Source organism: Carassius gibelio, chromosome A25 (genome assembly GCF_023724105.1).
Source record: "Carassius gibelio isolate Cgi1373 ecotype wild population from Czech Republic chromosome A25, carGib1.2-hapl.c, whole genome shotgun sequence".
In the NCBI taxonomy this organism is placed as follows: Eukaryota; Metazoa; Chordata; class Actinopteri; order Cypriniformes; family Cyprinidae; genus Carassius; species Carassius gibelio.
In genome coordinates, this window is record NC_068395.1 from 8074948 (window position 1) to 8135895 (window position 60948).

The window sequence follows — 60948 nt, forward strand, 5'->3', positions numbered from 1 at the left end:
ACATATTATTGATCAGGATATATATATATATATATATTATTAGAACGTCCAATCACGTTCTAATAATAGAAGTATAAAAGAACCTGTGCTTACACTTGTCTGAGTTTGCAGATGCTGAACACGTCACTCGCCACCACCCACCCCTCCACCACCAAGATTGGCTCCTCCCTCAACAATAACAAGCATCTTCCCTCCATCTCCCTTACCACCACAGGATGTTCTTCCCCTCCAACCATACCACCACCACCAGGATGGTCCCTCCTAAAACGTCACGGGGGTCGGCTGCGCCCCTGCCTTCATCTTCAGGCAGGAAATACTGAATCCGTACCCTCGGACAGCTATTTACGAATGGGGCCTACGCCAAATACAAACATACAGCTTGCTGGGTCATAAATAAATGTATGAATTGTTTCAATATCTTCTCCGAGTCTTTCTGGTAGAACTATCAAATATAACCAATAAAAGCACTTTTGTTTTTTATGTTTTAATGTGACCTTGATATAACAAAAAGAAAAAAGTTGAAATCGGTTAGTTTTTATAATAATCAACTCCTGGGAAGTAAAAGTGCCTAAAGTTGAAGAAACACCCATAAACACATTCTGTCCTGTCATTCCTTTCACCACAACTAAAGAGAATGTCCTAATTTCAACACATTCTTGCTGAATGAATCGGAGCGACTGAGAGCTGTTGAGAAAGACCCTTCTGCAAGGCGTCATTCCAGACCCAGCTGTTTTCCTCAACCCCTTTAACAGAGGTCCTGCAGATCTTGAAATATGACAGGAATTTGTAAACAGAGGCAGACAGGAGGCCCCGGGGTATCCTGGGTAATAGTGGAGAGAGGGGAGGGTAATTGAAAGAGAGCAGGATGAAGGTTATTATGTGTTTGTATGGCAACTGAGGAGCTGATGGCGTGTAATTACAGCGCTGGCTGAGAGGGGAACACTTTATATCCTCTTTCAAGTCCCAGCAGCCACCCACTGGTCTGTGCTGAGATGTAATGGAAAGGCAAATTGCACAGTAATAGTGGAATGTTTATTCTGTCCTTTAACATCCAGTATATTTGCACATTAGCACCTTGTTTCTCTTGCACCGTGCTTTACGCTATAATGACTGCAAACTTACTACAAATACTGTAGTGCCTGGTTTGGCAGATGCATTCAAATTTTCAAAAAAGCAACTGCCATTGAGATGAATGGGAAGGCAACAGATAGTTTTTGTCATAGACACCATTGGCTGTGACATATAAGAAATAATCCAACAACTTCAAAATGCAAGCTTTACATCACTACATATATATAATTTTTTAGAAATAAAATAATTAAATTATTAAAATTTAATTATATATAATATTATATTATAAACAATAAATGATGTCACCTTTTTTGTAAAATTTGAATGGTTTTTGTACTTAAAAAAAAACAGGTTAATGAAAGATGAATGTTATACATCTGAACCCGTGCTGTTTAATTTGTTGAAACGATGTCAAAATGAATCCTGGCCCTAAGTGAGGGCTCTCTCACATCTGTAACGAGAATTATACAAAAGTGGCAGGATTCATATTCATCCTTGCTTCACAAAGACATAAGTGCTGCTCGGAAAGTGGCTCACAAAGCCGGACCACCCACCAAGGCTGAGTGTTCATCCAGCACATGCCCATTTTTAGCCAGGTAAGTCAGACCCAAAGCGTTGCGTCAGCCCTCAAAGAGTTTCAACAGTTCCTCAAGAAAGACGCCGGGGCTATTCTGGATAGAGCCACTGGAGACAGTCGATAAGCTGGGAGCTCGAGTGCTACGCAACCCCACTAGCATATTCACATCATCTCTTTTATCCCTCTTTGAGGGGAGTCTCTCACAAAGGTCACACAATACGAAGGTGTGAGGATCCAAAAAGCAGTTCTGCTACACAATAATATCTGAGGTACTTTGTTTCAGGACCACCCACAAGGTTAAGGCCAGTTCCGCAGACTCAATGGGAACATTGTTTCCCCTCTTTTGAGAAAATCAGATATTTAATTTAGCCAGATCAAGATGGCCTGAAACAATTACTAAAGTGCCATTCAAAATTTCTCAAAGGCAATTGAGACAAATAATCAGAAAATCTCAAGGGGCTGCAATCCTGCTCAGTTTAGTGCTCTCAATAGTGAAGTGTATTAAGGGTTAATGCAAATGGAGAGAGTGGCACTCATTGCGTTCTTCGATTGGCATGCTGGTCTGCCCATATTTAATGCCCAGACTAAACAAGTCCTCAACCTAAATACAAGACGGTTGAATCTTTCAGCTGAGTTTTCACTCGGCTGTTCCATCCCAAACTGTTCTTTAGTTGAGTTTAAATTCCAGAACCCAAAGACAAAAGAGTTTAAATTGCCGAACCCAAAGACAAAAGACTTTAAATCTTGTAGTTGTGGTTATTTCACACATTTTTGATGTAATTTCTCATTATTTGGACAATTAATTGGACATTAATTGGACAATAATTATGTTACCATGCTAATATTTGCACAGCAATATACCGTATAACATAACTAGCATAAATCTAATTTCCAAAACAGTAACATTACACAAATGCCAACATTCTCACCATGAACCCAGTTTAGTCATTTAAAACTAGCTCAGCTGAATCTCTTACAGTTAACTACTAGCTTAGTTAGCAAAAGCACATATTAGCATGCTAAATGTAACCTTTTTTTAAACACATATAATGTCAATTGTAGGTGGGAAGCACATAGGTTAACTAGCATAATGCTAACTCCCAAAACGACAACATTACAGAACATTAAGCATAACTTTCTCAACATGTCCCAGTTTAGTCATTTGAAACCAGGCTGAATGAATCTCTTGCATAAACAGTGGTGATTAAGCAGTAGCTCAGCAAGACACATCACACATCTCATGTCAAATCAACCACAAAAGCTTTTCTGAAGAGCTCAACCATATAAACATAGAAAAAACATCCCTCCACTTAATCTCACAGCGAGATGACAGTGGTGAGACAGGCTTGAGACAAAGAGCATGCTGGACTCCTCATCATGACGTACTCTCGCCAGCTTGTTGGATGAAGGTTTGCGTAGGGATCACTGTCATCCCATCATCCAGGCGGGCTGCCAGGATGGTCTCGTGCGCAACAGCATTTTAAGAGATTAGGAAATGCTTCTTAACCTGCTTAACACAAAACTACCTTTGGCAACAAACGTAGGTTCACCTAACCAAATGTGACTGCCACTTCCACAACAGATCACTGCAAGCAAATGCTAGTAAAGGGACAAACTTCTTGAAAGTACAAAACTCACTAATAAGATATCTTCAATATCTCCATTGTTTCTTTTACATAAAAAAAAAAAACTGATTAAACAGAGAGTCTCTCGCTTTTCAGATTTTTCTAGCGAGTTTATTCAATGTGTGCCATCAACAACAATGCTACAAAAGCTAGTAAACTAGCTAAAAGGAAATATTTATGTAACTATCGTACAATATAATTTTATATTTAGTAAGGACACAAAATAAGTTTGACAACTACATTCACATTAAACAGGCTACTGAACTATTTAACAATGTAGCTAAGTGGCTAGTCACTAATGTAGCTAAACGAAGCTTAATCTCCAACCGTCTGCAAAAATTGTCTCCTTTTTTTATTTTCCTGATAATTTCAGGAGTACTTATGATGCTAACTGGATATACAGTATAAACATAAGCTTTGCTCCCTATCCCTTGTTTATATAAACTTATATTACTGGTAAAACTAATATAAACTGTCATATCTGAAAGCGGCAAAATGAAGTAGTAAATGTCTGTTGCGATGTTTAGAATAAGTGTTAAAAATAAGTGTAATTTGGTTATATTAGATATGTCTTTTATCTTATTCAACCATAATCACAATAGTTGCATGGTAACACTTTATTTTACCTACAAACAATTTAGCAATGTCCTTTCCCCTCTACAAGTCATTGCTAACATTTACTGCTTCATAAATGCAACTATTACTGCTTCATAAATGCAACTATTTGGCATTGCTTTTTCTATTAACCAAATCATAAGATGATGAAAAGTAGGATGTTAGCATGTGGCACCTTGCTACAGCAACCTAACAATATGACTAGCACTGAGAGGGTTTACATCAGATGCAATTACTTCCTATCTTCTTTCACTAGCTCATCCTCTTTTCTTGTCCTCCTCTTCTCTATCCTCTCAGACTACGTTTTGGGATGGGGCTCGGTAACAGATGGGTTTGGGACATTGGGCTGAGGGTCGGGACTTAGGGAAGTGGCTAAACTAAAACAAAAACAGCAGTTGGCAGGTACCACCCCCTCAGCTGAAGACAAGCTGAGTGATTAGAAGAGTTGAGAATGGCCAAGAGCACATGGAGAGTACTATAGACAAGGAGACTTGCACACAAAGTGCGCTGTTCTCTAGGGCAGTGGTTCCTAACCCTGATCCCGGAGGCACCTTTTGCATGTCTCCTTTCTCTGACAAACCAATTTCTTGGAGTCTCTACCAATGAGCTGAATTAGGTGTGTTTGATTTAGGAGACATACAAAATGTGCAGTAGTGGTGTGCCTCCAGGACCAGTGTTGGGAACCACTGCTATAGGGCACAGCTTTGTTGGCACTTTATGGGATCAGCAGGGCCTTCCCATAACACACCTGCACATCAGTGTGGGATGGATGGTGACCATTTGCTTACATAAAGGCATACAGACAGGAAGGAGACATGACATAAGAGGACTAAGCATGTATTATCTTACTATGTGTCATAAAAAAAATGAGGTAACCGAGACACACAGTCGTTGCATAATGCTGCTTTGGGTATTATGCCGCATCTAATAACAAACAGCAGGTTAAGACAATTGCAGAGCAATTTATGAAACAAGAGCCTGATTCATTTGAAGGAATGTGACCAATTGGCAGAAAACAAAAACAAATTATGAAGACTTCAGCTACACCTTACAAGGATTAGTGGTGTGACAAAAAAAAAATTATATAATTTTAAATGTACTAATACAGGAGCGAGTCTCACGAAGACACAAAACATGAATGTCATATTTCACCCCCCAAAAAGAAAAATAAATTACATTTAAATAATAATAAAAAAATTTTTTTTAACATATTTAAATGTGTTTGTGTGTGTGTATATATAATTATGAAACTATTTTATAAAACATATCTTTATAATTTACATTACATGTATAATATACATTATAAAATATACAAATTATTAAGAACATATTACTATATCAACTATATTGAGAATTGATTAAAATTATGTATTAAAATTATATTTCAAATAAAGAAAATTAAGCTTATTTAATTAGGACTGTCTTCATTATGAGATAATTTTTCTGACAATTAAGGATCTTAAAAAAGAAATTAATATATATGAAAATATTTTTTACATTTGATCTGTCTAGATCTATATTTATCCACGCATTCACAGACAAATATATATATATATATATATATATTTGTCTGTGAATGCGTGGATAAATATAGATCTTAAATATAGATCTAGACAGATCAAATGTAAAAAATATTTTGCATAAATATATATATATATATATATATATATATATATATATATGTGTGTGCAATATTATTTGTTATTTGTTTGGTACTGCATTACGCCAATATTGGCTGACAGTGACACATATTCTTAGTGTTCCTAAAAATCTTTTTATTTTCAAAACATAATTTCTATATTGGGGTAAAACATGACCACTTATTCAAGAGATTCCCCCACAGAAGCATTTAAAAGTGAATAACAACCCAAAAATGGGTTTAAATTTTTGCAGAAGAAAGTCCCAGGGAGTTAACTTGACCTAACTTTCTCAAGCTAAAGTGAAACTCTGTCACGCAGCCAATCCAATCAGGCCAGATGGAAGGCTGAGCCACAGAGTCTCACCGTCACATACACTCCTTAAGGATGAATTGACAAACACCACTGGTTCATTCAGACCCACTCCATCCGGCTAGACACCCAGAAAACAAGAGTGGGTGTGGAGAAGTAAGATTACACAGACATCTCCACCTGCCAGCTCTCTGTCAGGAGGCATCAAGGGAATAGGCTAAAAGTCTTGCTTAAGGAAAAGCCATTAGGATTGAGATGTGGAGATGAAGTCTGGATGCTCGAGTGGCACATGACTGGACAGGCACATGGACACTAGAGCAGAAAAGAGGGCTGTGGTGCTGTCCTGCATACACAATGTACACAAATACACAATGGCACAAATGTGTGGTGTGTCTCTGTAGTCACACTTAGTGTTCAGCTTATTCGACTAAGATTCATTTTAATAAAATTAAACAGCATTTTAAAAATAAGCTGCCTTTGTAACAAATAAAATCAGGGAGACAGGAACTACTTGTCACAGTTTTTACTCTAGTGAATTATTGGGTTTATTAATGCATATGCAATTTTTTAGTGTGAACTATAACAGTCAATACCCCAATTTTATTTATAATTCTTTTTAATTATTTGTAAGCTCACTTGTATTCATAGATATTGCAACAAAAGTTTTACATTTAAAATAATGAAAATAATATGTATTGATAATATCTAAAATGTGAAAGTACTTAAATAGGCACTATTTTACAAATTAAAATATATATTTAATAAATATATAGGCGGATAACAGGTATATTTTAGTTACAATAAACTTATATTTTCAAAGACATTTTATATATATATATATATATATATATATATATATATATATATATCATCAAATAGTAAACAAAATAAAAAAATGAATTGTTAAAAAAGTATTGATTAAATGATATATATAATTGATTTCCTGTAACAATGTATGCAAGTTAAATAACTCAATGTAAATCAATCAAACAATCATCAATCAATCTGCCAAATGAATAGCAACAGAAGTCACATTTTAATAAACACAATAAAATCAGCCTATTAATTCCGTTAATATAATATTCTATGTACCTAAAAGTAGTAAATTGTTTAGGTTTTAGATGCTGTCAAAATGCCAATTATATACATTTCAGTGTCTATGCAAACCCCTGTGTGCAATAACCCCACTTACAATTACTAACATTTAAAGAAATTATATATTTTTTCACCACAGGAAGTTCTGTTCATCTTATCATTTCTACAATATAAAGAAAATACGTTTTGACAAGGTCAGATTTCTCAAACAGGTTGTGGGGAGACAGGATGGATGTTCTTGGTTTTGCAATGACCCCTGGCAGTACCTCTTTCCAGTTAAAGGCACGGTCCCATGTGTGGAAGGTGGGAAGTTCCGTACTTTCTTATCAGCAGCAGGGACAGCCTGTTCCCACATTTCCTCCTCCAGCTGAATGGAAACGAGAAAGAAAAAACAGATATCTATGAAAACTGGAAGCTCATGAGACTTTACAGGAAAAGGGCCCTTTTCTAGACTTTGTGAAATGTAAGCATAACAAAGAATATAGGGTAGTTTGAGATGTGAGAGGAAATTGTAGAGACAGCATAATTTTTTTACTCTGTTTTTTTTTTTCTTCCAGAAACAATACTTGGAAAATCACAACAAATGGTATAAAAACTCACCAACACCAATGATTTCTCACACATATGGCATTCCCGGGTGAATAAAAAGACCTATCGAGACAAAATGTTTTTAAAAAAGCAAATAGACAGACATAACAATCTGTAAAACAACTTTACTACCCACTTTAATGTAAAACGCAACAACAACAAAACCCTGTCTGTTATGAAATAAAAACACACTCTTCCCTTTTCATGTTCCTCTTGAGATTTTATTAAGTGCAGCTGTTGTAATCAACACAACTCTGTGTCCTTTGAACCTGACATCTCTCTTCTCAAAACCTTGTCAGGTTCCTTGTATTTAATCAAAGAAAACTAAAACACACTTGGGGTCAAAGGACTTGCTACAGGCCGAGCAAATGTGTGACTTCTAAAGGTGTTGGGCTTAAAAAAACAGTTTAAGATAAGAGCACAGGGGTTTTTCGGTTAACAGGAAAGACTTGTTTGAAGGTTCTGGGAAAAAAAAGCAAAAGAAGGAAAATAGCTGGGTGGGGGGTTATTAGCCCATCAGACCTTTTAAAATACCTCTCTTAAAGAGATTTTGATGATTTAACAGTGCGTGTTACCCAAGCCATTGTTTTTCATTCATCATATGGTCTTAATTTCCATTGCAAATTTTCCTTGCAGCCCTTTTGCAAACACCTACAAGATTCCATCAGCTGTTAAAAATAGTGCAAATACTTAGTTATTATTAACAGCGAGCGCAATGTGTTGCCGTTTTTATACATCAAATTACTCCACAAGCTTTTAACTGTTCAAAGATAATAATGATTAGAAATACAAGTATAAAATAAGATAAAGGTACAACAATTAATTTAGATCTTAATAAGAAATGACTTACATATTAACAGACAGCAAAAAACAGGTGTAAAGACACTTTAAAACAAAGATGTGAATGGTTTTAAATGACATGACAGGGTTTCTCTGACCAGTTACGGAAACTTCCACTCCAGTACGGTTGATAATAAAAAAAATAATGCATTAGGACTTTTGAGGTCTCTTTTGGGGTCAAGCTAAAATGTCACCACCCACTCATCATTTTAATCATACGCTAGATTTAATTATATTTTCAACACAAGCTACCTTTTAAATTCCATAGTCCACAAAATATTACTATTTACTTGTAAGGCCCTAAATAGTTTAGCTCCTGCATACCTAATCTAGTCTGTCCTAGTCTTCTATCACCCTAAAATCTATCACACTAAGGTCGCAAAACTATTTTGGTAGTATCTATGATGGCAAAATCCACTAAAGGAGGCAGAGCATTTTCACATTGGGCTCCCAAACTCTGAAATAGCCTTGCTGATATAATTTGGGGTTCAGACACACTCTCTTGTCTGTTTAAATTATTATTAAAGACACATCTCTTTAGCCAAGCATTCAAATAATGTATCTCATAATCTTGTACTCAAGTTATATCTGATGAAATACACATTATCATTCTTGGCATGGTTTGAACACATTATAATTTTTTGCCTTGTTTGAACAGCAGCCACAGTAATTTTTCTCTATTTGCTTCTCTGTGTCTTCCATGGGATGGGTACCCACACAAGCTTCAATCTGGATCCATCCCTTACAAAGATCTGAGAACACCTGAGAAGAGAAGATGACAACCCCTCCGAGCACCTCAGATGACACCAACTCTGAACCAACATAAAAAACGATCAAATTTTCCCATTTATTTGATCATAGCAATCATTGCTGTAGTAGTAGTGTAATAGTGTTGACTGTTTGTTTGAATATGCCATTAACTAAACGCATGATTTTCTGTACATATCTGCCATACAGACATCACCTGGATTTAGTCACCACTGATATGCTAGTCCTAAATTTAATGTAGAAAGATACATTTTCTGTGAAGCTGCTTTGGAACAATTTGTATTGTGCAAAGTGCTCTACAAATTAACATGAACTGAACTGAACTGAATTAAGCTCTCCGACCCACAACAGGTGTATACCTATCTTTAAACTTTCCGCTTCATAAAACCATCTTGTTAAAATGGAAATCCTCTCAACAGGCGTTCCCCTAAATAAATAAAAAAATGGAGCAAACTTCTTTTGTGCAAGTGGCATTTCAGAAATAATACAAACTAGCACTTTTCCATTTTTTTTTTCTTGAACAGAAGGTCAGAGGAAATTTCCTCAAAGTGCTCTGATTTTATGCCAACCAGGCCTGGCTAGCAGGGAGAAGAACTAGTCCTCTGATGTCTGTGAGGGAGCTAAAGATAATGTTTACCTTCCCTTGTCTCATACGCAAGCAACCGCTTTACCATATGTGGGTCTTGCAAGAACCTGCATGTGCACAAATCCATAAACAACAGACCCATGCTTGTTTAGGCAGCCCAAAATAACCACTTTTACAATGGCACACATTCATACGTTTCCATTGCCTTCTCTTTGTTCTTCATTCATGAGTTGGTTACTCTAGCCCTTTTTTGGTGAACCCACCAGAGATGGACGTCACTAATCCTCAATGATGTGACCCTAGAAAGTATACTTTTTTTTTCTTTTCTTTGGGAAAAGTTGTCTAATTGATATATTTTCACAGCCGTTTTATTGCATTGTTTTTATGTAAGAGTTAAGCAGAGCTACTTCACACAGAAGGATGTGGTTCCTTCTGTTGATTGGCTCCCTGTTTCCGCCTGACCTCCAAACAGAGGAAAGCCACAAGGCTGCGGCTGATTGAGAGAGAGTAAACAAGGCTGTGAGTGTCTCTGAGGACACTTATTCGGCCTTACATGCACATGCACAAACCATTCATGCTGCCTGGGACTTAGTCATGCCATATACTCAAGTAATTCATTCTTAATGGTCTATATTTACATAATACATGTGATGCAGCAGACACAAACCAATCTGGATACTGTAAAAATCTGTGCATGTTTGTCTGTTCTATCAGTCTCTTTTCTGATATGTCTTGCTCGCTGCTGTCAAAACATGACCAGGATGTTGTCTTAGCTGCAGCTGTCCTCGGCTGTTACCATTAATGTTTTTTGGGGGGTGAGCATGTTGTATGATCCCTCAAATCCCCCTCCTGCCCTTCTGTCATACTGCTTTGTGTCTTTCATCTTTTTTGCATTGTTAAGTCCAATGTTCTCATTCAGAATGACACAGCTGGATGTCTTTAAACTAAAAAAAAAAAATAGAGAGAGAAGAATTTGGCCTGTCCCCCTCTGCAGGCCAGAGGAAATTACCACTGAAGTGAGGACCACCGGGGTTTCCCTCACAGAGATTGTCCCTCGGCTTCCTCATCAGATCCATCCACTTGTTGTGTCTGTTGCAGAAGCAGGACCTGGTTGTCAAGGCATGTCCTCAGTTTGTCTTCAGTCAGCGTAAGACGCTCTTCAAGGACGGCAACGGTCTGAGAGAAGAGAACCAACAGTTAAAGTCACATTTTACTGACAAAAAAGATGCACTGTTTATTGTCATAAAGAGTAGCAATGTATAAAGCACAGCTCTCACAGAAATCACTTTCTGTTGGTCAGTGCAGTTAATTTGTGTTAAAACTCTGCATGAGGAAATCTATTGCCCTTACACAAAATTCCAGATTGAGAGGATTCCTAATGTAATGACTGGATCTGACTAGAAAAACTAAATACATCTGATATGATTTGCTCTGTAGATCTAGAAAACAGGATTATTCAACCAAAAAAGCAGTTCACCTGGGTCAGGATGTCCAACTGCTGCACAATATTCTCCAGAGTGCCAGTAAAGCTTAATGGGATACCCAAGCACTCTTCTCTAGATGTTGTCATGCCACCAGCAAGCCTTTCTTGTTGGTCTTCATCCTCCTCTTCTCTGGGTCGCATATGAGTCTGACCTGGACCTGAGATGGGCTGATCTCTGCGGCTTGTTGCACAGTCATGGCTTCTTACATCCTGAGGAATAAGGAGACAAAAAATGTAAGATCTGTCAACATTTAATCATGATGTTCCAAATCTGATATTCTTTCTTATGTGGAACACAAAAAGAGATGTTTAGCAGAATGTCCCAGGTGCTCTTTTCACAATAAACTCCTCAAAATAGCTAACATTTTTGGTCTGATCCTTGTTCAAAGCTATTTCATGACTTTTAAGGATTGCTTTTAGGGTACTTTTTGTGGTTTTTGGAGCTCAAAAACATTGGTCCCCATTCACTTTCATTGTATATAGTGAAACACCTAAATAATTGTTTTTTAGAAACACCATATTTTCACTTGCTTAAATTTCAGTGCATTATTTTATTATTTACCTTTAATATTTTATGTAATAACTTTTTTTATTCCATGCATGAAAGAAGTTCATATGGGTTTGGAATGACATTTGGGCTGCTCCATGTCATGTTTATCATTCTTTAGAAAACATATTAGAAAAGTTTATTAAAATATTCCTGAAATATTAGGAAGTTTCTGAAATTTGGTTGATTTGACACAGAAATGAAACATTTTATTTTTCAGGTTCACTATGGTAAACATATTAGATCAACGGGGAAAAAAAAGAAAAATCACATCAACATCATCTTTTTGCTAATAAGATATGATGGAAACATGGAATCAGAACACGGGCCTTTGAACCGATCATGCATACAACCAAAATCCTGACCAGCTCCAGAACAGAGACATAAGGAGGACGAAAAACAAGATGAGGAGGAGGGAAGGGTCATACATTCCAGCCCTAATGCAGGAAGAAAATCGATTGCAGCCCCTTACTTCCTGTGCAATGTCTTGACTTCAAAACTCAGGCATGAGAGCCAGCATCACAGCCTAGGAAGGGAGGGAGGAGGTGAACAAAGCTGTCAGTGTGTGAAAGGGTCCGTTCTGGGGTCCTCCGACACCCACCAGCCACATCTGGGCAACATCTGCTAGCCTCATTTACACACAAACTTCTCAGACCTCACTCAAGCTATGATCCAAACCTTGCATCTTCAGATACATTTGAAAGTTCTGTCTAATAAAACGCACAACATATTAAAGCATCTTTGGTGCACAACATTTGGGATAATGTAAGTACACAAGTCAGCATATATAACACTGTTCTAGTGTTTTTTTTTTTATATTTTAATAAAATAATATTACATATTGTACCTTTAATGGCTCCAGTAAAGTTGTGATAAAACGGAAGTAGTGACAAATCTTTTCTTCTGTATTGTGACATCCTACCGAGTATAATGGTTTATTTTAAAATAAAAAATGTATGGTGGGTGCATTTAGAAAATATATAGGGTGAATTTTCATTTCATGCTGAAAATATGCAATTTTATTGCCATACAATCAAAAAATGTAAATACAAAATAAATTGTGCGTTTTTCAATGCATGGCATGAATGCAATAATACCCGGCCTTAACTGTATATTAAGCCTTTGTTTAACTTGTATTAATTGTTAATTTAAAAAATACAATAATTTTATAATTTTTTTATTTACTGTTATTATATATATATATATATATATATATATATATATATATATATATATATATATATATATATATATATAAAATATAAAATTTTTAAAACTACTAAAGTGCATCCTTAAAGAGTGAGTTCAACACCCCCCCAAAATTTTTTATGTTTATCTGCTTACTCCCAGGGCATCCAGCATGTAAGTGACTTTGTTTCTTCAGTAGAACACAAACAAAGATCTTTAACACAAACCGTTGCAGTCTATCAGTCTTATAATGTAAGTCGATGAGAATCACGGCTAAAACATACAATAAAACAAATAATAAAAAAAAAAATTTAAATCCTGCGGCTCGTGACAATACACTGATGTGTAAAGACACAAAACGATCGGTCTGTGCAAGAAACTGAACAGTATTATGTTTTCTTTTATTTTTTTACCTCTGATTCACTCAATGTCCGAACTGTTAGAAATCTCCTGAGCGCATTCTCAAGCGAGGCGCGTGAGGCACATTCGGTCTGCGTATCCTTGACTACCGTGTAAACAATAACAGCATGCTCTTTGTTGTACCCACATGAATGCTCAAGTGACATGACTTTTCAGTTGTGTCAGAGTGGATGGAGGACATTCCTGAAACACAGTGAAAATGCAAGTGTAAACGAGGATCAGTTTAATTTTAAAATACAGTTTTAGAATGAACACTCACTGGTGTAAACAGAGCCTAAAAGTCATATACGGTGAATGATTTCACAGAATTTCACAGTATTTTGGAACTAACGTATGAATGGTGCTTTACCAGTAAAAAGACAGAACGATGTTGCCTGTGTGAACCAGTGAAGTTGTTCCGGTAATTTTACGGCAATTTACTGGTTTTACTGTGTAAAAGGGGCTAATAACTAAAAAGAACCAAGCAGTATATGGACACAGACCATATGGTTTATTGCATAAGAAAATAAATTATATGATTTTTCTAGGGCTTTCTAGGAAGAATCAGAGGTAACCTTTTCAAAGCAGTAACAGCTCTAACATTAGAGCTTTAAGCACACATAATGCTGCCTTACCAAAGCAGAAAGGTCAAATTTGCCCAAGTGCTTCTTACTCAATGAGCTAAGACTGGGTAAGAAACTAGCCTATGTTGCAGGATGAATGAGTGACCTCTTCCTGATTTCTGCACCAGTTGCCATGACAACAGTGTACCTGTGGTTGCACTGAGTTACACTCATTCTGTTTCCTTGGTGACAGTGCAAGCGATATGTGAAGAGAGAAGAAAAGAAGAAGAAGAAGAAGAAGAAGACTTCAATCTCTCCTGAGAATGTGCACCTTATGTTGACCTTAACTGTTGTGTTCAGTCAAAAACAGTGTTGCAGTCTGAAGTTTGAAGTGGGCACAGGTTGGACATTACAGTTTGAACATATTCATTCAGATCCGAGGCCAAACTTAGGCTCTTTATGCCAATGGAGATATAATTTATGTCAACAGGCTTGCAGGCAGCTAAGCGGGCACTTCACTGGGCCATTGGGAATATTTATGAGCTCCCCCAACAACTCTTTGAAATATCACTGTTACTCATTGAACACTCGGGAAATGGAACATAATGACTGGATACTTGACAAGATCAGAGCAGCTGCTGAAGTCGTGTCTGGTCGGATACTCATTAAGAAATGGGAAGACACCTTCTCAATGCACACCTCACAACAACATCGGTTCCTCATTAGCGCTAATATGAGAACGATGTGTCCGTGCCGGTGAAAGAAATGCCAAATCGTCCTTCAGTTGATGTAGCGCACGCTTTTCCTCAAGGATAGGCACTGAAAGTCCAAAAACCGTTTGGTTTTATTGTTATAAATCATATAAACCTCCTCTAACTGCCACTAAACCAATGTCTGATCTAGTCTTGTGACAGAACATATTTTTCCTTGTCACAGGATGCCATGTAATACCATTAAAGTGTGCTGTATTGTACAAGGAAATGCTTATTGATATCAGAGGAGGCACTGGTTCTTTGACCTGCTGCCCTTTTCATACCACCATGTCATTTTCAGCACTCCTACTACATCTCTCTTTCCTTTAACAGTCTTTCTGTAGATCAGAGGCTGGTTTCTGATGTGTGAAGTATGTGTTAAAGGCTGTCTAATGGGGTTTAAGCTAGTATCTGGCTCCAGTCGCTGGATGGATTACGTTTCATATTACTGTACAGATGTCCTATGCTTCCTGCATTATTAACAGGGCTGATAGTATTAAAATTGGGAAGGAAATGTGAGCTAAACCCACTTATTTCTCCATTTCCGCTAGCACAGTATTACAGAATCCGAGAGATCAAGGCAGAAGAGTTACTCACCTAGTTTGTGAGATAATCTGTAAATCTGAAACGGAAAATGAAATCAGGGCTCTACAGTGCGACCAAAAACTACTGTGTGAGACTGTTAAAAAAACATTTAGGAATACCAGTGCAACTGACCCGATCAGCATATTTGATCAGGGGAGCTTCAAGGGTTTCTACTTACAATGTGTTTTTGCAGCATCGAGTCACTCTTGATTACTTGAACACAATGTTAATCAGAATCCACTCACTGCTCAAAGTTTTGTTCAGTGTTGAGTTATACAGGTTCACGAATCCTCTCATTATTACAAACACAGTGTAGACAGGGGGGTAAATAAGACATTCATTGTGCAGTGTAGGGAGATTATGATGAAATTTTGTGAGTATGTGATGAAATAAAATGAGTAGCAGATTTAAATGATTATCAAGGATATTTGCAAATGTGATATTGATTTAGTACAACAGTTCAATCATCTCTGTGTCTCTGTGTACAATTTTGTGTGTGTACACAGAGACACACACCCACACACACACACACACACACACACACACACACACACACACACACACATTTCAGATAAGCCAGTTACATCAGTCTGGATGGTCCATCATAGGTAAAAATCACTGCACTACTATGTCATGTTATCATATTTGCACATGTCCTATTTCAATGATTACGTTGACGGCTATTTTTGCAAGCCAACTCTGACACTTCTTTATGATTTGACCCCTCATGCTGGCTGGACTAGTGGAAAAGTGAAACCAACACTTCTGAACGCAGGCCACATCCTGTCAGCGGACCTAAACCACAGCTGTCTGCAGCACCATGAGCTTCACACAGGAGGTCAGGTGACGGGTGAAGCCCGAAGAGGACCCACTTTTGCTTTGGCATGCTTCGAGGCTCAGGGAATGGGCTTTGAAATGGGTCTTTGTCCCTAAATGAGGAGCACACACACACACACACACACACACACACACGCAAACCCTGACCCTGGGCTTCAAAAGCAGAGTTGTTTGGTAAGTCTTCCAGATAAAAAGATAGAAAATACAAAGCTGTACTGAAAGACTGGAATATCAGAGATGGTTCCCGCACTCAATGGTAGGGGAAGCAGACGCTTCCTTTTTCCCTCTCCGTCTGCTCTCCTATCAAACCATTCTCCGCTCGCCCACACGCTGGCTTCAGGGTAGATAAATATCCGTTTTCAGAGATGCCACAAAATTGCAGGATTTTATTCCCAGCTCTAAGTGGTTATGTCACATTTTGACAGTGACTGAAGTGTATGCCCTCATCAGGAACAACACACAAACAAACACGGCAATAAAACCCGCAGATCTCGGTCAGTACCCTCTCATCCGCTCTGTATACGCTGTGTTCACAATGAGTGACCTGAAACCACTAAATGCCAAGTCCACAGGATATGATATAACTCACTTATATTCAAACCAAACTGCACTGATGAACCTGCTTCATTAATCTGGAATAAAAGCGTTAGTTTAATAAAAAATCTGACAGAATTAAGTAATATCATTAGAGGATTCTTTGCAATTCATTACAGTGAATAGTAAAGAGTGTGAATTCCTCATTTGCAGAAAAGGGGGATCCCTCAACAAAAACAGGAAAAGAGGGACGACGAATACTGCATTGTGACCCAATTCCTATCAGAGGCACAGTTTCAGATCCCACAGACTGGATGAGTCATCAGGCGCATCTGCGCACACCAATCTGATGGAAGGAATCACAAAACCGAAACGTATGGAAAATGAAAATAAAATGTTTATAGATTTTTTTTTTGAGATAATTGAGGGCATATCCTTGTGCTGATTGGGCATCAAAAAGGTTTGGTGACATTGACGGGAGGTAAGGCAGACATCAGGGCCGTCCTTGCCTCACAGTATACAGACCGAGGAGGACCCCCCCCAAACCTCCATAAAAATGTAATATATTACAATTTATAAAATAATACTTTTTTTTGTTTATTTCTAGTAGTATAATATATGTAGCAATAATAGTATATGGTTTATTTGTAATACAGTAAAATATTGTGAAATATTATAATGAATTGAAAATGTTTTCTGTCTGAATGTATTGTCAAATGTAATTTATTCCTGTGTTGCAAAGCTGAATTTCAGCAGCCATAACTCCATTATTGTGTAACATGATTGTTCAGAAATGATTTTAATATGCTGATTTGCTGTTAAAGAAACATTTATGATTACTAAAAATGTTGAAATATTTTTCTGTGGAAGCTGAGATACATTTTTTCAGAATTCTTTGAGGAACAGAAAGTTTAAAAGAACAGCATGTATTTGTGATTACTGTCCCTTTTGATCAATTTAAAGCAGTTGAATAGTCTCTTGCAAAAGAAAAATATTTAACTGCCACCAAAGTTTTAATGTTTTCCTTTGAAAGAAATGAATACTTATACTTGATCCAAGCCTGAGAATCAGTTTTAGCTTTGCTGAAACTGGTGCAGTTTTCCACAAAGAATATGAAGAGTACAGTAAAGCGACCAAGTTCTTGGAAATTATGTCCATCATTTCCTCATCCAGCACGTTCTGCAGCATTCACACGCCTCCATTCATTTTACACTGAAGACCCTGTGACTCACGGTGCTTGGCAGAATCGTGATGGAAAAATTCAGCATTAAATAACTTTGCGAGAGAGACCAAAGTTCGTTGCACGTCGACTGCAAAGCTTATTTTGTCTGGGACGCGGCTCCTTTTGTTACTGTTTATGCCCTGTTGTCTGGAATGCAGGCAAGGTTAAACATACAGGCTTTGTTGTAGGTGGTGGTGGTGTCAACTGAGGATGTGTAGGAGGAAATGTAGCCCCTCGGAGAAGGCACAGATGAGTCACTGGGAGGGAAATGAAGGTTAAGTCTTGAAGGTGCAGTTTATGCACTATTTTAATTTGCCATAACAAAGACACAAACAGAAATTTGTTTACTATCCTCGGGTAAAATGCCACTGTAGGAGTGGATCAAAATATAGATCTTAAAAACAGGATTTGCACGACGCATATTCGGCCTCAGTGTTGAGCAAACTCAGAAAATGAAGCTAGCTTAGCTATAAATTATCATTTACACAAAGTAGTTAGTTACTGTACAAGCTTTAAATCAAAAACACGCTAAATGCTACTGTAACGATAAAAACTCCCTAATCATCGGGAAGAAGGAGGCGGGAACCGGCGCACAATCAAAACATAATTTTAATATTCAAAATAAATACAAAACGGCGCACCAGCCCCTCGCGGACGATTGGTGCGCGCAAATAAAAACCAAAACATAAAATATTGTCCAGGCCTGGTCCTCTCTCGTCCTTCACGGTCGTCACTCCAGTTTTATATCCTTCCATCTCCTACGTGGGACTCAAGACCGGCGGTGGGGCGCAGGTGTAGCTCATCTCCAATCACTACACCTGGCCTCACTCCTCGTTCCCACGCCTCTTGGCCCCGCCCCACTCGCCACATACCCCCATCGCCCCTCGCAGGCCGGGGGGTACCCTCGAGACTGCGCTCTACTCCCCCCCCCCCTTCCCTCCGGGGGGGACCGCTCACGGGGACCTGCAGGAACCTGGGGGTAGGACAGACGAGGCGAGAGAAAAGGAGATGGAAGGAGGAGCGACAAGGACGAGAGAGGGGAGAGAGAGAAAAAAAAAAAAAAATTCCGGTTCCCAGACGCACTGCTGCTCGGCCCTCCACCAGCTGGGTGATCTCCTCCGCGGTGCCCGGCGGTGGCACTGGACGGCCCTCGGCGGACGGCACGACACTCCTCCGCCGCCCGGTGGACGGCGACGGCTCCTCCGATTTTGGGCAGCGGCAGGAGTCCCCCGTTCCCTGCCCCTCCGGGTTCCATCACGGAGGCGGCAGGCTCCGGCCCCCTGGCGAACGGCGCCGACTCCTCCGCTCCCTCACGGATGGCAGCCGCCCCTCCATATTGTGGGTGGTCGGCAGCGAGCTCGCCCGTCCCCGGCAACTCGCTCCAGCCCACCGCCTCGAGCGTCCATGGCGGCACATACCTCGCCTGCTCGAGGGCACCGCGGATTCACCACAGCGGCGAGGGATCTTCAGCAGCGCGTCCCTCCTTCTCCCGGGCTTCGGCACCACTGTAATGATAAAAACTCCCTAATCATCGGGAAGAAGGAGGCGGGAACCGGCGCACAATCAAAACATAATTTTAATATTCAAAATAAATACAAAACGGCGCACCAGCCCCTCGCGGACGACTGGTGCGCGCAAATAAAAACCAAAACATAAAATATTGTCCAGGCCTGGTCCTCTCTCGTCCTTCACGGTCGTCACTCCAGTTTTATATCCTTCCATTTCCTACGTGGGACTCAAGACTGGCGGTGGGGCGCAGGTGCAGCTCATCTTCAATCACTACACCTGGCCTCACTCCTCGTTCCCACGCCTCTCGGCCCCGCCCCACTCGCCACAGCTACAATTTGGCTTCTTTTTGATAAATGTGAAACATTAATTCAGAAAGTGTTTCTAATAAAAACTATTTTTATTCAGACTAAAACTCATTTGACCAATTCATTGAAAACAATCAACATTCAAAAAGAATGATTAGTTAATGAATTGAACATTGGTGTTTTTGTCAATCTAAAAAGATCACAGAAAATTCCAATTGTCATAGAAAACATAACTTTGCAGCAACATTGTCAATACTACCTAATCAATGTAATAAAATGAGTTAAAAAGCAGAAAGCTGCAAAGGCTTGTTCGGTGTACCGTTTAAACTCTACAGTCTGTGGCAGAGAAGAGTGTTTGTCTCAGGTCAAGCTCATTGTGGTGCTGTTCGTAGCAGATACAAATTGATGCTCATTGTGGCAGCCGTAATGTTTCAGAGCAGGAAACCATTAACATGGCATTACGCTGCGGATGGAGGGCAGGAAATTAAATTCGGCTGTCTTTGAGTAACTGATGTCACAGTTCTCCCTGTGGGTAATTGATTATTACTGCCTTCGGCCGGCTAAGAGCACCGTAGATGTGGGTCATGCAAGAATGGGGAAAACAGAGAGAGGCATGGTGAGTTTGAGTCTGAATGATTCATTAATCAGACTGAATTCACTAATCAACTCACTGAATCAACCTAGTCACAACGGTTTACAGTTACTTGGTTTCAAAGAAAAAAAAGTTATTAATGATTATGATCTGTGTGCCACACAAAGCTATTGTATTGCTCAAGAAGACTTGGAAAAATGCCACACAAGTTGCACGGACTGCTTTCAAGATACATTTAACTTCCTGTGCTACATCCCTGTCGCTACTTCAAACTTTTGCTATCTGTCTATACGTCAAACAGAAAGAAGTTTATTTACTAAAGTAAACAATTATATTATATAAGATACATAAAACACACACACACACACACACATTATATATATATATATATATATATATATATATATATATATATATATATACACTGTATAATTTTACTTTATTTTTGTATGCATTTTTCGCCTTTAAATGTATTATATAGATGTCGATATCATCCCAGTGAAAAAAGGTATGGCCTATATCATTATGTTTTCCTCCTCTTCATCATTTCCTGTCCTCTCTATCGTCCTTAAAATTAGCCAAATAGAAACCAAAAACCTTACATGAGGTCATTCACCTATATTTTTTACTATAATGAGGGACTTCTTCACATCACAGTGAAGAGCCGAAGCCAGATTGGTACCAATAACCAAACTATTCATAGAAAAAAAAAAAAGGTTATGAGCAAACAAATGCTGATAATCATCACATATCAGCCAGGTTGCACAATCTTAGGGTGAAAAAAAAAAAAAAAGAGCCGAAGTCCAATAGTATCGGAAATTCAGACTTGCAAAAAAAAAAAAACCTAGCTCTCCAATGAGCACTTAAACACTGTACTTATCTAGGCTTTAATGCACAACCCTACTGATCTTAGAGCCAATGATTAACACCAAGGTCAACAGCCCACTGCCTGTAAAAACTTTGCTATCAGCAGAAGATATCACGCATCCAACTGACACCTCATTGAGACATGTTAGATCAAACCCCCATCAGCAAACTGTTTTTCACACCAAGAGAGAGAGAGTCCACATCCTCTCTTATGCTTTTTGTGGCCTCACAATCAACTGTTCTTTTATGTGTGGGAGAAAAAAGATAAGAAAGCCCTTGCAAAAGGTTAAATGAGAACATGATGTACTACTATGCTGTAAAACCGTTTGACACATGAAGGCTGTGTGCTGTACATGTGGCACATTGTGTAATCTTAAGTGACAGTGGGAGATCTGACTGTTAATAGCTTTGTCATATTCATAAAATGTGTGAAAAGAAAGTGGGCCTAAGGTTAGATGACATGCAGAGGCTTACTGTCAAACATTAAAATGAAAGCAGCTAAAATTGTTTAAAGGAATAGTTCACTCAAAAATGAAAATGTTGTCATTTATCACTTATCCTCATGTCATTCCAAACATGTAAGACCTTCGTTCAGCTTCAGAACACAAATAAAGATATTTTTAATGAAATCCGAGAGTTTTCTGACCCTCCATAGATAGCAAGAGAACTTCCATGTTCAAGGCCCAGGAAGTTATTGAGGACATTGTTAACATAGTTCATTTCAACTTTAATTTCATGAAGCAAAGAGAATACCTTTCGTGCGCATATGGACTGATCGTGACAGTGTACACTCCCATGATATGGGTATTTTATGGCAAATATAACACATCTTTGACATAATGCCACAGACTACACCTAAAATAACCTAATGTAACAAATAATAAATGTAATTAATTAAAACTGACACAATTTTACATTATACACACATTAAAATATCTCATTTATATGTAGTTTTTTTAAATATATTTTATAAAAATAAAAAATACAAAACTATAATTATAAACTATATATTTTTTTTGAGTAATATGATATTTAGAAAGAGTATTTGGAATATGCTGTCCACTTGCTTAGAATTTGTATTGATTATAAAAAAGTAAATTAAACCAAATATATAAACACTAAAAATAATTATAATTACAAAACATTTTTTTAACTATATATATATATATATATATATTTTTTTTTGTGCTATTTTTAACATTTTGTCCCTCCTTGGAACCACCCTCACTGCACTTCCACTTATTTTAAGGTGCAGTCAGCACTTCGGTTTCTGATCTCAGCCCTCCTCTTCTCTTTCTTCCTCTCTCTCAATCACTTCTGCTTTAATTTTTAACTCTCTTGCTCAACGTCGGCTGTGCACAGCTGCAGCTAAGACAGAGCCAGAATACTGTGGATTTTCCATTTAAGAAAGGGACGTTGTCAGAAATTGCCTGGTCCAAAGCCCATGGACTCGTCTAGACTGAACAAAATGCATATTAGCTACAACAGAACATTGCAATTAGTGAGGCACGAACCGTGATGAAATGAGATGAGCTGGCGACACCTCGATTGCTGATGTGAACTCACAAGAGTCACTGCTGTGAAGTAGAATGCTGAAAGCCAAAATGGAAACAAGGTTGTGAAAGGAACAGAAGCTGTGTGGCCGTAGCCCTGGTGTTTAAGGTGTACTTGATCATTAAAAAGTGGTTTGCCAATTACTGGAGATTTGCTGGTGTCAAATGATTTTCTTTGAAATGCTGTGGACATTCTCTCAATCCAAATACATAATGGAGAGCAGCTCCAAGTATACTTTATACCTGTAGATGATCTGACCTGAGCCTCATAATCTTAGGAATAATTTGTCATTAATAAATATACATTTTGAATAATATAAGATTTATTACAGAGAGAAATTTAAATGATGTGGCCCTGAAAAAGAAAAAAAATAATAATTCATAAATAACATTTGATAATAAATGTAAAGAATTACACCCGATGCAATAATATACAAGTTTTATATAAAATATTGAAGGAGTGGATGCCGATTTGCCATATCCTTCATACTGATATTAATTATTTTATTACATGATTTCTTGTTTGAATATTAATCAAGTTATAGCAAGAGTGAAATGTGTAACCTTATGTGTGCTGTATTTATTTTCCTCAAGATTAATGTCCACATATTATGTGTGTGTATCCAACCGTAATGATAAGACAATCGCCAGTGCTAGAAAGCCTTGAATTTTAGATAAGTTCTCTGTGTACGTGTGTTAGTATCTGTCTGTACAGGGAGAAGCTCAGACAGTCCCAGGACAAACTATCAACTGCCAGTGTCCAGCATATCAGATATACGTCTTTGGAGAGTTTATCTAGGTTTTGGAACCAATCAGAATTTTGTTGACGCAATTAGTGTCCTCTGTCAGGGTATAACTGTGGTTGATTTTGTATTGTACTGGGGGCGGCCTGCGAACTCCTTCGAGAGTGTTGAAGCTGACTTCTGCTGATGAAATTGCAAACTATTTTCTTCAAGTAAAATTATTATTATTAATTGAACTCATCTCTGAGTCCTGGTCTTCATTGCGACATATCTGGTCCTTGGGTTTTAACTGTAAATTCCCCTGCAGTTAATGGTGGAGGATCGGCGGGCAATAGTTCTTTGTTGACATCCCTGATCAATCATCAAACCAAGGTAGGAAAGATTTTAGATTTAATATTATTGGTTAGGGACTGTCTGTAAGTGGAGGGGGTCGAGAGAAGGAGGAACGATAGACTCACTCAGACGTGAGGGGGTAGACACCAGCTCCAGGGTGGAGTAGGTAAATTGGTGTCACAATATACCTGTAAATAAGTAACCTTGTGAGTATAAGGGGTACAAGTACACATCGGTAGGTCTTGATATAAGATATTTAGAGATGTGTACAGTTACAGAGGGAACAGGTGCACACCTATAGGTCTTAGAGAGAGACGTAAAAATTTGTTTCTAGGTGTGCACAGTCCGGGGGGGGGACAAAAACGCATTCTTAACAGGCATGTGAACCCGTAAAGGGCAGTGCTGGGTCAAGCACCGAGGGACAAGGGACACATAGGGCCGTAAATAGGCAGTGCTGGGTCAACCACAGAGAGCCAAAAAGCACGAGAGGCCATAAAGGGCAGTGCATTTACGGCCGGGTAAGCCAAAGTAGGGGTATGGGAAATCCCGAGAAGAATGTAAGACGCTAGACGGGGGTTCTAGTCGTATCTCGCTCTTCCAACTCTCGATCACCCACCATTACAGACAGGGGCGCCCCGAGCTTAGAAATAGGCCAGGTCAGTGGTTAGGGAAAAGAGTATCCAAAATTAGTGTTTAAAAATAAATAGTGATAATTCATATGTGCACCTATAAAAATATAGTGATATATGCAAAGGGAGTATTGATTGATCTGGGATGCCTCAGGAACAACCCCAAAAGAGCTAAAATGTAGTTTTCATGACCCTGATTGGATTGGACCAGTATATGGAAATTCTGGAATATACTTTGCAATTTCATCACGCAGAAGTCAAGTGCTGTTGGTAAGATCGCCGCCTCAATATGTTTTTGGTTTATGATAGAAATATGACTGACAAATTAGGTAACCTGGTCAGCCCTGATAGAAATAATGAAACAGAAGAGAGCAAATGCTGTAAACAGTTTGGCTCTGAAGCTCTGACTTTAAAAATATATATATATATTCTCTGAATTCATTTAAAGAATGATCAGTCTGAGCTTTAATTCTGATTGTAATGTTAAAACAAAAACTTGATTGGCTTTAAACTTAGAAAGAACCTGAGAAATAAACATTTATAAATGTATGTGCGGATTTGTTAAAAATAATCCCAGAAGTAACTGAGTGATGATTTAATCTGATTCTCTGTGCATAGAAGGTTTAAATGACAAAGAATGATATCATAAGACCTGTTCCAGTTCCTATATAATTGTTGAAAGTCCTGACAAGGAATACTGAACAGAATTCTGGGTTAGTGAAAAAAAAAAAAAAAAACTGTAGGCACACAAATTGGCAGTGGCATTTTGGAAAAACTTAGAAGCTTATGTTTTGCTTTAAAAGATAAGATTGCTTCGACTGCAATGAAGCCGTTGTTTTATCTCATGCTGGCCCCCACCATGACTCTGGCTTAAGCTGTAAAAGTACCAGAGACATGTTCTGAGTGGAAAAAAAAAAAAAATTTGTAATTCCTATATTTACTAATGTTTGGCCAAAAGAGTAATATTATTGTTGGATTGCAAAATTGCAGCCACGCAGCATCATAAAAATAAAATAAAATAAAATAAAATGAAGAGAAGAGAAAAGAAAATTATTGTTTGTGTATGAGATGATAAAGTTGTAAACAAGTAACATAAACGGGGGTTTCAAAGTAACTTTGAAGACAGCATGCTAGCAAGACCCAAAGTAATATACCTGGGTCAGATAACCTCTGACAGATTTAAAACCAATGTTGGAATTCAGAAGCCATGGCCAGAATTAAGTGAATGGATAAATACAAGTTGATGTAAAAGTAATGACAATGACTGCAAAGAACTTTGAGAAACATTTGAGTTGCGAAAATAAAGTAAAAATACAAATATAAAGATGTTTATTTTTAAAATGCATATAATTTCTGACAAGTTTTAAACTGGGCTAGAGTAAAATGATAGTACGATGAAATTATGTTAAAAATGAATGAAAATGCATTGTTACGAGTCCTGAATCCCTCAGAGTTCTCTCTCTCTCATTCAAAGTAAGCTAAAATGCCGTTATCTGAGCTTGTGTTTAAGTGATAAGATATTTATAGTACAGCACAGTGTTTCAGTCAAATCATAGGCTGAGATGCTAAAGGACATGATAAAAAGAGTTCAGATTTAATGCATTAAGAGGGCAATTGGTAGTTAAATGTTCAACTGCCCAATGCATGTAAGAAATAAGAGATTATTAAAATAATGAATAACAATTTAGGAGCAATTGTTGAAGAGACATGAGGTCTTTAAAATCATAATACAGACCCTGAGCTATAGATGTAATAATTTTGAATAGTTAAACAGTTGTATTGCTATTTGTTCTATGACCAGTAACTTATCTGTCTTATTTTTAGTCTCCACCATCATACAGGGCCTGATGGCTGCAGCTACAGAAGCAACAGAAAATTACAATGAATGGACGGGTGTGAAAAATAAATTCACTGAGTAATCTCAGCATGATAGTTTGGAGGTATCCAATTGAGTTAAGCGATTAAATATTAGTTTGATTAACCTTTTTCAATGTTTTAACACTAGTAGGTGCTGTCAATGGCTCTCATGGTTCTTGAGTGCACCTTTCCTAAGCTGCAGGAAATACTGGATTCTGGAAGAAGACTGTCGAGGATGTTTCAACGGGAAAGAGTGGTTACCAGTGTGCATGAGGTGATTTCTCAATGACGGGTAAGATCCTCTTCAGGCCAATAGGGGACAACCTAAGGCAGGGGGTCACCGCCACTGGGCACCTGCCCTGAAGGGAGGTGTTATATGTGAGATGGTAGTGGAGTTGAGCGGATGCTTGATAGGCCTAGAGCATCATTAAGAGGGGAACTGTATGAAGTACAGCAATCTGCCTCAAAATGTGAGCTCCTCCAGACCTGATCACCAGCAACCGCATTCCTTGACTGATTGAAGTGACAAGCGTCCACAACTTGATGCCACTATGCCAGGGGATCAAACCCTGAGGAAAAGAGGCTTATTTATAAAGAGTTAATGGCAATGGGCTGTCAAGAACCATCTGAGACCATGTGATGACAGTCATTATTTTGAGACAAAAATTTCTTATGAGGCTAAAATGATATTGAACTAATATGTCTATATCATAGTCTTTACTCATGCAGGTCATTAGGCATGGCATAAGATGATTACAAGATATGGTGGTGGCTAAAAATGAAGACTGCTTCTGCTTAATCAAGAGATGGTTTAGATAACAAAGGTTAAGGGAATTAAGCATGTAAGGTAAAAATAATTTTAAAGAAATTTTCATAGCATTATGTATTTTAAACAGTTTAAACTGAGATTTTAGATCTAGAAACTTTGACATTTTTAACTTATTTGAATAATTTAGGGTTATATGTTGTAATGAATTTTATATTATAGTCTAAGTTAAAGTTTGGCAAAAATTGTCTAAATAAATAAATAATATTTTGCACAGTAAGAGAGAGAGAGAGTGCTTGAGTGGAGGCAGGGATTGTGCTCTTCTTCTATTATTGGCCTGCTAAGAAAGAGTAACCAAAACAGAGCAATAATTTTAAGACCAAAACAACCCAGCTGATTTTTCTCAAAATAAAAATCATTAATGAACAGGCAAACTTTGAGATTAGATAAGAGATTAGGTACAAACTTGGTAAAATGCACAGACAATGTTTGAGTTTAAATCCTTCTGATTTAATACCAAAAGGAAAACCTTAAATATGAGCTGTTAAAATATTAAAGTGTTAAGTATGTGCATGCACAAGGATGGCTACTATACATTTTTGGGGGACAATTCAGTTCCTGTTTTGTTTCAATTGAGTTACTAACCTCTGGAATGAGTGTTTTATCATTACAGATGTGTTGAGTGAAATTACTTTACAGAAGTCGATAATTCTGAGTGAAACTAATGAAAAGACAATGCCGAACATGGGACGAGCTTTAAGAGGATTGGTTATCCAGCTCTGTCTGCTACTGGTAATAATGACTTATTTGGTCTTTTATAACGCTGATTTAAATCACTCTCTGGATTAATATGTTTAAGAGTGTTTATATGATTGGATTTGTGAAATTTAAGTTTGCCGTCCAAAATGGGTTTAAAATCCATGCCTAAATTTAAATGAGGGTCTAAATTGTTGTTTGAATGGTGAAGGTAAATATTTTAGACTTGACGGCAGAAAAACAGTGACAGATTGGCTACGTCACTAACCAAATTATCCAGAGAGCACCCTCACATAAAGAAGCCTGGTGGGAAGACAAAGGAGTGAATCCTGCTTGTGTAATATAGTGCAAAAGCTTTATGTAGTGGTTTATGTAGAACAGAGATAAGTTGAACAAAAACGTGTGGATAGCCCCTTAATGGAGCAAATCCATAACAAGAGGTTTGAATTAATTGAAATAGCACAGCAAACAACAAAAAAAAAATAATAATACATTTTGTTTGAACAAAACAATTGTAATAGGCTCTATGGAGCTGCTTATGAACACCTGTCAGGTCAAATCAAATTAATATTGTGAACACTGACAGGGCTTTTTGATAATGTATACTGTTTCAATACAGATTTACAGAAACTGAGGATGTCTCTTTAATAAATATTTGGGAGTTTAGAACTAAGTAATAGTATTGTTCATTTAGTAATAGTATTGGGAAATCTGTCTGCTCTTTTTCAGTTTATAATAATTTTGAGTAAATTAATATCACTGCCAAATGACAAACATGAACGAGGGTTTTAAAGACATTGATCACGTAGCGGACCTGTAAGCATTTATCACTGACAAAACAGTGAGAACTAAATTGACTTTATACTAAGTATTGAGGATTTGCTTCTGAATGTGTCGCTAATATAGTCTGAGTACAGTAATATGGTATGATAATTGACAAGATTTTTTTTTTTTTTTTAAAAAAAGGGTAATAATAAGGCAATGACTATGGTTAACAGTAATGTCCTGGTATAAAATACATGCATGACAATAAGTGGATAGGTTAGTTGTATTTTTGAAGTTAGACACTTCGATACTTAAAATGTAATTTTGATCAAATGTTGTTAACAATGACAAGTTTGAGTTAATGGTTAATGTATGTTTAAACAGCATGTGAACTATGATGACTGCAAATGGATTCGTGGTGAAAGTAAAGCTTAATAAAAGGGCTATTAAGTAATAAACTAGGAACTGCTCTAGGTTTTCGAGGAAATAATGATTATGATTATTTTTATTTTTAAAGATGGCTCAATATTGATCTTACTTATTTTTGGTTTGTTTATTTTTGTGTTTTTAACACCAAGTTTGGAATGAAAGGGTAAAATGGATATTCAATCTCTATAATTGTACCATTGATCGGGAAAATGATAGATTTTCATAAAATAAGGGTATCTTTACTGGGATTTAGGTTATAAGCAATGTCTGTATTTGGTATCTGTGAGGTGACTGAGGGTCTGACATATGTCAGGAATGCAATAACAGTGGTTATTCATTTAGCCCGGCTTCCAGAGAATAATATATATACGTTTATTGTAATGAGTTTATTTTAAGATATGACCAAATTAACTAAAATTCATCATAGTTGTATAAAACATGCTAAAAGAAAACAAATAAGGCAAATATCCTTCTTAAGGGTTTAAAAAAAAAATGAATTGGTTATAGTGTATGCGGTTTTCTTTAATGATTTGTTAAATCTGGTTAATGAATATGCAAATTTAGTCTTAAGGCTGTTAGATAAATGTTTTGTTTTAGAGGGTAAGTGTGAAGTAGCTGTAGTAGGAAGAGAGGTATTTACAAAGATATGTTGATGAAAGTATATATGGATGGAGGACACTTTTCCAGGTAGAGGGACACACAGAATAATTCACTGGAAAAGACATTATGTGAAGAAAGACTAGTGCAAGTGGCGATATTGTGGGATTAAGTAAGTAGATGAATGTATATGGGAAGTAAGAATGATTATGGGAAGTATTTTGTACAAAATAATGTGTTTATTACTAGAAATGTCAGCCAGTACCAGAGATGTTAAGTATATGCACCTGCTTAAGTTGACCAACAGCCTGCATTCTAAGCATGCATCACAACGACACCTGACCTCATTTATTAGACCAGATGTGGGGTATTAGACCCCACATTGATCTAAAACGGGGGACTGAAGGAGTGGATGCCGATTTGCCATATCCTTCATACTGATATTAATTATTTTATTACATGATTTCTTGTTTGAATATTAATCAAGTTATAGCAAGAGTGAAATGTGTAACCTTATGTGTGCTGTATTTATTTTCCTCAAGATTAATGTCCACATATTATGTGTGTGTATCCAACCGTAATGATAAGACAATCGCCAGTGCTAGAAAGCCTTGAATTTTAGATAAGTTCTCTGTGTACGTGTGTTAGTATCTGTCTGTACAGGGAGAAGCTCAGACAGTCCCAGGACAAACTATCAACTGCCAGTGTCCAGCATATCAGATATACGTCTTTGGAGAGTTTATCTAGGTTTTGGAACCAATCAGAATTTTGTTGACGCAATTAGTGTCCTCTGTCAGGGTATAACTGTGGTTGATTTTGTATTGTACTGGGGGCGGCCTGCGAACTCCTTCGAGAGTGTTGAAGCTGACTTCTGCTGATGAAATTGCAAACTATTTTCTTCAAGTAAAATTATTATTATTAATTGAACTCATCTCTGAGTCCTGGTCTTCATTGCGACATATCTGGTCCTTGGGTTTTAACTGTAAATTCCCCTACAATATCCAATAATACATTTTGATCATAATGTATGTATAAGTTTCTCTGAAAATATAGAAAATAAAACATAACTTACATGAGGGAGAAAAAAAGTCCTCATAATATATTTCCTTCATAAAACATTAACATAAAAGTAAGAATGATATTCAGAAAGAAAGAAATCCTGGAGAAATGAATTAAACTGTCTTGAAATTTACTACGGACTAAAAAAACTACGGACTTTCTCTCCTGCTTGTTTTGTGTTCCCTGCTGAGTCTAATACTGGCAGACGGGCTGTGTCCCTCGCAGGAGTCTGCTGTGCGTCTTTTCGTATCATTAAACTTTTTTAAATCAGCTTTCAAAGAACTAGGCAGTTTATTTCATATTTACCCCTCTTTGCAACACAAGCCAAATGATGCACTCAGCTGGCATGGAAGAAAATCATTTCCGTATTACATTGCTTAATACATAAAACGAGTAAGCAGAACCATTCAGAACATAAAACTATGAGCTAGTAATGAATACCAACTGTTGTTTTTAATCTGTAAATCAGTGGATGAAAAACACACACGAGTCTTCCATATTTTAAATCATTTTTCTGACTTGAAGTGGAGCATAAAGTATCTCACTAATCCCTGCTTACAAGCTCGCAGCACTGCAGCAGAGTGAAAGTTCAGCTGTTTGATTGACAGCTATAGCAGCAGGTGGCACAGGGTCCAGCTTCACCAAGCTCTGCCAGGGAGTCTCAGCCTCAGCGTGCCGCCTCTCAACTCCACCGTTACTCCCCAAACCGGACAGACAGAACCTTCACGTCAAATCATCTTGAGAGCAACAGGAGCCGGAGAATCTGTTTGACATACGGTTCAATCTATTCCTATTACCCACTTAGAAACACGCTTCCAAAATGCTGATTCAAAAGGTATCTGTTTTAGATAGTTTAGATAGTTGTTTTAGAAAGTTATACTTCTGCATGAATCTTTTGTGTAGAAGGCAATCCCAGAGTGCACCACAACAAGTTCAAGATGGTGAAATCATCTTAAAAGAAAATGATGATTATCAATAAAAAGATTGTTCAGTGCAATTAATAGTAGATGGACTAATAATACAATTCCAGCCAGTACTGATAAGCTTATAATAATTTTATGGTAGATAAATGATACATTTCTTTAATTTAAATTAAAAATCTACATTATTTTTTCTAAATAAATAGAAAAATTCCCTACTAGTAAATAATAATAATAATAATAACAATAATTATACAAATGAAATATATTTAAATGATACATATAAACTGTAATTATTATTATTATCATTATTATGTAATATAATTCAAAATGATGATAATTATTGTTATTATTAAATTAAAAAGGTAAATAATACAATAAATTCTATATTTTAAGATTGAAAACATATTTGATATTCTGAAATCAGTTAAAAACTACATTTAACAGCATTAATAAATAATTAAAGGTTAATTATTATTATTTTGATTAATTAAAGAAATTAATTAAAGAGATTAACTGCTTTTAGATGATGGCAAAGAAAATTGAAATGTAAAAATAGAGGAAATTAGTATGCACAATTAAAATTCCGATAGTGACAGATACTGATACATTTAAAGATAATAAAACATTTAATTAAAAGAAATCTCTAATACCTTCCAATAATTAATAAAGTACATGTATATTGAACATCCCTAATTTTTACAGTATTTTTCTATTACCTAAGGCGCCTAGGAGTCTGAGAATAGTTTCACTATGTGGAAAGGCCACAGGCTTTTGAGTGCTGCATATCCGTAGGTCAACCCCATAAAGCAGAATATCAAGGCTCCCCTGTGCTTCCTCTCATTTGAGCCGGTGCCAGAGGCGGCAGATTACTGAGAAGAGCTTCCTGTTGCTCTAAATAGGTATGACACCTGCAATTCAAATTGAAAACGTAAAACTACAGGTGCACTCTTTCAATTGTTGCTTGGTGTTTTTGTGTGTAAATAAATAATGATGTTTAAAATTCCAAAATATATGGAAAGTCTAGGATGTTCAATACAGACATTACTTTCGGTGATCAATTGAGGGCCTCTGGCCTTCAGTAAGATCTCATACCATCTCACTATAGCTCTGAATTACAATAAAGTTATCTGGCTGTAAGCTGAAGCATGGTGTTGCTCAAGCAGCACGGGCAAGAAACAGACAGTAAAACCTTTTCATTCTAGTTCAAGCTGATTAGGCTAAACGCAGAAACATCATGCCCATATTGTTTTTTTGTTTTTTTTGTTTTTTTAAGTTCCAATGATTTGATTTCTCTGAAAACCTATTAGCTCAAACCCTACAGCTTTAGAAGTCTGCTAAAACACGTGGCCTTCAAAGGCCAATGAATTCCTTTCCAAAAAAACCTAGAGTCACATCACATTTCAAGGATTTATTCATTACAAAAAAAGACCAATTCTGATTATACAGGCTTGAAAAACTAATGGTAGGTTTTTTTTTTTTTTAAGAATTACAGATGTGTCATACTGTTTAACAGCTGACGTTAAATTTCAAATATTTACCTCTAAACAGTAATAAGTTAATCACAGAGTTAAATGTAATTTGATTAAATCTCAAAATATATTTTTTATAACTTTTTGCTTTATTTTTAATATATTAATAATAATAATTGTTAAAATTAATGCACAGTATCTTATTATTTTTGCTATTATTTTTTGTAGATGTAATAATAATCTATGAAATATAATAATTATGTATTGTTATTTATATATTACTGTTATCAATATAATTAATATTAGCAGTAGTAATAATAATATAAATAATGTATTTTTTGCATTACATATTGTTAATATTTATATATTGTAATTAATATAATCCTTAGCAGAGTTAATACTACTACTACTAATAATATTAGTTCCCATAAAACTGTATCATGTCGGATAACATTTTCAGTATCCTATGAAGTACATAGGACAAGATGGATGGAATCCCATTTTTCCAGTGCCAGAGAGGATGTTAAACATGACACTTAAGCTCAGACTACAGCATGCTATTCCCAGAGCAAGGCTAAGTAGACTGCCGATCATTCTCCAGACAGGAGTTTGGGCATCTCTGGCATATCACATACACCTACTACTTGAAAGGTGTGAAACTAGTGGCCAATTTTATTCCTAACCAAAAAACATCTCCTTCCCATCACTTCAATGTGCTAGAGTGATGGATATCAGTAAGGAGAAAAAAAAAAACAATAACAGGAAGCGAAAATGGTGTGGCATGTCCAGAATGAGCTTTGGGTTTGACACCTGAGCCACTGCTGCCTTGAGCGGGTCAATGCGGGTCAAGAGAATGACGGGAAAGAGGACCGACATGAGGAGACGCGGATGTTTTCCAGCTTTGGCTTGGAAAAAATGTAGACACACTTGTGTAAGTAAACATGAGAGAGTCACATACACCATCCCTCCACAATTCTTCTATCACCTCTTTGAAGGTTAGGTTGAGGTCAAGCAGATCCTTCCACTGCAACCTAAAGTATGAGCCTCTGTTTACATTTGTGCTTTCTCATGGCAATACTAAAGGTAATCAGGCAGCAGAGTCCCATTACTGTGGTTCACCCGAAACCCAAGGCTATTTACAGTAAGACGATAAAAGATTCCAGTGTTAAAAGGGGATGCAGCAGACAAGGGTGGCCATAAAACAACTTGTCATTTTAATCTTGGACTTAACGACAATGACCACAACAGAACAAAGCATGCAATAGAGGACTTCCCCGACCCAAAGTTGGCTCAAAAATGCAGTAATTTCAAATTCAAAGTGGTTCTCCCTGTGTCTCCAATTCAACAAGGACTCCTGCTGAGTGACCTCCATAATGGCTTCACTAACTTGTGATCATCACTTGGCCTGATGACCCCTTTATAACCCCAACTATACTCCACAACACCTGTTTTTTCACAATGGGGTGATACACAAATACAAACAGTGATACACAAATGGCAGCAATACAGATGGCCTATTGAATCAGGGCTATCTTTTTGTGATGCTTGGTTGCAATTTGCAAATCTTTGCTTTAAAACGTATATTAATTATTTTTAAATAATATTACTATTTTAAATCTTATTATATTATATATTTTGCATAAGTTATTTTTCAATTATTTCACATTTGTTAAGTGTTCTCAAAACTATTAGTTATAAATTACTTTAAGTATTGCAAAATCAATCCAACACATTTAAAATTATAAATGTAGAATATAATTAAAAGAATCAATGTGAAAAATGCATAATAATAGACCGTGTTAAAATATGCAGTATTAAAATAATTATTAATTGATATATAGAAAAATCTACATTTAAAATGAAATCAAAACTAATTTATTTGAATGTTTATATAAAAACATTATAAATCATAATTCATAAAGACTTCTGAATGTATCTTTTTATGTTGAGTTTAGTGAAAATTTTGGCAGGGTAGGCTGAAATCTGAATTACTGGCCAGAAGCCAGTAAATAAAAAAAGCAGAATGTTAAAACCCTCTAAGCATCTCTAAAATCATCCACCGTCGCTGTTGTTGGATAACTATAACATAGATAGAGTGGTAATTTGAAAGCGTATAGTTTGTCTAGCCAGATTCAAGTAGTAATGATTACCTGTGTATGCATGATGTAAACCCTCCATTATGTATTATATGCAGTATTTTTGCAGTATGAGCCTCAGACTCCCAGGTTAACCCTCAACACATCTGGCTGAGCAAAGGTAAGAAAATGAGGGCAGTGTCAACTCTCCAAAACCCAGAGAGAACATTGCAGGACATCTGACTTCTGCCGTGTCAGACAATTATAGGGATAAACATCCTGTAATTTGATTCTGGCTAATCCGATTGATCCATGCAAAATCAGGAACATAAGTGAAGCGCTTGTTTAGTGTGTTTCCTAAATCATTGCCCTCACATAAGGTAGTCTTTAAATAGCACAAAGAGAAAGTGGGATGAATGCAGTCTTCATGAGAGATGTGGGGGAAGTGGAGGTGAAGCAAGCAACCAATTTTCCCTCCAGCAGCGGCGCAGGTTTCTAAAAATACAATCATGCAATGGCCAATGAAGAAGGGATAATGAGATTTCAGAGGGCTGTTGTGTCTGAATATGCTAACTCGAGGTCTGGAAGGATGTCAGAGTCAGGGGGTTAGGAAGATAAAACGGTATTAGGAATTGGAGTCGTTGCTAGTTATGTTAAATTATCCAATCATTTCACATGCTTTGAAACCGTGAATGGTGAAATACCTGGACTTTTTCTGATGTGGGAGGACTTTTATTTCCAAATGAGCCTCAGCTATTCAATGTGTTTGAGGTTCAGCTTTTCAGAATCAGGCATCTGAAAAAGTATCAGATGTAATACCAAATACAATAGTATTAAATCAATAAAAAATCCAGATATGTATATATGTGCATAATTTCCCCAAAAAAATCTGTAGTTTCTACTTTATACTGTAGATGTAACAGTATATACAGTAATAAACAAATCATGACAATAAAACCTGTATGACACCGATCTTGTGAATTACACACTCTCACACACAAGTTACAAATATCATCCTGATGCAACAAACACACAAAAACGGTTGCCAGCTGGAACCATTCCAGTGTTCTGCAAGGACTGCAAGTGCAAGAGAGCAGAAAGATGGAGAGATTCTGACCCTGGGTCATTTCTCAGGTTGAGGAGGTTTCTCTCAGTTCTGTGCTAATGGTGATCTAGCTTCCGGCCTGATGGAAAAGAGGCCCCACACTGGCTATAAACATCCTGTCTGCTCATCATTGAACTCATATTCACATCATACAATGGTCAATAAGAGGAATTTCATCACAGTGCATTAACTAATGTTAACAGACACGATTTTAATAATGTATTAGTAAATGTTGAACCTAACTTTAACTAAACTTTATAAATTGATTAGAAGTATTGTTTGTTTTCTAATGTAGTTAACTAATGTTAACAAATTAAACCTTATTTTACAGTGATTGATTTCTACACTCATTCAAAGGTAATCAAAATGAAAAACAAATAGCTTGCACAATTAAATATCCAATATCAACCAACAGCAATAAACCTAGATATAATGGAGGTCAATAACTGATATGGATCCAATTCATCATGGATTACTAAGATTATGGTATGTCTTATTAATAAATTCCTGATCATCAAGTATGAACAACATGGTTAGCACACAATAAATATACTGATTCCTTTACACCAGGCTAAACTTCATATAAACTTCAGATAACATTGTAGAGCTTTTCATTTTTCTTTGGTTAACTGGTGTAATTCCTTTTTTTTTATTACAGCTTGCTATCAGGCTTAAAAACAGCAAAACAAGTCACTTACAAACATCAGAGAGCAATGTAGGGAAACTCACAAATACATGGAGACAAGAGGGTGACTGTGTGGGATTTCATTTGAGCTAAACCTCATTGCAATACACAATTGCTGGATAATCTGCTTTCTAACTTGCTAATACAAAATCTGCTGCAAAGTAGCTGTGGGAAACTGTGACACACAATGAGCTTGTCACTAATTGCAAGCCAGCAAGACAACAGGAATGCTACTATATAACTCGGAAACCGCTGCAGGATTTCATTGGTTTTCATCTTTAAAACTGGTTCACTTCACTAGATCTTGGTGTCCAGCAACAAAAGAGACTTTTTATATAAAATCTCTTTAATGGGTTGCATTAACATCAGCTTGGGAAATGCATTTGAATCAGTGTTTGAGGGGTTAAAAGGTCATGTGTAAACAGACTTTAACACACTTTGAGATAAGGACTGCGCTGACCTCAATTGCATATTTGGAGAGTGTTCGAGATAGACGTGAATAATGCTGTTGATGTAGTCGCTGCTCTCACACGAGGAGTCCCTGGGAGGAATGTGCAGCTTTATGGTTAAGTGCACTTCAGCTGGGCTTGCCTCCTTTCAAAGTTCCCGTCAAAGCCCCCCAACCCAGTTCAACCCGAAGACTTCCATTCATCTTCAAGGGAGTAGGTGTGAGGGGTTAGAGGGGAAACAGAATGAGTAATGCTAACATTTCCCAGAGGCAAGATAGAATGCTGTGACTTGTGCAGGGTTAAGATTGTAAGGCCTAGACGGGTTGGCAGAGAGGCGCCTGACAGCCCTCACGGGTCTGTGGCTGGAGGTGGATGATGGGGTTTAGAGGAGAGCGGGACATGAAGGGTTGAGGTTCAAAGGGTCACGGACATTCCCTGCGTGTTTCACTGTGAGCTGCCGAAGCCAGCTGACGCCAAACAGGCAACAGTGGTGCTGTCGGCGTGCGTGTGGTGTTTGCGTAAAAGAGAAAGGAAAACAGAGTCGGAAAGGGTTGGTGTGAGAGAACGAGACAGGGAGGGCCGCGGCCTAAGACTTCAGGAAAAACAAACAGGAAAAGAGTGTGAAAAGTATAACAGGAAGAAGGTCAGTGTACAAAGGTCATTCTCCAAAAAAATAATGTTTTTTTTATTTGACATGCTAAAGTTTTATATTCAGTTTGGGTCAGTTTTCATTTGTAAAGGCTGAACAAAAAAATGGTGAAAATCATTGAAATGAAAGTCAACATAAAGGTGTCTCTACATCCTCTTCCTTATGACAAAAAAAATGTACCGGTAAAACATTACAGGTATAACAGATGAAGGGGAAAATGTGTTTTTCAGGCACATGGAAAATGCACATTTTTTAAACAAAAAAATAAAATAATGGTAAAAAAAACAAAAAAAACACACAAAACGACATAAAAACAAAACAAAATTGGATTGTCAGATGAAGAAGACATGGTATTTTATAGACTTCTGGCAAATAAAAAAATACTGTTTAAAAAATATTATAGAAATTATTGAAATCAAATAAATTAAAAAATTGTAATAAAAATGTTGTCTATATAATGATGCTTTAATAAGGTTTAATAAATATGTTAAATATTTTTCATAACTGTAAATTCATAGTGTTATGTTTGCCACCCTATTTTGAAAATGACTCAAAAGAATAAAAATGTATATTAACTTTTACAAAACGACTACAACAGCTTTTACAAGCAACAAAACTAAAGAGTTTGGGAGAAGACGGGAAACATTTCAATCAGGAAGAGTGAGACTGGTGAGACTGGAGAGAGGGCTGGTGTAGGAATAGAAACGAATGGCTTCCTAACAGGTGGGCCGGGGGGATGCAACTTAACCTCTAACCCTGACCAGCATTGAGTTTCAGCTGTACCTCCGGAGTCCATGACCCTCCTTTGCTCTCTCTCAGAGGAAGCTGATTTGTTTTCTTAGCCCTGTTTATTTCAAACACTCATGCCAAGTGAGGAAATTTTTTTTATCTAAGCCTAAGCTCTATTTTTCCGACAAACCCAACCAAAACTCATCTCTTCACCACCTAAAAATAAAACTTCCACAAAACAAATTAACCAAGACTATGTGCAGGTTAATTTTTGTTTAGTTTTCATAGCTGTTTTTGCGCTTAGAAAAATTAGCTCATTTTTTTCCATCAGTGAAAAGCGATGTTTTGATAGCTCATCCTACGCAGTTCACAGAGGCGCTTCCACCTTCCATTCATGCTACGTTAAAAATAACTCATACAGGTGAAGAGGAGAGCGACAGTATGAAATGGAGCATCAAAATAAATCACGAAACCACGCATGCAGCACCTCTCTTTTAAAGTACAGGGTCATTGAGGGGTGGCCCGTGTTTTTAATTGCCATGTTTTTACAGAGGTTCCACTGCACTGAAGAGGCCAAACTGTAGCTGTGGTGTTAAAAAACGTACACAAACAAAACACTTTACTGCATAAAATTGCTCATAATGTGTAAACCTGTTGTTTTTAATAATATCTGAATGGAATGCATTGTGTAGATGGACAGCACAGTGAGTGAATTTCAGGAGAGCAGTTCACAGTTTGTCTTTGAGGTGTCCCTGTTACCTGCAATAGTACAGCCCCACTATTTTTAGAAACAATGTTGATGGACTGTCAGCGTATTTTAAGCAATGCCCCAACGGGCCACCATATACTCTTGAGAGAGATCTCACAGAGAGAGAGAGAGAGAGAGAGAGAGAGAGAGAGAGAATGTCAGGTAAGAGAGGAAAAACAGACTCTAAACCAGAATCTGATAAGGTTCTTTCAACTCTGCACTTAATGTGACGGTGCTCCGTTTTGACAGGTACTTAAGATGAGGTTTGGACTGTTTAGGAGCCATCTGCTTTAATGGAGGAAGTGAGATCAGCCATTCAGTTAAAGTGCCAGTGTGGCTCAATGGATGGAGCTGCTCTATTCTAGGAGAGGGGTCAATAGCCTTTGGTGGAACTCGAAAAAAGCCGAAGATAAAACAGATGAATTGAAAAACCAGATGAAAGGGATGGACGAAAAACAACATTTAATGGAGAAAAAAAAGAAAGGAACAGGGGCAGACAAACACAATGGGCGAGAAATGAGATGAAATATTAAGGCGGACACTGAGTTTCCGGGTGCGCCCTACACTGAATAAGTGATGAACCTGCCCGGGTTCCTGTGTCTTTGATGTGAGAGCGCCTGTTTGTCTGCCGGAGTCCCCGTCTGAGGTCAGTGCAGGGGATTATGGACAGATGAGACTTTTGCAGTGACCTTTTCAATTATCTGCCTCAGTTTGCACTTTCAGGAGAATCCAGAAAAAGGTGCAATCACGCCAGTGCTGATGCCGCCCACATAACAAAAGGCAATTTGCGATAACATGACTGTTGTTGCATAACAATAACACATATTTCCACACTTTACCACCTACATTTCAGCAATGACAGGTGTGATGAATGTTTCACTGTATAGGTAGAGTAAACAGCTCGAAAAAGCACAAACAGTGCATCGGATGTCTCTCCCAATGCAATGCTATTCAAATCAATCAGCACTTCCTGCTGACGGCTCTTGTTTTTTTTGGTTGAGGGTTGCAAGTCACTCTCTCTCCCTGTAAGGCTATCTTTTCTCAAAGCTCTCCCGGTGGAAAGTGAACCTTCCCCTGGGCCATGCTATCTTTAGCGATTTACTTCCGTCATGTCACGTCTTGTCACCGGAGCCGGTGACAGGCCTTCAAGCTGGTATCCACACCTCGCGGCCACCCAATCTCCTGCTCTTCACAACACAGGAAGAGGCTCTTTGCCTGCTTCCTGTCTGTCAACCCTACAAGCAACCTTCAGAAACGTTATACCAGGTGGAGCGCACACATTTACAGACCCTCAAACAAACATGCACATTGAGTTGCATGTAATGTAATCAGCTATATAATATATAAAATTAAAGCAGTTCAGCAAAATTAAGTTTCATCTTCAGGGTTTTAACTTGATTAGTTCAACTGTTAATCTATGTTAATTTAAGTACTAATTTTAAAGCATTTGAAAATGCAAAAAATAAAATAAAATATATACTTTCCGAACACTTCTCTTTAACTACTATGTACTTACATTTAAATGAATCATTTGGCATCTTATTTGTTTAAAGTGTTTGTAAAACAAATGTTATTTCACGTTTTTACTCATATGGCAGTACTTTTAAATGAAAAAAAATTGCACATTACACTACTTTTGAATGTATTATTAGTTTTGTGCATAATATGATTAATCGCAGACAATCATGCAATTAATCACGATTTAAAAATTTAATCATTGCCTAGCACTAATATTAATATATATATATATATATATATATATATATATATTGTACAGCTTTTATTGACAGTAGAACATTTGAATGAACTGTTGAAAAGCGGTGGGAGTTGGATACAAAAAAAGTGATGCAACGAACCACTGCTAACCACCGGACCTAGGAGTTCCTTGACGCAAGCTAATACTTGTCCGTGACTTGAGTGCTATCGGGTCATTTGGGTCGTGGTCCTTTCCTTGCTATTCAGATGCCTCTGGACTTGCTCTTGTTGCCTATGCATGGCAGACCTAATGCATCAGGGAGTCAACAAGGGCCAAGATGCTAAGGAGTTCCACCAATTTTAGATTGCATCACTGCACACACACACACACACTCAAACTAAAAGGAATCCAGAGAGTCAGTCAAGAGGAAGTGATGGCAGGAAGCATCACACAAAAAGGCGCCACGGGTCATACTTCTCTCTGCCGTCCACTTCCTCCTGTCTTTGCTCCCACGCACGCAAGGCAGGGAAGCAGAATGAGGAAACTCTGTCCTAAGGGACTGTGGGATGCTCAAGGCCAGATAATGACAGGGTTTCCATGTAAATGTGTCCTGGATTCAGGAGGGTGTCCTGGACTGGACTGAGCCAACGTTGTTAAGTATGAATGGAAAAAGTGAACACGTGCTCTATGGCTAATTTTTCCTAGTCAACTTTCATTCAGAGAAGCAGTTGACTAGTCAGTGGTTTAATGTTTACCTTATGTGAATACTCACCATGCAGCTTTGGCAGCCCTTTTTGTTCCTGGCAAGAGTCTGTTCACCGAAATGTAGTTTCACTCACATACAAATGTCTCCTATGAGCTTTAATGACTAGATTAAAAAGAAAAGTTACCGGTTCAAAACAGTGTGAAACACTACCCTGTGGAATTTACAGCATTAGCAGAAAGCAACTGTCTTTCATAACTCGTCATAACAACTGAAATACTCCCAAATTACACAGAATCTAATCAATAACTGAATGGAACTGAATTTAAAACTCATTAATCAGAATCAAATCCGGATAGGACTTGCAAAAAATGAATGTGGTTAAAGATGCATTGCAACACATGCTAGGACACGGCTGTCACCATACAGAACAAGTGCAACTGAAGACACATGATCAACAACTAGTCAACACATTTACAGTGAGTCTAGAGGCAGAACTAATCGAATAGTCAATAAGTGTGCAGGCGTCCAAGCCGGACAATTGTTTTCTCCATGCAGTACAGTGTGTACAGACAAAATGGACAAATGGAAGAGAGAGGCAGTGAGTGAGAGAGCTGAAGTCACTGTGTGGAGGAGTCTATTATTAGTCTATGGCTCCAGCGGCAAAGTGAGGTCACATCAGAGCCCAGCTTTAGGCACGTGTGTGTGCTTGGTGTGTTTTTGTTTTCACGCTCGAGCTACTCTACACAGCTAAAACCACTGGGCTCAAAAAAAAAGAGAGGGGGAGAGAAAGGGTCAGAGAAAGAGACTTCCTGTAAACACAAGAGGCACCCACAGTCTGCTGAGTGCCGTCTCACTGCATTTCCTCAATCCGCTTGTAAAGCAGAAAGCGCAGCATTTTGCACGGAACCACGAGGACATTCCCATAATTCGGATCGGAACAAGGCACGCAGTAAATAATAAGGGTTTGGAGAGCTGCCAGCCACACAAACAACACTCGTTGAGCTGAATATGTTAAACAATCCAAGTTTTGCGTTTTTTTTTCTTCACAATAATAGTATGGTTAAAAAAATCTGAATATCAGAATAGCTATTTAAATGAAAACCATAAATTGGAAAATTAACATGAATTGACTAATTTCTGAAGATTTTGTCCCCCTTTTAGTTTCATGACAGCATGCTAGATTTGCCAGAGAAAATAAGTGGATGGAGTAGACAAAACCATAATAATGTTGATGAAATGCTAATAAATACTGATGAAATGAGGAGTGATTATTTAAAATGAAACATAACAAAAGAGTGTCAGTGACTGCAGCGAGAGCACACTGTTCAATAAGGGCTCAAAGATTGGCCGGCCTATATTTCCCCCTAGTGGTTGGACTGAAACACTTCTGACTACATTAAACAGTTCCTGACTGATTTCAGATCTTACCGCCATGAAGAAAAGAACACGTCCCACTTCAACCACCTGAGGGTCACCAGACTGAGTATCAGCAACAATGGGATTAATCTAAGGAAATGAGAGCACTGATGCCAAAAAAAGTGATTATTACACAAATAAACATGCATGCAGTGTGAACATTGACTGAAATGCCCTGGATTGAACTTTTCACAATTACCTGAGAGTCAGCCCCTCCTGAAGCAAACAGATCTCCGTCTCGAGAAAACGCCACAGCCAACACTGGACCCTGAGAACAGGGAGGGAAAATACATATAGCCTTTCCTCTAAAGATGGGGTGTTTAATTCAGGACTGTAGGACTAAATAAACATCAAATTCAAGGAATAGTTCACCCTAAATGAAAACGTAATTCTAAGCCTGTCTTTTTTTCTTTCTTTTTTTACTTTACAATAATGTCCAGTTAGATAAGATCAAGTAACTAACTAACATTGAGAAATATTTTTGTTACAGTATTTATTAATCTTTGTTACTATAAGTTAATAAAAATACAACTGTTCAGTGTTAGTTCATGTCAGCTCAGGTTCAATAATTAACATTAACAGATACAACTTTAGATTTATTTTTTATTTTTATGCGATTCTTGCTTTTCAGTGACAGTTTATGACCAGATCTGTAAAGCTCAAAACTGGACATAATTAAATAATAAATTAAATAATTAAATAAATAAAAAAAGAATACTTTATTTGGAAAATTGTCTTCAGCTTTACCATAGACAATATGGACAGTAAAAAAAAAATAAAAAAAAATAAAAATAAAAAAGGTTAAGGATTAAAATCTGAAAAATCAATATTTATTTTGAAATCTTAATACCAAAATTATATTTTCAAAAAAAAAAAAAAATCAATTAACTGAAAAGGAAAAGAAATTGTAATGTTCACTGTATGGCAAAACTGTATATATTATTCTCCTTTGTGTCCCAAAAAGCTAACAGAATGTTTGTTTGAAATGACATGAGGGTGCTCACAGAATTGTCACTTTTTTTGGATAAATTCCTAATTATTTCAGTTGGGTTTCAAATTTTCTATTAGCAAGAGGGGGACATCTTGTGGCCGTGAAGGGTGTAAATAAGCCTCCCTTCCAGTAGATCCATGATCTTCATTGTACTGTCACTTGATCCACTGATCAGATAGTTTCCGGATGGATGGAAGGAAAAGCAGTTGACCCCATGCACTATGAACTGCAAGACAAATGCAAGTTAAATGCTTTAAAATAAGACTAGTCTCTGACTCTATTTAACAAATGACCATGTTTGATGCAAAACGATCTCTTTTCTACTACCTCTGTAATGTTGTATTAATTTGTTTGAATATCCCAGATTTGTTGTCAGCTCCTGATGATGCAATGCACGCGCCACTTGAATTGAAGTCCACAAATGTTGCCGACCTAAACAGACCATTTGAAATATCAGTAATCTGAGAAGGAAAAAAAAGATTCAGGAAAAACCAGCAACACTCAATTCTCACCCTCCGTGGTCTGTGAAAATGTTGATGTACTGACATGAGGATGTATCCCAGAGGCAAACCGTCCTGTCATCACCACAGGAAGCAACAAGACAACCATCTGGTGAAAACCTTGACAGGGACAGACCAAGCGGCAATGAGAGAGATCCCACTTTATGTGACAAAACCGGAAAGGTTACATGCATAGACTCATACCTCGCACAGTGCACCCAGTTGGTGTGCTAATTGAGAGAGTAGAGGAATTTCTTCCATTCGACACCCCACACTTTCACTGACTTGTCATCTGAGGCCGTGACCAGCCTTTAGCCATCGCTGGAGAACTAAAAGCTTCGAACACTTGCTGTGTACATTAAACACAGTCGACTCACCTTTTCTGCAATGCACATGTAGAATAATTAATGTATGATACAAATAATACATTGAAACTCAAAAGAGGGCATCTGTTCACACTCACATGCTGGGTGTCCACAGTCGAACTGTCTGATCTCTGGATGAAGATGCCACCAAAGGACCACTTGGAGAAAAATGGACTCCTGTAATGATATCTGTGTGACCCACAAACCTGAATGCTCTGGGTTTAGGAATGAGGTTCTAGATCATAAGGTTCTTGTCACAGGATTCAGTAGCTGCAAAAGAAGTTGTCATGAACATCAAAACATCATGATACTTGGTGTATGTTCAACAAACGATGATAACAGTGCATGCACAAAATACCATGATAGCAGTAAACAAGCTAATTTCATAGTGTTTTGTTAGTGAAGAAGTAACTTCTTCATATTGAGCCACTTCCCAATCGGTCAAACCAGCCGTGTTCGCCTAGACCAAACCAATCACGATCGGAGTCATCGAGTCAGCGTGGTTTGAACAGAACGGCGAAAATGTAACGTTACCCAAAATTTCGTCTAAATATTTTCATTTATACCGTCATATTTGGAATGACAAAATACTAATTTGGGCATATAAATGTGTGCACCAACGGAAACCGCTAATCATCCTCATAATGCAACATAAGGCGTTTTGGGATTAAATCTAAGATTTGCAAGATTGTCTTGCGAAGATTATTACTGTCTGTAGAGTTAGTTAGAGTTAACTTACAGATACCAGACAAATATTTTAAACAAATGCCTTTAGAGAAATTACTGGTAAAATAAATATCGATACATATGCAAAAACACACAAAATATTTTAATAAAAATGTTAAATAATAATAATAATAATAAAACGACCAACTGCTCTCTCTCTCACTGCACAGTTGTTTGTAACCATAGGATTAAACAGCATAGGAAATAACGCCGTTGCTCAGCAACAACCCAAACGGTATACTCTTAGAACTCAACATTGAGACAATAAAAACGCAGACACTGATTGGATCATCAAATCAACGGACCAATCAGTAAAGGCGTTGCTCAAAGAGGCGACGAGTTTTGATTTTAGAAGCTAACGTTAGCCGCCGTAGCTCAACTACTAGAAGATGTCGGTGAAACGGGGGATTGGCGACTCTGAGGTCAGTGGTTTTATTTTTATGCAAAGTACAATTTGAAAAACGTTTAAAGGGAATGTGACACCGGGGCAGTTGCTCCACCTTTACCATCACATGCATAACGTTACCTGTCTGTCTGACCATCCAACATCAGTTCACGACTGATGCTTTCGTGTTGTATTAATTTGTAACAATGCCGATCAATACATGAACCTTCTGTCTAATCTAATGGATGTTATTAGAGTTTACGGCGACTTTGACAAACACTGATGCTCTATAAAATCGGTGTTTGCTTCATAGACATAATGTTCTCAGATGAGCCACTGCACAATGCATTTATCTGTAGAATGTTTTCTTAAAATGGGTGCTTCTTTCCCCGCAGTATTTAAAGAAGAGGATTCCACAGAATCAAAGATATCAACATGTAAAAACTCGACTTGATACAGGTATTCAGGTTTTGTGTGTGTGTGTGTTTTGTGTGTGTGTGTGTGTGAGAAATCATAAACATTTTTGAATATCCCCTGCATCTATGATCAAGTATATGATGATTAACCTAGTTTATTTTGTAGGTTCCAGTCTGACAAAATACATGGAGAGACTAGAGGAGGCAAGGAAAAGTAAGTTATGAATGAAATAATTCATATATTATAGTGGAGAAATCAATTTGATAAATAAAAATGTCATGGTGCATTTACTTGAGAAGTAAAGAGTGATTCTAACACTTTACAATTGCTGAAATTTGAAAAAAATTCCAAACAATGGAGTATTTACAAAAAAATGCATCTTGTGTGAACAGGCACTTAATGACTTGTTTCCGCTATTTTGTCTCCAGATACACTTGTCCTACTCATATTAACTTACTTGATAAGGAGAAAAAGTCCTTTTTGTCCACGTTGGTCATCTTGTTACAGGCTCCTTGTGATTTCTCAAGGATAAGCAATCCTTCCTTCTTTTGGCTACATGAGTAAAGGATGGTGATTGTACTGTAGATTACAGTAAATCCTCTGTCGAGGCTGTCTGTCATTTGGCATCTTACAGTGGATTTGGTGGTGAGGCTGGACTATGGAGTTCTCGCCAAAGATATAAAGAGATGTTGGTAGAAATCGCCTCAGTCTGTAGCAGCCAGTGGCATATTAAAGTCCAGTTTAGAGAGTTTAACCAGTATCAAAATGGAGTTTGATATTTTGGGAGTGAATTTAAGTGATTTGTCTTTAAATAAAGATGAAGTGAGAAATGGTAACACTCAGGATCCAGGTAAAATACATCTAAATTGTTGCAGATTTTTTGTACAACACCTCAGCATAATTTGAAATGCATTCTTATGTAATTTTCTTCCCAGACTACAGATATAGGAAGGACGAGCTGTTCAAAAGACTGAAAGTGACTACATTTGCACAGCTGGTACGTGAACAATAAATTAAACAAAGCATCATCTTTACTTCCAGTTGTAGTAGAGTAAAAACACATAAAAAAAAACAATAATAGTGCCATTTTCTTATTAAATATAAATATGTAATTTATTCATGTCATGTTAAAGATGAATTTCCAGCAGCCATCTGTCAGAAGATCCTTCAGAAATTATTCTCATATGCTCATTTGCTGCTCAAGCAACATTTTTATTATTATCAATGCTGAAAGAGTTGTGCTGTTTAATATTTTTTTTGGAAAAGTTTGGTTTCATTCATTTGAAATCTATATTTTTGTGACATTATAAATTCCTTTACTGTGTCATTGCTGAATAAATGAATAATAAAAGATCTTTGACCACAGACTTTTGAACAGTAGTGTAATTTTAACATATACCTGAATGTATGTTTTTATATTTTGTGTTTTATATCTTTTTTTTCCCCCAGTTAATCCAAGTTGCTTCAGTCTCAGAGCACGATGACAATTTTAAAGATGAAATCGAGGGATTAGAAGGTAGAGTTTCATTTCTCTTTTATGTTTACTCTAATTGTTTTTGTCAGTTATTTTTGCTGACATCATTATTATTATATTTGAATTTGCTTATATTTAGGAACAATGATTTGAACAAAGCCCTATCCCAAAGAATTAAACTTAGCAACCATCCATAGTACCCTAACAACCACTTTTTAACAAGAATTTGCAAGTGAACACAAAGTTTCTTGGTGTAATGAAATATTTTAGTGAGAGAATTAAAAAGCTGTGTGAGCAAATGCAAATTTCCTTAGGGTGGACGCAAAGGTTTAAAAGTTTGCAAGTGAACTAAAATTTTCCATGGGAAATTGAATACTTTTGTGAGAGAAGACTATAGATTTAGAGCGAAAAAAAAGAATCTTGGAGGTAAAAATACTTTTGTGTTTACTGCAAAAATATTGCGATCTGGCCATTAGAGTCTCCACACTTTAGCAACTGCATAGAAAGTCCCTGACAATCATTTGTGGTTGTTTTAATTTTTTTGTATATGATTTCAGATGATGTTTCAATATTCTCTGCATCACCAGTCCTTGATCATCTGTCCGATCAGACAAATGGTTCCCCCCAGCCGACTCTTCCTCCCTCACAGAGTATCAACAATGATGAATCTGGCGACACTGCATTTTCTCCTAGATCTACACTCCAAAGGTAGCTGAATCACCCTTGTGTTTGTAACTAACACATAAAGCGATCTCTTTAATTCGACCAGGCACATCAGAATATCATTTTATGCATCTAACTGATGCCCCCTTTAACATTCCTTCTACTGTGTACCCACAAGAGCTCTGATTGGCTGGCTAGACTGCTTTCTCATGACCCCAAGCTCAATTGAGTCAGTGCAATCAGACTCCGTCCTCAGAGACCCTGTGGTGGGAAAACCATGAGATATAGCCTGTAACGGTGAGAACCCCTGACTGTCCTCACTCCGTGTAACTGAGAATCTCTGTGCTCAATCCTAGTGTTATCAGTGGTGTGGGAGAAATGGATCTGGACAAGAACGGACAGAGGAGCATCCCAAACTCTCCAGTGTCTACCTCCAACATCCCAGAGTGCCCTTATCCTGACTGCCCATATCTGTTGCTGGATGTGCGGGACAGAGAGCAGTATGACCAGTGCCATATAATCAGTGGTAGGAAACTTACCTAGAAACCGTGTTTTGAGACATTTTAAAATAATTAATATGAATGTTATCTGTTAATAAACGTATCTGTTTTTTGCTCGTAGCATATAGTTACCCCATTGCGACCTTATCAAGGACAATGAACCCATACACGAAAGAAGTGCTTGATTATGTATCCTTCTATTTCTGTTATTGATTTAATATATATATATATTTATTGTAAATGTATGAAATGCACTTCCATATGTCTTCTTTTATTGTTTTTTACTTTTATAATTTGTGTTATTTATTAGTCATTCATTGGAACTCAAATCTTTATTGCAAACCTATGTTGTTATAATTATTATTATATTATACATGCTATATTATTTAGTAGTATATGATTATTATATATTTATATTTATATGGAGGAATAAATTAATTTATTTCATACAAGAACAAAAAAAAAAATATTTATTGTGCTTTCATAAATTGATAGGATTGAAAAAAACAATCAAGCCACACACTGTTATTGTCTTTTAATGAAAAATGATTTTTGTCCTTTCAATTTCTTGTGTACTGGTGTGAATCACTATTGTTACAATCTTTTACAACTATGCAGAAAAATGCATCGGGGAAGATCATCATTTTGTATGATGAGGATGAGAGGATAGCAAGTCAAGCTGCCACCACCATGTGTGAGAGAGGCTTCGAGAATCTCTTCATGTTGTCAGGGGGTGAGTCAGACGAGAAGTCCATCATGAAAAAATGTAATGACTTCTCATAGAAGGGGAAATAACAAGTTCCTTTTTCAGATTAATATATTTATACATCGATCATTGGGGTCTCGGGGATCTCCAATAACATACATGTTTTTTACATGTACATAATTTGTATTTAATGCCATTTATTCTTTAACTGATCTTTTCCTTTCTCAACAAGGTTTAAAAGTGGTTGCACAGAAGTTCCCTGAGGGAATGACAACTGGCTCCATTCCCATCTCCTGTGTGCCGTCACCCTCGGGACCTGGAGGTCGTAAGCGATCGGTTCCACAGCAGACATCCCAGCCAGCAGAAAGAAAGTGGCGGTTCACCTCAGAAGACCTCAGCAAAATCCAGCATCACCTAGAAGAAGTGTTCATACCCAGTGAGCCCAGCAGTGAGTCTTCCATTTCAAATCTGATCAAACCATCATAACCATTTTCACTGTATTATTAACAACTTACCAGTAGATGGTAACAAAATATCTAAATGCAACCACAGCCATCTCAGTATGATTTTTTTGTTGTTGTTGTTGAAAATTTATTTGTGTGATGGCAAATATGAATTTTCAGCATCATGATCCTTCAGAAATTATTCTAATATGATGATTTGCTGCCATAATTATTATCAAATATTATTGGCTACATTTTTAATAATGTGTATAATTTTTACTCTTAACTAGTGTGGTTATTATCCCCCCCTCCCCATTTAAGGTCGTCTCAGCAGCAGAATGTCCACTAGCAGCGCTCGCTCTAAAGCGTCAACAGTTCGGAGTCGACAAGGCTCGTCCATAGCAGGATCAGAAAGTGCTCGTTCACGGAGCAGTCAACCTTGGAAATAACACTCAATTTTACCTTCATCATTGTCATCTTCACTCCAATGCAAATAAAGCCTTTATATTTTACTTTTGCGGGATTCCTGTGAACATGGACAATCTATACAATTGTGTTTTTTTTCTTCAGTTTACTCGTATTATGCCACATGCACATTCTCAGAACTACACTACATTTCTTGGTTCTGGTAGTACACACAAGTGGCAGTGTTTTATTATTTTGCACCGCAGACTCCAAATCCAAACTACATGTTTAAGATCTAAATCTGTTTCTGATCAGTTTTTCGGGATCACTGGCCGTTTATACTATAATGATGGTACAAGATGTGTAGAATTTTAACATCTTTTAATGCTTTTGTAGGTTTAATGCTTTATGTAAGTAAGCACTTCTTGGTCGTCATTTTCTGTTCAGTGAGCATGCTGGCTTAGCTACTGTATGTCTACTTGCTCAGTAGGTACATTATGAATGTCGCAGTGCTTTAGAAATATTTTAGATGTGCTGATTTTGCCTTAAAGGCAGGGCTTTTTTTTTTTTTTTTTTTTTTTTTTAGTGCATTTATCTAATGTTCAATGCTTTCCAAACCAATGCAAAAAGATTTTTCTTCATAATCGGCATATACTCGGTTGTGATTTGAATGTAGATGTGATTTTGGCCATTAATGAAGATGATGTTTCTTTTTTGAAACTTTGCTTTGTCTGTTGCAGAGCCTGATGAAGGAACTTAAAAGTGCATTTATTGGAGTCAGTGTGTACATGAAGTGGTAGAAAGTGCTTTTTTTAGCCTTTTGTTGTCCATGTTTCCGTGCTTATTGACTGGAATCAGTTATCCCTGTTCTGTTGTAAACATTGTGTTATTGACCAAATAAGTCATTTAATTTAATCAATGAAAGCTACCTGGTTTATGATGTATTGAAGGCTGAATAAAAATCTATTTTATATTTTATACCCAAGTGATGCCTAAATGATTTTTATGAATAGCATAGTACCATATTAAGATTTTTTTTTTACACTGTGTATTATCCATCGCTTATTGATTATTTGATTTTTATTAACTCTTTTATGCAGTTTGAAAGTATGAACTTTTATGTAAGTAGTAGTATAACGGTGAAATAAAATTGCATCTTGAAACCACATGATTAGCATTTAACTAAAATTATTAGCCTTAAAATTCATGATTCATATACTAGAACTGTAGCATAATCACTATATTTATCGCAATAGTTGCTTGTCTGCAATATTCGCTGATAAATCATGCACGATTCCTTCTTCATGGACTCACCAGAGATTTGGTATTGTTGTCAGTTACTGTTATCAGCATACTATGATATGGGACACACTAATATGACATATTACAAATATTAGATAGTATGCATACTGGTATTTAATCGTTAAAAAAAGGTGTAGAGGTGGAACAGATAACACTGAGGCTGGGGGAGGACCCTCAAAAGGTGACTGGACAAATGGTCGATATTAAAATGCTAAACTCTATCTAAATAAATTTAAGATAAAAGCAAACAATAAAATCACTAAAAACTAAAATCAATGTTTTAAATCATTCAAAACTGAAATCAATGCTACAGGTAAATTTCACAACTTTATAATGCACTGTATGTTGGATAAATGGATATCCATTTTAAGATTTGCTGAAGGGTATGTTTAATTTAGTATAACATACTAAAACGTCTACTTAAAATAAAATATATAAAAACTGCAAACGTATTTTATGTCAGCAAGATGCCATTGCAACGTTTCTCACCCAAAACTGAATAAAAAAAAAAAAAAAAATATATATATATATATATATATATATATATATATATATATATATATATATTGAAATGCTCATTTTCACCCAATCTCCTGTTAATCTTGAGTTGAGTGCATATAGAGTAGTACTGCATCCTTCATATCTCCAAAAAGTCTTTAGTTTTATTATATTCATAAGAGAAAGATAGTCTGTACCGATTTTTACCGGAAAATACACGAGCGCCTGGAGGCGTGACCTGTGGGCGGAGCTAAAGAATCACGAGTGCCAGTTGGCTTTTGCGTTGAGACTTAGGTCGCTGCAGAGCAAAAGTGGGCGTTTATCACCATGTGGGTGTTTTGAAACTGCTGGGTGTTTCTGAATCATGCAATCTAAATGATCCCCCTTACCCAACCCCACCCCTAAACCTAACGTCACTATTACATCAACTAATCAGTTATCATGGTGAAAAAACACCTTGATCTCGTAACTCCCATTACTTTCCTGCAGAGACCTATACTTGTTTGCGTTGAGAGCATGTGGAAGCTGTGACATTACCATGAGGAAAAAATATAGACAGTAAAAGAAAAAAAAAAAAACCATCATCCAAAACAAACCATGGCTAACAGTCAGATTCAGCCGTTTATTTATGATCCAGAATCAGATCCCGAGGCTGAAATTGAACAAGATAGCAGCAGCAAGGACTACAGCAGGACATCTCTATGTGGTATGTAAGTTATTGAAACTGTATATATTTGCTTAGCGGTTTTGGAAAATGACTAAGTTCCACTTTATGCCGTCATGCAGTTTGCAGTTTGATGCCAACTGAGGCAGAAAATGTTTGCTGCCAAGAAATAGAAACGGTTATACTTATGTCTTGAAATGCATTATGTGGCCAGCTAAGCAAATCGTCACCTTGGAATTATAAGGTTCTATCTGCATTCCGAGTAGTTTTGCTTCAAAGCTTCAAAGTTTTTGTGTTCCATTCGACTGTATAGATAAAACATTTTAGTTTTTTAAACAAAAAGTCCCATAATGTACCCAACATTAAAAAATCTATCACATAATGTAAATACGTTGACACAGAATAAGAATATGTGAATAACTCAATTTTGACAAAAATGTCAGATAGAACCTTATAATAAGGGGACGAAATGTATTTAAATACACACACACCATACATCGCATGTTGTTTACTTGATGTGCTTATGCGCAGATAGCTAAGTTAACAACACAGAGATATTTGAAGCAGTTTTACTCGTGCAGTTTGATGACAACATCGCTTGTTGTTTACTTGATGTGCTAACGCGCCGATAGCTAAGTTAACAACACAGAGATATATGAAGCAGTTTTACTCACCGCCTGCGGTTCCAACACACGATCGTGGCCCTTTTTCGTTGGGACTGCATTATCCTTAAGAAATAAACGATATGCAAATCCGGCGTCAAACTAGGCCTTGTTTGTAAAACAAGCATCTTCGCAATGCAGGGAACAAACAAAAACACTTGCACAACTCACTTGATGCTCCGTAAAAATAAACTCCATCCACTGGTCCCTTAATGCTGATTTTTTTTTTTTTTTTTTTGGTAATCTGTGCAGGGTTGTCTTGCCCTGGCAACCAAAAACACACTTCTGTGACATTTCGCGACACTCTCGCTCTGATCAGTGAATGTCTCTGCTCTGCTATACGGGAGCACGCGCTCTTCCGGCAAACGTGCCCTCAGGACCCATATAAGGAAATTCCGCTCCATCTAACGTCACACAGACCCATACTCGAAAAAAACTTTCCGTAACTTGTGACAAACCGGAACATTTTTGGAGAATTTTTGGAACAAAAATACTCCTTCAAACGTACAACTTAATTTTTGAAACTTTGTCCATGTTTAGCATGGGAATCGAACTCTTTAACAGTGTAAAAAACTCAGTATGCATGAAATAGCATTTCACCCCCCCCCCCTAACATTGTTTATATCTATTTTATTATATAAAAAAAAAACTAATTAAATAGACAAAAACACAACAAAATAATAGTATCTCAATGATACACCACTGCCATTAGATAATGGCAAATTTAATCTAATGTACAAATAAAAGAAATAAGAATGATAGTCAAGTATCTAATATCAAACGATACTGATCAATTAAAAAACTCTTATTAAATACTCTAATAAACACCAATACTTCCTATGGTACAGATACTGTGTATCAGTCAGTATCTAGAGATTTGTAGGGCTGATCAAAATTTATTTTTTATGTTAAAGCAACATCCATAAAACGGTAAAGGTTTTTGTTGCTTTTTTTTTTTATTAACACTCTTTTATTTACTTTGACTCATCACAGAAATATTGTTGTATTTTTAATATGGATTTTTCCTGGTGTGCTTCATGATGGTCATCAGGGCCAGCCAGGTCTCCTCAGCAGTGGGGACGATTTGATTGGCAGGCAGGAGGAAACCATACCTGCCAGTGTCTCTCAGCTCAAAGGTGTAGGAGTACTTGATGCCCTGGTTGTAGGTCCAGTCAATAGTGCCTCCACTGGCTTGATCTGTGAACAGAGAGATTGTTAGCAGGGTGCAAAACTGATATGAACTGAAATGAATCTCATCAAACTTACAGATGGTATTAATGATGCTTCCAAATCTGTACTGAGTGTTGTACAATGACTGCAGGGCAGAGACAGTCTTCTCGGCGAGCTTATTCTATGGGGACAATACAGAATTGATTTTAATGGCTGCTACATTTATCTAGAATTTTATGTTTCCACATGCATACCAGTTCATCATTGTCCTTTGCAGGAGTGTGTGTGTATCCGTATGGATAAAGGAGCATCTGCGAATAGCTGTGGATGGACACAAATGCTTTGAGTTTGCCGTGAGATTTCACAAAGTCCACAATGGCCTTGACCTCGCTCTCAGAATTAGCTGTGGGTCCACGATACGTCTCAGAGCAAGGGTTGTCACTGGAACCAGCACCTGAAGTTGGAAAACAGAGAAAAACAAGAAAGTATTACATACAACTGGAATCTTCAAAGCCTCTTACAGCAGGGCCATAACCACCATAGTCATTGATTAGAATGTAACAATAATCAGAAATGGCCAAATTATCCAATATTTGACTAAATGTTTTTAAGGCTGGTCTGCCTCAGTCATCTACTTTGGAAACCAGTTTCTGCTACGGAATAAAAAACAATAATCATAAAAAGAATTCAGACTTTGTTTCTCAAAATACCAAATTTACAAAATATCACATCACAAAATATAGCCTGTAATTCATAGTTGAATGTGATGAGACGAGAAGGATTTTCCGTATTTAATTAACATATTAGGCAAATAAGATTGAATGTGTTCTTGTTCTTTTACCGTTATTCTTTTTTTTTATTCCCCTAAATACATTAAATTCTTTATTTATTTATTTCCTTTAAATAAAAAAGGACTATTACCGTTTATTTAAAATATGCAAAAGACTGAAATGATGAAAGCATCTCACCTCCAAAGCCAGCGTCCCAGTTCCTGTTGGGGTCAACACCAACACACCTGGAGCCAGGGTTCGACCTTCTGGTCTTACGCCACATGCGGTTCTTTTGCAATTGAAAAGCAGTCCATTGGAATACATTTTCAAAATATTGTTGTTCTGAACTGAATGTGAATGTGAAGTCTTCCAGACATCAGGCTTTAAACTCACTTTTTTGTGGGTGTATGCAAAACCATCAGGGTTGGTGACAATCTCCAGGAAGATATCATAGTTGTTAAGGATGTCGGTGAGGACTGGATCACGTTTGTAGTCTTTCACGATCTGCATACAACATATACATATGCTTTAGTATGTTTCTGTTCAAATCTGTTTTAAAACATGTTGAGTTGTTTGTGTTTGCTAATTTAGAGATGAATAGCTTTACTTTTTTGGCGAACCAGGTTCCACTGGCCTGGGTGACCCATTCTCTGGAGTGGATGCCAGTGTCAATCCAAATACCTGGACGGTTCGCTCCAGTGCTGAACTGAGAGTGAGAGGACGTGAGGATACAATGATGAATGCATAATTATTTAATAAAAACACTGCATATGGATCAAGATATTTGGGCCTATACATATACAGTGGGATCCAAAAGACCACACTGAAAGATTCAAAAGCTAAATTATGAATTATTCTTACCTTCAAGACATTCAATGGCCGTTTCTTGTAGCTCCGACCAATCACAATTTTGCTGACCAGTTTTCTGTTCTCTGCCACAAGCATGTTTATGAAAGAGTAAATCTGAGAAAAACATGGTGAAGATTAAATGACAGTGCATAGTTTTTTTGTGTAAAATAGTTTAATAGATACAACATGGTAAAATTCTGAAAAACAATTTAAAAAATTTAAACATAGAAATCCAATACAGTCATATATAATTCAAGTTGTGCAGAACTTACTTCGGTCAGGTTATGGTAGTCGGTGTAGACAAAGTCATCAGTACTTTTTGGAGAGGAACGATATTTCACCATCTCACGTTCCTCATCATCCAGCAAGTCCTTACAAAACAAGAATAATAATATACTTTTTTTAAGTTTCAACTTTACATTTTCTGATTACACTAATTATACTTTAAAGATGACCAAAAAGTCAGTATTGTGGTGTAGTCTAAGGATTCCCCGTGGGGTTAAAACAATCAAAGCAAAACACAAAATGTTGTGTCCATTAACCAACATCAGAGAACCCTGAACATAAATTGGTCAATAATTGAAATATTAAATTAAAATCTCAAGGGTTACTTAATATTTAAGATTAAAGGTGTCCAACTGACAAAAAAGATCCTGGTGTAGCCAAAGAATGGGTTTCATATGATGATTTATTGTCTAAATGTAATCATGCAATCAAAAAGTTAAAATGAATAATCCCACCTGGACATCCATGATCATGACATCATACTGGATCTGATTGTTTCCCAGGAATGCCCTGACGTCCTGGAGACTGTGAAACGGGACATGGACATCCACAGGCAAGGACTCATGAATGGGCTCCCTCCAGAAGTCCAACTGAACACAGAAGGAAAATGTGACCATGGACCACAAAACCATAATGGTCAAATGAAGCTAATATACATCATCTGAACGATAAATAAATAAGCTTTCCATTGATGTTTGGTCTGTTAGGATCGGACGATATTTGGTTGAGATACAACTATTTGAAAATCTGGAATCTGAAAAAATCTAAATACTGAGAAAACCCCTTTAAAGTTGTCCAAATGAAGTTCTTGAGGCATATTACTAATATAAAAAATAAATTTTTAATATATTTACAGTAGGAAATGTACAAAATATTTTCATGGAACATTATCTTTACTTAATATCCTAATGATTTTGATAAAAGAAAAATCAATAATTTTTACCCATATAATGTTTTTTTGGCTACTGCTACAAATATACCCCAGCGACTTAAGACTGGTTTTGTGTTGTCCAGGGTCACAAATTCACAAAGAAACCCAAAGAATGTAGATCTCTCATCTTGATGGGGGACTTACCTCGAGATGTTCTTGTTCAGAAAGCTCCTTCAGGAGAGAAATCTGCGCCTCATCTTTTGCGGTGATCCGAAGAACCTGGTTTCTGTAGAGACAGCACACATGCAGGAATGCTACTTAAGATATGTGGCTCCATTTTAATTTTCATTGCAAATTAAAAAAAAATGTCCATACAGTGAAAGACGCTGACATTTTTCAAAAACAACAACTTTTGCATTCTGCAGAAGAATGGTTTGGAACAACATGAAGGTGAGAAAAGGATAATTTTGGGATAAAATAATCATTAAAGACTCAAGTGACTCAGTTCTCAAAAGTATTTTTTTGCCAAATTGGCCACAAAACAGAGTAGTTAAAAATAGTATTCCCTTCATCATCTTGTGTAAAGTAAAGCTATCAGTATTAAAGATCACACTTTATATTTTATCACTTTAGCTCTGACCATGATGATCCTTCTTCTAAACTCTCAGCACTGAAGAAACCACAGCTTCCTCCGTCAAACGCAACGCAAAATGATGCACTGTTTTCGTGTTTTGGTGCATAACCATGCAGAAAACACATATATATTTTATTCATTTAAGCTAGAATACTGCAAACAAGATTTGTGAGCTCACCCCTCAAAGGTCTTTTTGGCAAACACGGCCACACACAGAGCAGTCAGCACCAGTAGCTCCTTCATCTTGCTTGAGTGGAACTTTCTAGCCAGAATCACTCTTTATATACTCTCCTGGTGGCTGTGACTTTGTATTTGAGGTAGTAATGGTTTGCAAGCCTGTTGCTGTTGTTCCCACAATATTATACAATACTAATGCTGGAGTTTGCCAAATGAGAGCAATGCATCTGTTTGTCCAACATGCTATAGTATAGCAACATATGGTTTATTGACTAGTAAATGTAATCAGTAGAGCCTCAGCAGGTTTGGCCTGAGATAGAAAGATAGATAGAAAGAAAAAAATCCCAAATCAACAATGATGTCCAATTTAGAAGACCATTTTGGGGCAAATATGCTAAATTATTTTGTTAGGCCTTTTTATTTAAAAATAAATAAATATATTAAAAAATTACATTGTTTTATAATGATGTACATTACGTAAGAATATATAGCATATTATATAAAGTATAATTCTCTATAATAATAAATAATTATATATATATTTATTTATATTATTCATATTTATATACATTTATAATAATACATTATTATTATTAGTATTATTATTATTAATTAGATGATAGACAGCAAAGACAGTATTGTGTACCATTTAAATTTAATATTGTGTGGGAAATATGTTTATATTTAAATAAGCAGACAGACAGTCAAGCAATGACATTCAGGCACAAACTTGTTATAATCAAGTCAATTTTATTTTCACATCACCACAGCACATGTACCTTGGTGAGTGAAATTCTTAATATCATACATTATTATACAGGTGAAGGCGACAAATGGTAATCATTCACTTTTTTCATCTATGAAACCTTATAATAAATCATAATCTGACTTTGGTTCTCACAACTTTATGTAACACTGCCATTGAGCCTGATGGATGAGCACAATGCATCTGTTGTTTCATTTTCATTTTTAGGGATTATGTTGCAATTTAGTCCATAGGCTTTTTGTAAAAAAAAAAAAAAAAAAGAAAAAAGAAAAAAATGAATGTTGCTTATAGTGGTTGGACTAAAGGCTGTTGCTTCAAATCTACACCTCCATTACCCTAGCAATGTACTGAAAGTAACTTTTCTAATCTGGAAGATGAGAGCAGAGCAGAGCTAAATAAAGGAATGGCTGTTTTATTCATTGAGTGAGTGAGAAATAATACATATAAGATAAGATAAGAAACACACCCAGTTTTCTGATGATATTCAGACATCAGTGACATTTAAACTAGTGACAGCTTTGTTAGTCATCATACCAATGAAGCAGTGGCCAACTTGTTTGTGCTCCACGTACACACCACAACAAAATGAGTGAAGCAAGCATTTCAAGTGAGTTTATGAAGAAAAATCTGCACAAATCTTTAATAAACCTCTAAAATCGAGATAAAAAGCTGAATTTAGGATGTCAGAATTTGAAAAACCAAACACAAACACTGAATAAGCCACAGCTTCCTGTATGAGGCCAGCGCACCAGTTTCTGTCATAGTACAACTCTTTCCTGCTCTTACCTGTTAAGATGTGTATTTTTTTATGTCGAACAAGAAAAAGCACGTTAATCAAATTAATTTACAGTGCATATTGCTGAGGCCCCGCAAGCGAAAATATATTAATTTTAAAATATTCCAAATGAATTTTATAATTTAAGTTTGTACTGCAAATCATATAATCATATAACAACCTGATAATCTGAGTGAAAAATAAAAAGAACATAAGCTTTCATTTTGAATTGTAATTGATATACTTAATATTATATTATATATATATTAGGGGTGTAACGATACGCGTATTCGTATTGAACCGTTCGTTGGACTAATTAATTATATTTGAAAAAAAAGGGAAATATAATGATATGCGTTCAACAAGGTAGCCCAATAACCCAAATGATGTAACAGGCAACGCCCCTGACACCCCCGAAGAAGAAAAAAACACCAACTTATATGTTTATGTTAGCTACACGCTGAATGAGCGAGCAGTTCATGCACGGTACGCGGTGGCCAATGCGTTTAACAGACCAGAAATAGAAGATCCTCCAATAACCAACAGGTCTGGTGTTTTGGTGCACTTTGGATTCCCTGTAAGCTATAATGGTGATGGCAAGAGAGTGGTGGATAAAAAAACAACAGTATGTCGCATATGCTAAACACCAGCGGACATTTAAACTCATTTACGCCGACATCACCTTAGTGTGTCAGTATAGCTGGGAAAAGACGAAA

General features: G+C 36.8%; 3 protein-coding genes and 1 pseudogene across 3 annotated transcripts; 1 reads left to right on the plus strand and 3 right to left on the minus strand.

The window, feature by feature from the left end:
• Window positions 1-6849: 6849 nt before the first annotated feature.
• Window positions 6850-43413, minus strand: LOC127946957 (POC1 centriolar protein homolog B). The gene is made up of 5 exons (XM_052543800.1): window positions 43247-43413; window positions 11192-11407; window positions 10724-10890; window positions 7533-7583; window positions 6850-7299 (listed from the first exon to the last, which is right to left on the minus strand). The coding sequence occupies exons 1-3, from the start codon at window positions 43250-43252 to the stop codon at window positions 10753-10755; spliced, it is 360 nt and encodes a 119-aa protein (XP_052399760.1). The 5' UTR covers window positions 43253-43413; the 3' UTR covers window positions 6850-7299; window positions 7533-7583; window positions 10724-10752.
• Window positions 43414-44380: 967 nt separating this feature from the next.
• On the minus strand, window positions 44381-45334 carry LOC127946890 (POC1 centriolar protein homolog B-like; annotated as a pseudogene).
• Window positions 45335-46056: 722 nt separating this feature from the next.
• LOC127946956 (centrosomal protein of 41 kDa) lies at window positions 46057-51787 on the plus strand. The gene is made up of 11 exons (XM_052543799.1): window positions 46057-46238; window positions 46597-46660; window positions 46784-46831; window positions 47554-47615; window positions 48068-48134; window positions 48650-48800; window positions 49112-49281; window positions 49377-49444; window positions 49874-49988; window positions 50194-50409; window positions 50726-51787. Exons 1-11 carry the CDS (start codon window positions 46206-46208, stop codon window positions 50851-50853), a joined length of 1122 nt encoding a protein of 373 aa, XP_052399759.1. The 5' UTR covers window positions 46057-46205; the 3' UTR covers window positions 50854-51787.
• Window positions 51788-54872: 3085 nt separating this feature from the next.
• Window positions 54873-58828, minus strand: LOC127947049 (carboxypeptidase A1-like). The gene is made up of 11 exons (XM_052543953.1): window positions 58693-58828; window positions 58085-58166; window positions 57465-57599; window positions 56997-57095; window positions 56737-56838; window positions 56483-56581; window positions 56269-56379; window positions 56074-56164; window positions 55360-55559; window positions 55202-55286; window positions 54873-55132 (listed from the first exon to the last, which is right to left on the minus strand). The coding sequence occupies exons 1-11, from the start codon at window positions 58755-58757 to the stop codon at window positions 54945-54947; spliced, it is 1257 nt and encodes a 418-aa protein (XP_052399913.1). The 5' UTR covers window positions 58758-58828; the 3' UTR covers window positions 54873-54944.
• Window positions 58829-60948: the final 2120 nt, after the last annotated feature.

What these genes read in the sequence shown, in the direction of transcription:
- LOC127946957 (XM_052543800.1), bottom strand. An exon ending in AGTTGGACATCCTGACCCAG is followed by an intron (nt 10,891 to 11,191) that starts GTGAACTGCTTT and finishes CTCTTCTCTCAG; the next exon opens with ACCGTTGCCGTCCTTGAAGA.
- LOC127946956 (XM_052543799.1), top strand. Translation starts at nt 46,206, where the DNA reads ATGTCGGTGAAACGGGGGATTGGCGACTCTGAG. An exon ending in GGGGGATTGGCGACTCTGAG is followed by an intron (nt 46,239 to 46,596) that starts GTCAGTGGTTTT and finishes CTTTCCCCGCAG; the next exon opens with TATTTAAAGAAGAGGATTCC. An exon ending in TGACTACATTTGCACAGCTG is followed by an intron (nt 47,616 to 48,067) that starts GTACGTGAACAA and finishes TTTTTCCCCCAG; the next exon opens with TTAATCCAAGTTGCTTCAGT.
- LOC127947049 (XM_052543953.1), bottom strand. Translation starts at nt 58,757, where the DNA reads ATGAAGGAGCTACTGGTGCTGACTGCTCTGTGTGTGGCCGTGTTTGCC. An exon ending in TCATGATCATGGATGTCCAG is followed by an intron (nt 57,096 to 57,464) that starts GTGGGATTATTC and finishes TTGTTTTGTAAG; the next exon opens with GACTTGCTGGATGATGAGGA. An exon ending in GGCCATTGAATGTCTTGAAG is followed by an intron (nt 56,582 to 56,736) that starts GTAAGAATAATT and finishes TCTCACTCTCAG; the next exon opens with TTCAGCACTGGAGCGAACCG.